Source organism: Manis javanica, chromosome 4 (assembly GCF_040802235.1).
Source record: "Manis javanica isolate MJ-LG chromosome 4, MJ_LKY, whole genome shotgun sequence".
Classification (NCBI taxonomy): Eukaryota; Metazoa; Chordata; class Mammalia; order Pholidota; family Manidae; genus Manis; species Manis javanica.
In genome coordinates, this window is record NC_133159.1 from 24,678,949 (window position 1) to 24,743,254 (window position 64,306).

The 64,306-nt window shown below is 46.4% G+C and overlaps 2 protein-coding genes and 1 long non-coding RNA gene across 10 annotated transcripts in view; 1 reads left to right on the plus strand and 2 right to left on the minus strand.

The window, feature by feature from the left end:
* Positions 1 to 4,661, minus strand: part of RNF19B (ring finger protein 19B) — an 18,952-nt gene extending 14,291 nt beyond the window's left edge. Inside the window, exon 1 of one of the 6 annotated variants that reach the window (XM_037010398.2) lies at positions 3,864 to 4,661. In XM_037010398.2, the coding sequence (XP_036866293.1) occupies positions 3,864 to 4,495 (632 nt within the window). In that variant the 5' untranslated portion in view covers positions 4,496 to 4,661. The remainder of the gene's footprint in view (positions 1 to 3,863) is intronic. The other 5 variants (XM_037010394.2, XM_037010395.2, XM_037010396.2 and 2 more) reach the window with 5 other exon arrangements.
* Positions 4,662 to 20,310: 15,649 nt separating this feature from the next.
* On the plus strand, positions 20,311 to 40,579 carry LOC140848866 (uncharacterized). Its single transcript, XR_012130106.1, has 4 exons — positions 20,311 to 21,006; positions 26,388 to 26,501; positions 35,976 to 36,083; positions 37,687 to 40,579. It is a non-coding gene; the product is annotated as an uncharacterized lncRNA (long non-coding RNA).
* A 741-nt stretch (positions 40,580 to 41,320) lies between these two features.
* AK2 (adenylate kinase 2) lies at positions 41,321 to 59,156 on the minus strand. Of its 3 annotated transcripts, XR_012130105.1 has the most exons (8): positions 58,955 to 59,156; positions 51,552 to 51,677; positions 49,727 to 49,837; positions 49,507 to 49,601; positions 45,612 to 45,684; positions 44,242 to 44,437; positions 42,133 to 42,201; positions 41,321 to 41,698 (listed from the first exon to the last, which is right to left on the minus strand). XR_012130105.1 is itself a non-coding variant. In XM_017667986.3 (7 exons), exons 1-7 carry the CDS (start codon positions 59,051 to 59,053, stop codon positions 42,197 to 42,199), a joined length of 705 nt encoding a protein of 234 aa, XP_017523475.1. In that variant the 5' UTR covers positions 59,054 to 59,156; the 3' UTR covers positions 41,321 to 42,196. The 3 variants fall into 3 exon arrangements, 2 of the variants coding, with proteins under 2 accessions (XP_017523475.1, XP_073089692.1); XM_017667986.3 differs by having other exon boundaries at positions 41,321 to 42,201; XM_073233591.1 differs by lacking the exons at positions 41,321 to 41,698; positions 42,133 to 42,201 and adding an exon at positions 43,406 to 43,470.
* Between the last annotated feature and the right edge of the window lie 5,150 nt (positions 59,157 to 64,306).

The window sequence follows — 64,306 nt, forward strand, 5'->3', positions numbered from 1 at the left end:
AAAATTATAAGGATATATTATACAAACAGTAAGTTCTTAAAGACAAAAGAAATCACCTTATAGGTCAGATATGAACAGTTTTAAGCAGGGAGTGACATAAAATGTTCCACTTTAGAAGGAGTACTTTGGTAAACATGAGAAAGATATATTGGGCTCAAAGATGATGGAACTGGTTGGGGTGGGGTTGGGGACAGAGTGAAGAGTTGTGCAATAGAAGGTATGCAGCTAACTTTAGAGGTCTAGGAATTCTTCAGAGAGGAAAAGTCCTCTTTCTGTGACAAGAGATTCATTCGTCTTGCTCAGGGAGCTTGCTCTTTCCTTGTAAATGGGATAGAGAAGCTTCCCGTTTATGGTCTGGTTTTGTAGCCCAGGAAAGCCAATAGCTGATAGTACCTGCTGAGGTCAGGTGGGAGGGAGAGCAGATAGAGGCAGCAATGAGGCTGCATTAATGGACCTGCACAAAGAATTTAGGTCAAGATAGCCTTACCTCCTGTTCATCTGTATGGAAGATCTGCCACTATTCACCAGGAAATTTTCTGTTGCCTTCTTTGCTCACCCCTCAATCTTTTAGAGATTCTGAAGGGAATTAAAGATTGGCAACAGGGTACCTGAGAGGAAAACCACGTATCTACATGATTTACTGAAGTTATCTCATGCTTAAGCAGAGACTCTAAAGGGTAATGGATCAACTGCTGCGAGACATTGAGGCCCACACTGAAACTTCTCTGAACTTGTTTCTCCTTTGTAAAATGAGTTTACCAACATCTACTTGTATGAAACTCAAATGAAGTCATTTCTGAATGAGGTTATAGTCTGAAGATAATGAAAAGGTATAAAAATATTAATTGTATTTTGAGTTAATTTTCTCATTTAAAAGTATGTTTTGAAGATTACACTTGGTAATATCATACTTAATATTAAAAAATAATGTGAATGTTTTCCCACTGAAACTGGTCCCCTTATTTACAAATAAAATCACATTCAATTACGGCAAAAGAAAAACTCAAGACCCTCTGCTCTATTCTACAAATAATTTGTAAATAATGAATCTTTTAATATATAGTGTGTTCTAATTATTAGAGTAATCACAGTGAAACTAATGATCTCTGTAAGGTAGCTCACATACTTCCCTCACCCTGCCCAAAACACACACATATACACACAGTGAATAAAGGAAGAACTTGATAAATCTGGCTGGCAAGAACTCGATCTGTAGACAGTAAAGATGGACAGGTACAAGAAGAGTTACCTGGGGTTTAGGCTTCTCTTTTAGTGCTCATCCATGATTTTTACCAGACCAGGAAGAACAAAACAGTTTGATTAAAACAAAACAAAAAATGCTATTTTTCTCCTGGCCATCAAGAGGTGTGGTAAAACTACTGGTCACATCCCCAAGGAACTCAGGCACCTGTTTGGGAAGTGACAGTATTTTAAACTTATTCCTTGTTTGTCTAACGCCTTCACTGAAAGATCTCAAAAACACTTGCAGCACATTAATTAAGTCTCTCAAGCCAGGAAAGGATTAGGCCCATTTCAAGTAAGAAAAATAAAGTAGGTAAGAGTCTGTTACCAACACGAATCAGAAAAGAAACTAGATTTTAGCATCCTCGGCTCTCTCAATGTAGTCCTTAGGACACACCTGATGAAATGACCCAAAACAGTAGCATCTCCAATACTTCTGACCAGCGCATGTTTTTTAAAATAAAGTTAAGAGGAAAGAATGGCCTTAGTTGGAGTTAAAGCCAGTGTTCCAAGACTGGTTCCACCACCAAGTTATAGGACGAATAACTCACTCAATTTATCTAAACTTTAGTGTCTTCCTCTGTAAAACTAGATCATACTATCTTACAATATTGTAAGGATCAAATTAAATTATGTATGCCTACATGGATACTTACATGCCAGCTTACTTGCTTTTTCCCCAGACCTCACCATTAAACCCACAGACAATTCATTTAGAAAAAGTATACACACACATAGTTGTTATAATTATTTTAACTAATTAAAAAAAACCCTCTGGATGATACTAACCCAACACTTGGCTAAAATAAGAAATGGCCTACTTCTTTAGTAACTTCCAAATGGCTTGGAGTTGTCATCACCAAGACTGTAAATTAATTCCTGTCCATTTTTATTGTGAGCAAAAACAGAGACTGACTTTAGAGGAATAAAAACAAAAAGGGAGCTTTTCCAGAAAGATAATCAGTAATACTACATTTCTCAGTTAAAAGTCAAGGAAACTCACATCTGAAAAAGGTGTTAATAGACTATTCCAAAATGAACCATGCAGTGTTCTCTTAAGTAAATATTCCTTTGGTTCAGAAAATAGACCAATAGTGTCTGTAAAATCTGAACACCATATAAATTAACCTCTTAAGGCCAATAAGATCACCAGACCACCAGATATAAGCAAATATACAAGAGCCTACAAGGTTCTTTCCCAGATTTATTAACTGAAAGTGAAAGTGATCTACGGTAGACAAACACAGCAGCTTTGACCACAGCACTTAAAAGTAATTTAGAAACCCCATCTCAGTGAGGTTATAACACCCATTTTTAGAGTTTGGCAAATAGGAAAACAAAAGTTAACTCTCCACACGCCCTAGACACTCTTACGTCAGTTTCTTTTGGAGGAAACAACCAGCAGCAGCATGGAAATCTTAAAACAGTCCAGATTATAGACTACATTTAAAAGCCCTTTTACCTCCTTTAAAGCAAAGGATCAGCAGCTCTTTACTAGCATTGCATTACACACTGCAAGGAGTCCCCAGCATCTTTTTGTCCCCAAAACCTGACACACAGGAATAAAATTATCTGCCCAAGTCACAGAGCAGGTAATGGCACAGTCTGACTCCCAACCACTTAGACGAGCCCGTCTTAACTGCATGCAACCACTCATGAGATGTATTGACAAAAACGCAGATTTTTTACGTGGGAGAGGGGTCTCCACTGAACGATCCAGATCGTTAAATCTGGTGGCATTCTGTTCCTGCAGAGATACTGCATTTTTTCTCACTGACCTTAAAAATTCATACGTGGTGCGTTAAAAGGCCTGACATCAAGAGTTCAAGATCAGAGGGGCTGGGAAACACATTTTCTTCTACCATACCAACCTCTGGGCATCCTTCTCAGTGCCCCATTGCTTCGCTGGACAAAGAAAGGGTCTGTCTACTCCTCACCCTGCCCAAGGCAGCAGTGTAAGAACCACAGAAGGGCCTCCCAATAGCTTGGCACAGAAGACACACAATGCTGAGGGTGCCCCCAGAGCTCTCAAGTGAGCTGTCCTTTTCCCCTAGTGCCATTTCCATCACCTCCATCCCAACTTTCAGCAGTGCTGGTCAGAAAGAACACACCTTCTCCTGCAATACTGCGAGGTCTGTCCCCAGTCAACTGAACACACCCCTTCGAAGCGCTGCCTCCTCAGAACGATATTCTCACTCTGTTCTTTGCCAGATACCCCGTGCTTACCTTCCGTAAGATACCCCCTACCTCTGGACTGAGGGGCATTCACCCGACAAAAAACTGTCCCTCCCTGCCTCCTGACTTGATGGACAGCTCCCTTCCCCTCACCGACCGCTCAACCCCACCTCAAGCCGCGGGTAGGGGCGCCGTGCTGGGTGCCTTCACACCACTCTTCTGGGCTCGCCGACGGTTATCGGTTACCAACCGGCCGCAGGTGCCGCCTTCCTCTCCCGCCCAGTGGTCATCCCTCACCTCTCCCTCCGTGCTGGGACACACACACACGCACACACGCCGCGCCGAGGAACGCCTCTCGGGCCGGCCCCGCGCGGGGTCCGGTCTGCAGGCCTTGGGTCCCCTCTGCCGCAGCCCGCCGCCCCCCGCGGCCACGCCCCCGCGCTCACCCGCAGTCCGGGGCCGGGCACCAGCGGCAGTCGGGGTCCGAGGCCAGGTAGCGTCGCAGCATGAACTCCTCGTACTTATGCATGAGCGGCGGGTCGGAAAGCAGCAGGCGGATGTCGTGCGGGTTGAGTCGCTCGCTGCACTCGGGACAGCTGATGGGTACCCGGCTCTCGCTGATCTCTAGGCGCAGGTAGTGGCGGAGGCAGTCCCGGCACGAGCGGTGGGGGCAGCTGAGGAGGCGCGGGGCCCGCTCCGGCGGCAGCCGCACCAGGCACAGTGGACACTCCACCTCCTCCGGCCCCGGGCCGCCGCCCTCCGCCGCCTCTTCATCGTCGAACCCGGGCACAGCCGCAGCCGCGGCCTCCGCCTCGGCCTCGGCGGCCGGCTCGCTGGGCAAAGCCTCGGGCGGCGGGGCCTGGGCCGCAACCGGAGCTTGGGCGGGCGGCGGCGGCGCGGCTGGGGGCGGCGGCTCGGCCTGAGGCTTGGCCCGGGCGCGGCGGCCGCGGGCCGACGCGGAGAAGACGCTGTGGAAGGTGAGGCGCCGGCGCCGGCCGTTGCTGCGGCACTTGGGGTCGGGCGCGGCCGCGTGTAGGGATGTAGAGCGCGGCGATTCGGAGTCTTTCTCGGAGCCCATGGCCCCCAGACGCCGAGGGGCGAGCGCCGCCCAGCGCCGCCACAGCTCCCGCCTCAGCGCCCCCGCAGCCGGCGCCCGGTTGCAGATGGCTGGGCCGCCCTCTCCGAGATAGAAACCAAACGGCCGCGACCAAGTGATTATAAAGCCTCCGCCCCGCACGCCGCTGCCCATTGCGCAGGCGCTTCGCTTCGACACCTCACAGGCCGCACGGCCAGGCCGGCTGGGCGGGGCCGAGCGGGGGGCGGGACGGCAGCGCTGGGGCGGAGCTCCGCTTACTCCAGGGCAGCCATCTTGAGGAGACGGGAACAGGAGGGCTCTTGGCCTCGTCCTTCATGTCCATCACCTCTACCTCCATCATTCCCAAGGCGGAGTCATCGGTATGCCTTTCTTCCCGGAAAGGCTGACTGCCACTTACAGAAAGTGATACCTCAGTTATTTCATTTGTAAAAAGTAGACAGGAGTGGATCAGATGGTGATTCCCAACCGGTCCACCATCCAACATTTGTTTTTTAAGAAAACCCCATCTGTCAATAGAGAATATAGCCATTCATTCAGCATCTACAAAGTGGAAGCATTACTCAGTAAGACAGACAAGAGCCCTTATCTGCAAGAGACAGAATGAAGTCCAAATTCCTTAATCTAGCATTCAGTGCTCTCTCTGAGTTAATAAACTATATTCCCAGGCCCACATCCCATTCTATCCTCCTAGTAGCTTGGTTACTTACAGTTTGTGGAAGGAGGCCTAGCAATTTTTTTTTTTCTTTGGTCTGTATGTACCTTTCTTCTGTTGGTTCCCCACTCCTCTCATTCGGGAAGGGGATTTGGACTCAGGCTTCCTAAAGGCAAGCAAGCCACTTCAACAGTAACAGGAATGTATCGAGATTAGATTCAGTTGCAAATAACAAGAGAGAAAAATAACTCATGAGAGAAATTAATTTCTCTCTTTGTGAAAAATAAGTCCATTGGTAGACAATTCAGGGCTGCTTGGCCATCCTTAGCACTGGTTTTCCAGTCTGATGGTCACCTCATTATGGTCCACATTCTGACACTGAGGAGGAAAAATGGAAGAAAGATGCATCCTTTTCCTTTTAAGAAGACTGCCATGGAAATCCTGTGCATTTTTCTTACATATCATTGGTCCAAACATGGTCACATGGCTATACTGAGAAATGTAGTCTTTTAACTGGGTACAATGTGCCCTGCTAAAAATAGAGACTCTAATATTAATAAAGAATGGTAGAATGAATACTGGAAGGTAACCTGCTATCTTTTATGGGTAGTATTGAAAACCACGAGAAAGATCCCCAGAAATAAGCCCTGAGAAACTTCAAACTTTTGAGGTAAAACCATGGAAGAACAATGAACAAAGGAAACTGAGAAGCAGGGACTATGAGAAGACAGAAGCCAAGGATGGTGTCATAGATGCCAAGATAAAATGTTTCCATGGGGGAGTGGTCAATTGTGACAAATGCTGCTGAGAAATCAGGAAAGATAAGACAAAGCAGTGACCACTGGATTTGGCATTACCAAAAAGTCCTATAAGGAGGGGGGATATTTCTCCTCAAGTACAAAGGAGGTTGGATGCTGGATGGCTAAAACAATAATTTCTATGTCTTGGTCAAAATTGGCTAGGCTCTGCTGTGGTAATAACCCACATATCTCAATGGCTTAATACAACAAGGGTATATTTTTCCCAGTCATGCAAAACCTGATATGGGTCAAGGCACTCCCCAGGGTAGCTCTCCTCCACTCCACTGGGTAACCCAGAGATCCAGTCCACTTCCATCTGAGCTCTACAACCTCCACATGAGGCTTTCAGGATTCCCTCAGTAATGGAAAGAGAGCTGGTTGGGGGCAGGGTTGTGCCCTGGCAATTAAATACTTCAGCCTTGAAATCACACATATCACTTCCCCTCAGACTGTTAGCCAGAACTTGTCACATAAGCCCAATCTAACTGCAAAGGAGGCTTGGAAACATAGGGGGAAGCCATGAACTATTTAGTAAGCAATATTATTGCAGCCACAGTTCCCTGCAGTCACTTTTACTCTATTCTCAGTATCCAACATCCTGGTCAGTTGCAGAGCCCCCTTTGAAGAGGTGTGTGCTTGTGGTGGGGATGAAGGGTTGAGAGAGGGCTGCCTTGGTCCTTGGGTCAGTTGTGCCAAAGGACACAGGGACTCTTGATTCCAGACAGACCCAGATGGCTTTAGGTGCTTCTTGCTGTGTGGCTGACAGAAACAGCTGTCAGAATCCCAGGTTGCTGAAAAGCTCAACATACCTAATGTTTGCTTGTCTTGGCACTGGCTCCCAAACAAACTCTGCCTCAGCTCAAAGCTGCCACCACCAGTTCTTTAGCAGAAAACTGACCTCTCATAAATGTCACTGAACTTTGCAGTGACCTCATTTCTACTGGGGTTTCTTCTATGCTGAATGTATTGCCCTTGATTTGAGGGACTAAAGCGATTCTTCCCACTCTTTATTCTGTGTCTCCACTTGATAGAAATTGAGTAGTGACTCAGGATGATGGCATGAGAGAGAGAAGTGTTCTCATTCATCTATTCGCTCATTCAGTAAACATTTATTATACTTACTTTGCAGTAAGCCATTCACCAGGCACTAGGGGAATGAAGATGAAAAACAGCCCAACTGGGGTTACAGACAAGAAATCAGGTCATTGGGATACTAGATGATGAGGACATGTACAAAAAGTTGTGACAGACCAGAGGAGGGCATGGCAAGTCTTGCTCAGGGCGCTCAGGGATGAGTTTCCTGAGCAATTGAAGCTGGGTCTCAAAAGATGAGTCAGAGTTGATAAAGTTGTAAGAAGGGGACAGGACATTCCCAAGTGAGGGAGCAGCCTCGAGGAAAGACATAGGAATCCAAACACAAGATCAGCCTGAGAAAGCATGAGCAACGGGGAGTAGACAGGAGTAGAGAATGTTTGAAAGGATGCAGGATGCGAGAGAGAAAAGAGAATGGGAAGTTCTGTATTACGGCTCCATTGGATGTAGGGAAAAGAAACAACACAAACTAGCCTATGCCAAAAGAGTGATTCTGTGGGGCTCATGTAACTCTCTGAGGCAAGTACTATGGCACTGGGCCCAAAGACCAACTGTCCCGCCATGTCTTGCACTTCTCCAGCTTTCATCTTTGCTTCTCTGCTGTCAGCATCTTCTTTTTTAAATTGTGGTAAGATATGTATTACATAAAATCTACCATTTTAACCATTTTTAAGTGTACAGTTCAGTACCTTTAGGTATATTCACAATATTGTTCATCTATCATCCATCTGCAGAACTTTTTTATCTTCCCAAAATGAAACTCCATACCCACTAAACAATAATTCTCCTCCCTTCCCTCTACTTTGTTTTTTCAGACCAATTTCCTTTTCAAGCTGGAACTATGCCTAATAGCAATCCCCAGCTCACACCTCTTAGCTTCCTCACTAGAGAGATGAGAAATTCTCTTCCCTTTCCTGCGTATCTCTAAATCCTGCAGGAGGATTCTGCTCATTCATGCCCTTGGTCATGGGGGTGGGATACCATGATTGACAGTACCTGCCTGGACCATATGGCTGGACCCAGGAAGGAGCAATTCTTGTATTTTCACAAGAAGGGAGAGACCAAACATGAACAGGTGAAATATGAAATGTTCACCAGAGATAGGTTGGGGACAGGTCACCAGGAGCCTTGAGCACCAGGCTGAGGACATCAGCCTTTATACTGGTAGGTAGTGGGGGATTGTGGGAACATTTTGATCAAGAAAAATGATACTTGAAGTGAAGTTGGCCTCCAACATATGCTCTTTCTTTACTTGAGACTCTTTACTTTTGCTCTTTCTCTTGCTTTTCAAGGTTGCTCTGAAAGCTAATTTTAATCAGATGCCACCTAAATACTGACTGGGCCCCAGCGTCTTCCTCTGGCCTCAGAAGTGACCGCTACCTCTTGTGACCCCTGCCTATTCTCTCTGGATCAGGAGTAATGAATGCCACTGGGCCTAGTCAGTCCAATCTGGGTCGCCTCCTGTCTTCCGGGTCTCCTGACTCTTCCTTGTCTCCACCTGCCTCAGTGAATGGCTTTTCCATCCACCCGGAAGTTCTCCTGTCTCTGACCTGTCCTCTGAGTGCCACATCTACATCCTGTTTCTCTCTAAGGTGCTTATGGAACCTCACCTGGGTTCAGGCCTCATTATCTCTCTTGCCTGGACTTAGGTCCCAGGTCCTCAGTTGATCTCTTTTATGATACCATCAGTTTATGTCAATCCCTACTCAAAAACTTCTACAGTTCCCATGGCCAGTCTCATTCTTTCCAAGCATCTTGGAATCCAGCCATTCAGCCTTTTTGATGTTATCCAAACATGCCCAGAATTACTGAGCCTGCTTCCTTGCAAATGCTGGTCCCTCTGCTTGTTATGCCCTTCCTCTCTCTTCATTTGGTGTAATCACATGCATACTTATAGACTCATCTCCATGGTCACCGCAGAGTTCCTACAGTCAGACCCACCTCCCTCCCTCCTTTGTGTCCTCAGGGAATGATGTAGATAACCCTAGTGTCACACCTATTACTAGCATGATCACATAATTTACTGTCCAAAACCAGCATACTTTTAAGAAAGGGAATGCTATTATTAATTGCCCTGCTTCAACAGGTGTCAACTGGTCTGTTCAGGCAAACAGGAAGGTTTGGTCACCCACCTACACCAATATTGCACTCAGTGCTTATCTCATTCACCCCTCTCTCTCATCCCTTTGAAATGGTATTGTTACCTACAATTTTAAGATGAGAAGATAGAGCCTCAGAGAGAGAGGAGGTGTGATCACATAGCCAAGAAGCCAACCTGGCCTGGGAAGCCAGATCACAGGATTCTAAATCTTGGTCTCTTCTGACTCCAGAGGTCGGGATGTACCACTATGCCTGACCTCTCCAATACCACACAGTCTTATTGTCTGGCTTAGTCATGTGTCGTCTCCCCACATGAAGGGGGAGGGTAGAGATGTAGTCAGGGCATATTTGTTGGATAGATGACTTTTTAAGAATAGAACTGTGTGCTTCATCTTAAAATCTGTTCCCCCCTCTACCCCCCAACTTTTGCACCTAGTACTTAGCCATGCACCTATTCATTCAATTAACTTAAAGTACCTACTATGTGCCTGGTACTGTGTTGATAATATAGCAATGGGCAAAATAGACAAGGTCTTTGTTCTTGATGAGAAACACTGAGATGTCCTAAAAATTAAGTGACATAAGTTCCAGAGAATGGTGGAGACAAGGGAAGGTAATCAGTCAATAGCCACAGGCCATAGCTAACCAGAAACTCCTGTTTCCTGGATGAAGTCATTTTGACAATTATCTAGAAGGTCTCCAGAACCACGGCATCCATCTTGCATGTGAACAGTGCCTGATGAGTATCAACCACCAATCTATGAGCTTCTCTGTGGACTGACCACCTATCCCTGGACTTTCCTGGCTTAAGGTTAGCCCACCTCCCTTATCTGTAGCCAATGTGAATTGAAAGAACTTTCTTTTCTTGAGACCCCTCATAAATAGGCCCTGTTTCTTGAGTCTGGTGGACAAGTTGTTTCTGGGAACTGGCCTCGCTGCTGAAGAAGCAGAAACTTCCTGTCCCAGCACTCAGTCCTCTTTCTGCATAAACCCTTTTATTTCAGAGATCTTTCAGTCTCTAGAGTTTTTGTCATTCTCGTGGACCTTATAGTCCAGCGGGGGAAACTGTACAAAAGCAATCACACAATAAACATACAGTTACAAATGAGGGTAAATGCTGAGCAAAAATGGAACTAAGGTTTAAGAAATATTTTGGAGGCAAATTTAATAGTTTTGAACATAGATTTGATGGGGAACAGCAAGGAGAGTTCTCTGGTTTTTGCTTAAAACAGATGCAGACACAAAAGAAGGAGCGGTTCGGAGAAATAATGAGCTTGGTTTGGATGTGTGGGGCTTGAGATGGCTGTGGGATTTCTATCTGAATCTCCCCCACTTCCAGCCACCTTATTTAATTTGCCCAAAGCTGCAAAACTGTGGCGGGTTACAGAAACCTGCTTCAGCCAGCCCAAACAAAGCTGGCCTCCAGGTAGCAGTAAAGGAAGAGAGGCAGGTGGTGGAAGGCAGGAGAGAAGCAGAGAAGGGGTGTTGGTGGAGACAGTAAGCAGACCTCCCAAGTTGCAGAGAGGACAGTGGTGAGCAGCCGGGAGACTTACACACAGCGGGAGAACACGACCCCCGCCCTACTCTGCTCGGGGTAGAACCGCACACACCCGGGGCACCCAAACAAGGGGAGGGGGTGCCGTGTGCTTGGAACCCAGAGCAGCAGGGCTGCTTCGGCTGCGGGACCAGCCAATCGGGCCGCGCCTAGTGGCGGTGCCACGTAACCAGCACCCCCTTTACCTCCCCTCCCCGGTCTTCCAGGGAAGATGGGTATCCCCGCCATCCTGCCACCCGCTCCACCCTGTCCCCGCCCCTCGCGTGCCGCAGCCGCGCCGGAGGGCCCTGGGGCAAGGGGCCGGGATTCCGCCGCAGTCCGCTGCGGCGTGGCGGGGGGGCGGGGCGAGCGAATTGCAGCCGCAGCGCCAGCAGCGTTTTTCGTCAAGGTCAAGTATACCCTTTCCCGGACAAGGCTGCTTCCGGAATCCTGCCTTGCGATCCTCCCAGCCCTTGCCAACCGCTCCCGCTACGAGTCCGGCCGCAGCGTCCCTGGCTCTCCTAGACCATTGCCCCGACCTCACGCTGGGCTTCCTAGGGGACATGGGGGATGGGAGGGTTTCAATCTATCCCGCCCCGCAGGTTACCCAGCCACTTTTCTCATAGGCACGCCTCATATTGTGTCTCCCTGCTTTAAACCCCCCAGTGGCTCCCAGTGCCCTGAGAGAGAAGGCCCTTCCTAACCAAGCCCCAGCTTAACATTTCCAGTCCCGTCTCCTTACACCAAGCCCCAGCTTAACATTTCCAGTCCTGTCTCCTTACACCAGAGACCCTCTAGATGCCTTGCCCTTGCAGGAACAGCCATCACTTGCCTACTTAAGTGACTACTCTTGTGCTAACTTGTGCCTAGGGTGCCCTTTGTGAACCTAACAAATTTATACACTTAACTTTATCATAGTAATGCAATGGAAGGTCAAAACTGGCGCTGAAATGCTTATTATCAAAAATCACTAAGTTGAAAGCCTGCAAGGTTTCCAGCAGGAGAAATAAGGCCAATGAGCCAAGGCATGAGAAAAACCAGTCTAAAGGGCAGGGACCCGGCTCTCCATTCAGGCCAACAGGCTCCATGGGCAGGCGAGTGGGGGAGGGGAAGGGGGTCCGTGGGTCCTATGCTGTCAGATATTTTCAGTGTACAAAAGTCACAAATCCAGATTTTTATGTGTAATCTCTCCATTTAAAAATGTTAACTTGATTTTTTGAAATATCACTGAGAACCAGATGCAACTCCTAGATCCTTGGTGTATGACCTCCTCTGTTAGGAAAGATGATGGCTTTCATTGGGAAAATACATTGAAAAACTGCTTAGGGTGAAGGTGTGGTCTTGAAGCTCTGAGAGTTGTTGTGGAGTCAACAAAGGAGACTCGGAGTTAGATTTGTTCCTAAAATGACTATGGATGATTTAAGCTACGAGGGACTCAGAGAATCTACCAGAAACTGAAGGACTGGGTTTGGGAAATGGGGAGGAACTAAATGCTGGGGATGCGGGGATGGGATTAGAGGGGTGGGGTAGGAGAGGGGAGTGGGTAGGCAGCAGGAAAGGCGCCAGGAACACTCACCCACCAGCATCAAAGAATAATAGCAAATATTTCCTCCCATCCTTGTGGGGGCTGTGTGAAAGCCAGAGAGGGGCCCTGTTAAGCTCTGACTGGCTGGGGCAGAGGGTTGTGGGGGGTGGGGGGAGATAGGAGGGGAAGCCAACCCCCTAATGCCTAAGGCTTCATATAGTGGGATAATTCCTGGAATGGAAATTGAAGAGCTCCTCAGGAAGAGAGAGTGGAGATAATAGCCAAACATCAGCAGATGCCCAGTGCCAGGAGACAGGGGCGGGTCCCCTGCCAAGGGCTGGGGACAGTGTAGAGGGAAGCAGAAGAGCCGGCTATCTTAGGAAATGGTATTTTTAGTTCAGCCCGAGGTATGAAGTGATCTCCTCCTCTGTCTCCCATCCCTGGAAATCTTCAAAAAAAGTCTCCCATACTCACCGAGGCTGCCTTGACTGGGATATTTATGGAAATGACTGAAGGGGTCAAATTTTACATCTGTTTCAGTATAGTGCTGATCAGAGACAGTACAGGCTGAAGCAGGAGCTGGACCAGAAGAAAGAAAATCTCCTAGGAATTTGCAGTTATCTTGGAGAGGGTTTGGGAATGGGTGGTTGGGTTCATCCCATCATCCAAAGGGTCCGGAGGCCCTTGGCTGACATCTAGGTTGCAATAATAAAGAACCAGCTACAATTTACTGAGTGCTTGCTTGTGCCAGACAGTGTGCTGTGTACATACATCACCTCTGTTATCCCCACACTGACTGTATGAGAGAGGCACTATTATCACAATGCCTATTTTATAGATGAAGAAATTAAGACCCAGAGAGGTGAAATGACTTGCCGAAAGCCACTGAGATAGGAAAAGTGGACTGCCCCCTGGCAGAAGACATCCTCAGGCCATAAGGAAGGTGATGACAATGATAGGGACTAGGGAAGGAGCAGGGAAGGGAACCAGGATCTGGGAATAGCAGAACTGTACTGGCCTAAGACAGGAAATGTTCAGGAGGCCCAGTCAGTTTGCAGAGTCTCCAAGACAACTATCTCTGATTCATCTGTCATTGCTGGAATACCTACTATGTGCCAGCTCTTGGTGTCATTTCATTCAACACTCTGCAGAAAAGATACTCAAATTATCCTCATCTCTCAAGTGAGAAAAATGAGGTTAGATGATGTGAATGACCCCCAGGGGAACACAGCTAGAAAGTGGCAGAGGCAGGTTTGAATTTAGATCTGTGTGGTTCTAAAGTTCTTGTTCTTTCTGCTTTCCATTCCACAGCCTTCTCAGTCTTCCCTTCACTCACTAGGACATTTATCAAGCATCAGCTAAGTGCTAGGCCTTGTGCACAGGCAGGGGATATAAAACCAAGGCTGTCTAAAAGATTTTTCCAGATTAAGTTGGGGAGGCAGACAACAGATATTTACAATTCAGCACGATAAGCTGTCTGCTGGTGGAAGTTCCAGTGAGAGAAGAGTGGTCCATTGCCGTAGACTTGCCTTTCTTCTTGGTCCACGGATCCCTGAGGCACATCTCAAACTTGCCAAATGGCTCCCTTGAGGTGCCCCTACTCTAAAGTGAGAAATAGACTCACCCTTACCCTCCTTTCAGGGGTGGAAGGGGTGTTGCCAAAAAGACCAAACAAAACCCAACAATCATCTCCAAAAGAAATCCCTTCCACCCAGCCTCTTCTCTGTCTCTGTTGCCTCTCTCACATCTCAATCTCTTTCTCTCTCTCTCTCTCTAGCACACACATACACATTCCATTGTTGACCAGAGGTGGGTGATTGGTTATTGCTGGTAGAACTGGTTTCTCCATCCTTCTGGCATGCCCTGTCTGGGTGGTCCTAGAAATCTGTTGTCTCTGCCCCAAAGCCAAAACAACAGGAAACTTGTATTTAACATCCTGTTACACATGCATTAAAAAGAAATCAGGAAGGAAAGTCACCCAACCATTAATGGTGATTATCTCTGGGTGAAGTTGTATGTAATCTCTATTTTCTTTCTTTCTTTTTTTACTTATTGCTTTATAAGTTTTTCCTACCACGGACTTAATTACTTTTGTAATCAGTAAAAATATAAATAAAAATATCCTCTATTTTAACAATTACTTGCAGCCTCACAATCTTGGAGAAGGTCTCTTAGAAGCAGTCTCAGAAGGAGTTTTGTCCCGAGTACAGCCCAGACTGGACAAGGTAGCACAGAGAGAGGAAGGAAGTGAGAGGTCCTCGAGGATTACAAACAAGAGCCACTATTCCTGAGAGCTTGCTCTGAGCCGAGGTGCTCCCTAGCCCTTGACGTGCATATCTCAGCTAACCCTCAAAACCAGTTTAGGAGATCAGCTGTTACTTCACAACTGAGGAAACAAAGGATACATTTTATAGGGAAAGAAACTAAGATTCAAGGAGGTTCCATTACTTGCCCATTACTTCCACTACTACACACAGCTAGAAAGTGATGGAGACAGGATTTGAATCTAGATCTGTGTATTTTTAATTTCTGGACTTGGAACCCATTCCAAGCCCCCCAGTTGCACAGTGCTTAAGTATTCTCAGCTTATCTCTCTTTCTCTCTCTCTCTCTCTCTCTCTCTCTCTCTCTCTCTCTCTCTCTCTCTCTCTCTCTCTCTCTCTCTCACACACACACACACACACACACACACACACACACACACACATCCATAAGACTGCTATGCAGAAAAGAGGTGAAGTGAAGATCATTGTCCAATCTCCCAAACAAGAAAATTAATGCCAGACAGGGGACTTGCTCAGTGTAATCAGCTCAGAAGTGGTGGCACTCCTAGAACCCAGGCCTTCTTTCTCTCTTTGGGAAGCCCTCCTCCTGCTATCTCCTGCCAACTGCCTAGGCTTCCTTCTTGAAACAAATGACTCAAGGTATATTGCTGGGTGGACTTCCCCTTTCTCAAAACACAGGAAGTCTGTGTTTGCAATTGTGAGAGAACAGTTTCAGGTCAGCTACACAGCGGGCAGGGCCACATAGAGGATGGGGTGCTGCAGGGGACAGGACTCCTTGCAACCTCAGTTGGCAAGAGACACCTATATTTTTCCTTCTTGTGGAAGGGAAGTCAGTGTGTCTGCCCAAGTCAGACTTGAAGTCCCAGCCCAAAGATCTGACTGAACTATTCTGGAATTTAGAAAAGTGGGCCCAGAAGGAAGGTGGTGGTGGGGCCTTCAGTAATGATGATGATGATGGTCATGTTTACAGTGCATTAAGCTTTGTACCAGACACTGTGTTAAGTGGCTGACACAAGTGAACTCATCTGAGCCTCGTAACAGCCCTAGAAAGAAGGTTCTCTAAGTGTAGATCCAAATAAAATTGGATGCAAATCACAGTCATGCTGCTTCCCAGATGTGGGGCCTCAGGAATGTGATGTACAGTTTATTCAACAATTATATTTGAGGAGCTACTATGTGCCAACAGGATCCCTACTCTCATGGTACTTATATTCTACAAGACAAAGCAGGAAAATTGTAAACACAGTATGTAAATTGTGTTAGAAGGTGATAGGAGCTAAGCAGGGTATAGCGGAGTGCTCTGGGGGTAGTGGAGGGAGGATGCAATGTTAAATATGGTGTCCGGGAAAGTCTCAGTGAGAAGGTGATATTTAGGCAAAGCTTTAAGGAGCGGGATGAGTCAGCCATGTAGGTAACTGGGGAAAACCTTTTCTATGCAAAAGGAAACAGCCGATGCAGAAGCCCTAAGTGTGCCTGATGGTTTCCAGGTGCAACATGAAAGCCAGTATGGCTAGAACAGAATAAGCCAGAGAGAGCGTCCTCCCTGTCTGCAACAGTCATTCTTTCTCACACTGCGCTATGAGCTTCCTTCACGATTCTTTAATGTTTTTGAGTTGAAGTATAGTTGATATACAATACTGTATTGGTTTCAAGTATACAACATAGTGATTCAACAATTGTATACATTATTAAATCCTCACCCCAGTTCGTGTAGTTACTATCTGACAACATAGTAAAGATGTTACATCATTCTTATCATAACTTGGGATTATGTTATTTATTTGGGTGTTTGCTGATTTGTTGTTTGTTTTCTCTTCTAGCCCTAAGCTCCTTACAAGCAGAGGCCAAGTTAGTCTTGTTCAGTGCTGATCATAGAGAACACAGAAAACAGTAACTCGTTGAGTTAATGGATTAAATCCATTCATCCACCAATCTAGTCATATTTATGATGGAGCCTCCCCATCATGTATAACACTATTTCCCAGGGAATCTCATGCCTGATTTCCAGTTCAGGATATTAGGAACAGAGGTAATAGTTAGGAGCACAGGCCCTGGTGCCGGACTGCATGGCCAGTCCTGGTTCAACTGTGTACTAGTTATGTGGTCTTAGGCACATTAAGGAATCCTCTCTGTGCCTCATTTTCCAAATCTATAAACTGGCCTCATAATGGTATCCCTCTCCAAGCACTGGAAGCACTCAAGCGGTGCCAGGTGTTTAGTGCTTCTGTATGTGTTGGTGATGGGTGTTTTCTCTATGCAACCCAGCCATGGGAACTGGCTTCTTTCCTCCTGTACCAGATCCCAAAAGGGAAGCGACAAGGACAAGGGGTGCCATGGTGGCAGTGAGCCTGGGAGCATTCCTAGCTCATGCTGCTATCTGTGCTATGTTCTGGCTGCTGGGGAGTTCCAGGTCTGTACTGAAGCAGCATTCTGGGGATATTGGTTCTGTTCTTGCTGAATAGCTTTTCCGGCCTGATTCTTTGGCCCTATTCTGCTAGGTGGCCTACCCTGGACTCTTGTTTATGACTGAGAAAGGTGATATAGATATCAATACTCAGTACCTACTTCTATGCCTGGTCCTGTACATCCATATTTTATTTATTCCTTATGCAAACCTGAGATGTAGATATTGTTAAACCCGTTTTACAGATTAGGGAACCAACTCAGAGAAGTGGAGTTACTTGACTAAGGTCACGTAGCCAGTGTTCAGCAGGGCCAGGGGTCGGGCCCAGGTGTGGTTCCAAATTGCTTTCTTAAGGTGCCTCGCAATGGTGAGTAAAAGGCCCTGGAAGGATTTTCTCCTCCAGGGCTAGTTGCTGTCTGTGATGTCAGCCCATAGCTCAGTTCTGCCTCAAGAGAAGGAATCATGGGAGTCTGTCCTGAAGCCAGAAAAACTGCTTGGGAGGAGCTCCAGGACCTGGAGGGGGGCTCGGTGCACCTGCCCCATATCAGTGCTTCAGCAGGAAAAGCCCTCTTCCCTATTGTCCCTTAAGCCAGAGACACTTTCTCTCTGAGGTCTGGGCCCAACTGTCACTAGGTGGCCTGATTCCCATGGAAATGTGAAAGAGAAAACATCTGGGATTGCTGAGGTTGCCAGGCAACAACCAGTTACGGTGTGACTTGACAGAGTCAAGGAGGCTGCCTGATACTCTCAGAGATTCTTGGATCTGATACCTGGAGACCTCGATCCTGGTTCTGGTTTGCAGGGTGATCTTGGACAAGTCCCTGCCTGTTTCTGGGACTCAGTTTCCCAGCCCTGTATAAAGAGCAGTCAGGCTCTCTAAACTGAAATATCAGGAGACACCAGATGGTTGAGTCAGAGTGATGGTGGGGCAGGGCCAGAGGCTCTGGGTGGATCATGGGTGAGGGAAGGCTCAGTTCTCCTCCTGTCCATCCTGTCCCAGCCTATCCTAACAACTGAAGGCTGGGGACATATCCTTTTCCACCTTGAGCTACTTCGGGTCACCCAGACTCCATCCCAGGCCCCCTCTTGTAGCCCAGTCTGGGAATCATTTTTGCACCCACAAGTTAGTGTAGCCACTGTCTTCCTGGCAGACTTTTCCCCATGGGGAGTTTCTCAGTTCCTGCCAAAATAAAGTTACAAAGCTCTGGGTGTTTCCCTGAATACCCATCAGAGGCTCTTCGGGTACTGTTTGCTGAGATGCATTGAGGGCAAACCCTGAGGGTGGTGCATTCTGCAGCTATCAGCAGAGTTAACATGTTCCATTTTACAACCATTACAAAAAATGATGGTAGCTGCCATTTGCTGGGCTTGGCACAGCAACAAATGTTTTATGTCCATGATCTCATTTAATCCTCAAACAACCCAGGGGGATGGGAACAAAGGCCCCTGTTTTACACATGAAGGAATGGAGCCTCAGAGAGATGAAATGAGTTGCCCAAGATCCCAGTAAATGATGGAATCAGGACTCACATTCAGAGCTAGTGCCACAGTCTGGAGTCTCAACCACTATAGGGCGCTGTTTCCCCACAGTCCCAGAGGGTCTGTGTCAGAGCTGGAAGGGTTCAACCTGCTCCCAGTGCCCACTTTACAGATAGATAAATCAAGGCCAGAGAAAAAACTGTCTAAGGTCACATAGCAATTTATTGTCAGAGCAGATTCTAGGACGACTCCCCCCAAAGCCTCACCACACCACTGCAGAAAGCAAAAAGTGCACCAGGCATAAATAAGAAATCCCCAGCATTTCCTAGGAAGCAGTGGTGCCTAGGGCTCACAGACAAGGATCTCCTAGAGGTCTTAGGTTAGGCCAGGGAGTCTCAGCACTCCTCTGTGCTGCAAGGGGGCTGTGGGTGTCACTCTTTGGGGCTTAAAGAGGAGGCCATTTGCTGAGGTGGTTTGTGTGCCCCAAATATTCTCCCCCTCAGTTGCCTTGCCTGGTTAATGCCCATCTGTCCTTCAGGTGTCAGTTCAATGTAACTTCCTGTGGGAAGGCCTCTGTGAGTCCCTACATTCCCCCATAGAGTCTCCTAGCAGACTAGGGCCACCTAGCAGAATAGGGCCACCTAGCAGAATAGGGCCAAAGAATCAGGCCGGAAAAGCTATTCAGCAAGAACAGAACCAATATCCCCAGAATGCTGCTTCAGTACAGACCTGGAACTCCCCAGCAGCCAGAACATAGCACAGATAGCAGCATGAGCTAGGAATGCTCCCAGGCTCACTGCCACCATGGCACCCCTTGTCCTTGTCGCTTCCCTTTTGGGATCTGGTACAGGAGGAAAGAAGCCAGTTCCCATGGCTGGGTTGCATAGAGAAAACACCCATCACCAACACATACAGAAGCACTAAACACCTGGCACCGCTTGAGTGCTTCCAGTGCTTGGAGAGGGATACCATTATGAGGCCAGTTTATAGATTTGGAAAATGAGGCACAGAGAGGATTCCTTAATGTGCCTAAGACCACATAACTATAATAGCACTGACTACAGTTGGCTCTACGGACTCATGTCAGAAGCACATTTAACTACCACCAACTAGAACCTCCAACCACTGACCTCCACAGATGCAACCAGAATTTGGTACTATCTTCACAAAAACAAACTAATTTTTTAACGTGCACTAAGATGCTGCTGTTTAATATAAAAGCAGATTGGAATCACCTCCAGAAGCACTCCTGAATTCTCTGCCCACCTCAATTCATCCCTAGGGATGGGGTCTTTTTCTTAAAAGGCAGATCAGCTTCAATGTCCAGTTATCTTAAACAGCCTTTCTTGTAGTTACTTCCTTCAGACTAGGTTTCATACATAAGCATGCAAAAGAATTACTGTACATGATAGGTAATTAAAGGTTTTCAAATGTAATTTTGAATAATTTGCCCCTTCCACCTGAGGGCTGTCTTTAAAATTGACCCCCTTCAGAGACACACCCTCACTATAATTGTGAATGTGAAAGAGTATTGAATTTCTGTCCCCCCTCTCCCACCCCCAGGCCAGAAACCCCATGAGGATCTGTTGCACCCATATCCAGCATCAGGCTGGGCTCAGAGCAGATACTCAGTAAATGTTTATTGAGGGAATGAATCACATTTGTTTACTTGTGGAAATAAGAGAAATGGTGTGTGGGTCTAGGTGACTACAGGTGCTCTCACCCCTTAAGGCTGGAAGCCACTTATGCATCCGTTTGTACCTGCTCCTCTGCATGCATAAGGCCAGAAGCAGCGCGACTGTGAATATGGAAGTGTGGATATTTATTTGATCACATACATATGTGAAAACCGGAAGCAGTGTCCTATTTTGGCAATTACATTTGTATTAATTTCCTATAGCTTCATTTACCATAAACTTAGTGGCTTAAAACAAGACAGTTTTATTTTCTTACAGTTGGAGGTCAGAAGTACTAAGTGGATCTTACAGAGGTTAAAATCAAGGTTGCATTTCTTCTAGAGGCTCTAGTGAAGAATCCATTTCTTTGCCCTTTCACCTTCTAGAGTTGCATTCCTTGGCTTGTGGCCCTTCCTCCATCTTCAAAGCCAGCAGCATAGAAGCTTCAAATCTCTTTCCTTGTGCTTCTGTGTTCACACATTGCCTTCTCTTATAAGGACCCTTCTGATTGATTACATTGGGCCTACCCTGATAATCCAGAATGATCTCCACATTTTAAAATCCTTAATTTAATCACATCTGCAAAAATCCCTTTTGCCATATAAGGTAACATTCACAGGTTCTGGGGTTCAGGACCTGATACCTTTGACTGTCCATTATTCAGCTTACCTTGCTCTGTTGAGAAATCTACTCAATACATGTTTGGTGAATTGCATCATAAGAACGAGAAGAGCTATTGTCCCATCACAGACCCCACAATATGAGAGGTGGAGTCTGGGCCTGGTACAACCCAAAGCCCCTCCCAACCTGTAGGAGGGGCTAAATCGTCATCCCCTCCTGCCCCAAGGCATAGTTTTGTCCCTGAAGTACTGGTAACTCCTGCTCCAGCCTCTTCCAGGGAGCAAAATTTTTGTTCTGATTTTACATCACGAAGAAACAATTTACAGGTTTGTTACCAGATAATTGAATTTTGATTTCTATTGATCAGCTAATTGAAAAGAACTGATTGTTTTGGTTAAGCATGAACTTTGGAGTCAAAAAGACCTGCATTTAAACCTAGGCTCTGCCAGTTACTAGCTGTAAATTGTAACTTTACCTCTGTGAGGAACCTAATATGATGTGTTTTGTTTTGTTTATTTTTGCTCTGTAAAATGGAGAGAATAACAGAGCCTGTATCATAAGGTGGTTATGACAAATAAATAACGTATATTGTGGTTGCCAAAGTGTGATTCCCAGACCAAGGTATTAACACCCCCTGTGATTAGCCCCATCCCTGAAACAGAATCAGAGACTCTGGGGGCGGGGCCAGCAATCTGTTGTAACAAGCATTCCAGAGGATTCTGGAGTAGCTCCAGTTTGAAAGCCACTGATCTACATATATACATAAGGCTCTTTATGCCCAGCACTATATATATTATATATCACACATAATTATACTATAATTATATATTGCACATCCTACCACATATTATATATAATTATATATTATTTATGATTATATGTAATATGTATTATATTGTATATAATTATATGTAATAGAATATGTGCTAGGCATAAAGAGCCTGGCACACAGTGAGCATTCAACAAACGATTCTTATTATTGTTATCATTATTGTTTACTATTGATAGTTCTAGCACATTGCCTCTGAGATGTTGTGTTGGGTATGTATCTCTTCCCCTTCATATCCTACAAAGACAGAACATAATAAGGAGGTCTCCTAATGCAATCTGTCACCCACAGGGCTGCCCTTTAATGAGGTGGTCTTCCAGCTTCCCCTTGCTCACTGTTTCTCCAGGCAGGTTAAGCCCACTGGTTAAGCCCTACTCATACCTACGTGCAGACTGCACACACACTGTGAAGACTTCCCCCAGGTGTCTCTGCTCCAAGCTTCCTCAGCTGTGACTGGATCTCTCCCCAGCTGCAGGGCAGTTCTCCAGCAAGTCTGAGCCTCAGATGAGGTCTGAGCAGCTCTGAGCAGCTCTGAGGTGCAAGGGAGGTTTCTTTCTCTAATCGGGAGCCATGTTTCTACTTGTCTGCCTGGCACTTGGCAGGTCGTTCACACTGCTGACTCACTCTGGTCTGAGATCAACCAAAACCCCCAGGCCTTTTTCTCAGGAACTGCCTGAGCTCTCGTTGGTGGGTCACCCCCAGTCCTTGGCTTGTGCAATTTTTTTTTTTTTTTGCAATTCATTTTTTAAAAATAACATTTACTTTCCAATTACAAATGTAGTACATGCAATAAGGAAACACAAACGGAAAAAAAATCACTGGTAATGGTCATCTTTAAATGGGCTGATTTTCAAGAAATGATCCTATATTTTTGTAAAAACTAAACAAAACAAAAAAACCCACTCAAGCAATTTCCATTTCTGGGGGAAGAAAAAGAAGTGGCGAAAACAAAACTAATGTACCCTAGGGATAGTTGTGACTTCTAACAAATAGGTCTATCACTCTTCAGGACAGAGTGAAACATAGAGTGGGGCACAGCCTGCTGCTCTCCTCTGCGGCTCTCTAAGGCTTACGGCTTGGCCATGAGCTGCTGGCCCAAGAATGGACTTCTAGACATGAACAAGCGTCTCAGCCTGCAGCCCATGGGCCGGCCCCACAGCGGCACTGATGACTGCAAGACCAGTGCCGACATCATGAAGACACGCACATATGGAGGGTTCAAGTCCAAGCAGATGTCCAAGCCATTCTGAGTGGCTAAGGATGGGATGGCAGCTGCTTGGCCCACCCACAACCCTCTACTCCTTCACCTGAGGGGAAAAGGGAGAGTAGCACAGCTCTGTGTCCGGAGGTTTCACTCAGCTTGTCCTGTGGGCTTGTACCCTAGGTAAGGTCTTGGCCACTTGGCTCCTCTAGAGCACTTTGTGCCCCCACCCCCGCACTCCCCTCCTCTCACCTCAGCCCTGTATTAGTCCCTCCCATTGTGGGCCTGGGCTAGGGGGACCCAGGCACTTACCACCTCCTCCCTGGTACACAGGCTTCTACTGGCGCCACCAAGTCCCCCTGTGCTCCCTCCCATCCATAGTGCATGGTGTGTGGTGCCCCAGGGCTCCAGGACAGAGAAGGCCTCACCTTGTGTCTACCCTATCCCTCCTGTGAATGTGCCACTGAATGAAGTTGGGGAAATGGGAAACATATGTGTATATATATATATATATATATATATATATATATATATATATGTGTGTGTGTGTGTGTGTGTATATATATATATAGGTATTTCTTATCCCATATATAATTCAAATGGATGTCAACGTATCACAATGTAAACTCATGTCCCAGAGACTACCATTGCTAATATTTTGGGTGTAGCCTACAGGCCTTTACAGTTAACATTCTGTATTTTAAAACTTAAATCTAGGTCTAAACTAACACTGAGTTTGGAACTAGACCTGGTTCAGAATCTGACTTCCGTTTTTATTGGTTGTATCACTTTGGACAATTTATTTAAGCTATTGGAGCCTCAGTTTCCTCATCTGGAAAATGAGGGTGGTAATATCTACTTCCCACGATTGTGGTCAAGATAAAAACTAATGGACATAAAGCACACAGTTAAGAGCCTGCAAAGAGCTTATACTAGGGTTGTTACTATTATTAACTCTCCCCATCTGGCCAATCGTTGCTCCCTTCCTGGTCCAGGTCAGATGCTGCTCCCCTTTAAAGCCTTCCCTGGCTGCTCCCACACTGCAAGCTCCCTCCTGTCCTGCATCCATCCTTCTGTTACCGCATCAGACCCGCGTTGCTGTGCCCCATACACTCTAACCCCTCCAGAGAAGAGACCATGTCTACCTTGTTCATTCTATGTCCCAGGGCAGGGTCAGACCCACTGTGGTGGTCAGGAAGTGTCGAGAGAGAGAGTAGAGGGTGCTGGATAAGAAATTGTTGACAGAATGGATGAATAAGGATAGAGGCGATTGAATACATGAATGCCTGAAAGCAATTGAATGCATGGGTCAGTTGGAGCAGGTGGTGCCCACCGCCCAAGACTGTTTTCCCCTAAGAGGAGAGAACCCTCCACCTCCCACAAGGGCCTGTGAGGTGGGGGGACTGGGTTCCTACCTGGTCCAGGCTGGGACCTGGCCCCTCCCAGGGGGAGAGCCGCTGTGGGCGGAGCTTCTGGAAGCCCAGGGTTCTGGGTGTCAGAGGCGGGCTTGCGGGGCTCGAGGGATCAGAAAGGCCAGTCCAGTCCCGGAAGCAAAAGGTGGGGCCAGAATCTGTGCACCCACACAGCCAAACCAGTTTCGGCAGCTCCCATAGTTCCCACAGCTCTAGAAGGGTCCCCAGCCTAGGTAGTTGAGAAACTGAGGCCTTAAGGATGGAGGCTGCAGCCCAAGTGTCAGGGTGCAAGCCTGGCAGCATAGGGGAGATTGAATATGTGAATGTGAATGCCTGAATGCATCAATGAGTCAGTAGGAGCACCAAGGTTTGACTCCAGCCAGTTAGTTCATTTGCTGTGTGACCCTTCGCTAAGTCAGGTCTCCTTTCCTGCTACACTTTCCCCATTCCAGGGTACTCTTCTGGCTATAGCACAACTGGGAGTCTTAACTCTTTCCCATGAGACCTCCAAAAAAATCTGAAAGCAAAACAAAAAAACTCGATACACCACTGAGCAGACCCTTAGGAGCAAAGAACTCTGAGTCAGATGGAAAAGCTATTACCCTGAGCTTCTTCCGTGCCTTCAGTTTCTTTACCTGTTAAATGGCCATTGACCCCCTCAGGAAGTCTGTGAGGATTTGCAAGCACGGGGAGCATGCTACACTTATTCTCAGAGAACAGGTAGCCTCAGGCTCAACCCTTCCTGAGGCCAACCCCACACAGCACCCTCAGCCTGTGGCTGTGGCAGAGGTAAGAGGGCCTCCTGGGACATTCCTGAGCCTGGTGTAGCTGAAGCTAAAGCTAGTCTGGGTCCCCTGTGCTGAGAGCTTGGCTTAGGGCCTGCAGGGAAGGGAGTTTTTAGAGAAGGAAATGACTGTGGTGAGACACAATGATGGAGCAACTTCTCGGGGATCTGGGTGGAAAGCCCCTCGCTTCTGGAGTGTTCTCATGGTGGGATGTGGGGCAGGCACAGTGGTCCTGCCCATCCTCCATCACCAGCAGAAAGTACCGTGTTCATGAAGTGTGGTGACAGGGCAGCAACAGGTCGAGCTCTTGGAGCTGCAGGCCAGCTACTTGCCGTCTCTGGGCCTCAGAACCTCCTTCTCCCCAGAGATTTCCCAAGGTCATCCAGAGGCTGGTCCCACCAGCCAAGCCTCTACTCTGCTACTCCAGAAGATGGCCTGGAGAAACAGCTTTGGGAGTTATCCCCTGATTTGCTGGGTGACATGGAAGGTTGTTTCCCCTCTCTGGATCTCAGCACTGAGCGACGGTGAGGTTGCCTCTGGCTCTGTAGTGGCATGATCTTGAACCCAAGATACTGTAGCCAAGACAAGCATTTTGTGAATTCTGAAGTTGGGGACAGAAAGTTGGGGCCTAGTCCTGTAGAGGGATGAAAAAACACCCACCCAGGACCGTTGGAGAGGCTGATCACTGTTCACTGAACAGCCTGGAGAAGACCCAACCTTCTTGTGTTTCTACTTCCTTATTGGCAAAATGGGGACATTCCCTCTGGTCCTCTTATTCCTTCTCTGTAAAACAGGAGGGGTCTGGGCTCCAAGGATCTTGGGCCTGTGATTCTGCTTCCCAGCTGGGACTCTAGCCACGCCACTTCACCAGTTCACATTTTAGTTTCTCCATCTGCCCAATGGACATTTTAGCCCTTCTCCATTCTCAGCTCAAATGGGGTGAGTGGGAAAGAAAGGAAGACACTGGTGGGGGCATGGCTCGACTTCATCTCCCCCAACTCCATGAGGAGTCTGGGGTGTGCTGTTACCATGGTGCTGGCCGGAAGTGGTCTTTGGAATCATCTTTTTGAGATCTGCCTAAAGACCTTCAGTGGCTCTTCACTGCCCCAAAGTATCAAGGACTAGCGTATCTAGTCAGTGATGTGGGAAGTGACCGTCTGGGCAAGGTAGGGAGTTCAAAACCTTCTGCCACTTGTACCTAATTCTTCCCACCCTCCAAAGACGCCTTAACAACCTTTCTGAAACAATCTTGTACTTTTCCTCCTCCAGACCTTTACTCATGATTTCAAGGTGCCAACTGTACTTGTCATCTTCCCTCCAGATCTGCTCCTCTTCCAGCTGTTCTCAGATTAGAGAAGGATACCCCCATGTTACCCAGGAGCTGAAGCCTGGAACCGGATGTATTATCCTCAACTCCTTTTCTCTTACCACCCACATTTATACTAGCTCCAACTCATGATGGATGATTTTGTTTTTTCAGAATCAGTCCTCTGTGCCCTCGTATCCCAGGACCTGTGGAACATGTGGGGACATTATTGAATAGCCACACACCTTCTTTAATGCCAGGCCCTGTGCTGACACTGGAGAAACAGCGGTGGGTCAACTTTTATTCCCTAGGGGCTCCTGGCTGGTGGGGAGAGGTACATGGAACCAAACTCCTGGACTTCTCTATTCAATCCCTTTACATTTTAAGCCACGGAGAGTAGAACATAGTAAGACCTATAGACATGGCTTGAATAGAACTGGTCTGGTTGAGTGACTTTGAGGAAGCCCTTTCTCTCTGGACCTGTTTTGCCATCTGCATAATGGTGTGGAATTGATTTGAAGAAGGGAAGCTTGGGGGCTTTTCCAGTTCTAACAATCTTGAGAGCAAAAACTCTCCAGGCCAGAGAGCAGGGGGAGAAGGGAGACAGGCGGAGCTGTTAAGATTCTGCCCAAAGAGGAAAAGTCCTGCTGCTTCCAGGCAGTTCCTTTGAAGCTCCAACCCCTTGCCCTTGCCTGGCCTCCCAAGGGGGGTATAAAGGACTTTGTAAAGCCTTGCCTCAAACAGGCTTCTGGTTAGCTCCTTCCCCATTCCCTGCTGGCTTATCTGACTGGCCTGCAGCCTACCTACTGCCCCTGACTGGCTGCTCCTTTTCAGCTGGCGTGTGGCTGGAGTCCAGCCTGAGAAAGGAGAACCTTGGTTCTCTGCCCAGTGGCTGCTGCGGCAAAAGGTTCGCAGTCAGGCAGACCTGGGATTGAATCCCGGATCTTCCACTTCTTAGCAGTGAGGCTGTGATAGCTAATTCTCTGTGTCAACTTGACTGTCTCACAGGGTGCCTAGATAGCGTTGCATCAGGACTGGAACTAAACCGTTGGCTCTCCTGGGTCTTCAGCTCACCTACTCACTGCAGATTTTGGGACCTGCTAATCTTCACAATTGCAAAAGCCAATTCTTTACAATAAATCTTTTTTATATGCTATACAAATAAAAATTATATATGATAAATTGCATATATATAAATATACATGTGTGTGTATATATATATGTATACACATATTATATATATTATATTGTATATACATATATATCTGCATACAACTTTTGACACCCTAAATGCTTTACTAATAGCCTACTATTGACCAGAAGCTTCACTGATAAGCAATTAACACAGTTTGTATATGTATTACATACCGTGTTCTTACAATTAAGTAAGCTAGAGAAAAGAAAATGTTTTTTCAAATTGTTGCAAATCTCCAAAATTTTTCCAGTATATTTATTGAAAAATATCTACATAAAAGTGGACCCATGTGGTTCAACCCTGTGTTGTTCAAGAGACAACTGTATACATACATGAAATGAATGAAAGGGACAGAAGAAATTCCACAGGCGCGCACACACACACACACACACACACACACACACACACACACACACCATCTCCATCATATTGGTTTTGTTTTCTTGACTAATACAGAGGCTTTGGATAATTTGCTTTTTCCATCTGCACCTTTACTTTTAAATTTGTAAGGAAAGGAAATAATAATTCCTTGTACAAGTATCACACCCCTGCTTTAGAATTCCCATTATTTATCAAAAAGAACTCCTTTTTGCAAACTTTCCAATGCTCTTCTCTGCCCTGCCTTTCCCTGACTCTTCCCCCCGACCCCCAGCCCTAGACACTCTAGCTGGACACCATTCCCTTTGCACCAGCTGTTCCCTCCTTTGAAATGCATGTCTTCTCTTCTGTCTACTTGGTAAGCTCTCACACGTTGCTCAGGGTCCATCCCCAAGTGATCTCCTTTCAGGGCCTACCCTGACTCCCTTTGGAGTTGTCTGTGCTCTCACAGTGCCCAGGACACCCACTGGCTGTTGTATTATTCATGCCATGTTGGGATTGTGGGTCTGTGTGTCTGTCTCTCCAGACTGTGAGCCCCTTGAAAACCTGACTCCAAATCACTCATCTCTGTGTAAACAGAGTGGTGGTTTCACCTTTGTGTTGTTCCAGTGTTTTCCAGCTTATGACGCAGTTTAAGAACTACAATTTCCCTTAAAAGCCTAGCAACACAGGGGTGGCACCAGATCCAGGATTAAGCCCTCCAGTTCATTCTACCTCCCCAAACAAGGCTTTTTCAGAAAGGAGAACCTGGATGGGGAATGGAGGCTGGGTCTTGGGGTTCAAAAGTCTGCAGTTCAACAGGGGCTAGAAAGGCTAAGCCAGGCTGTGTTGGGGGAGGATGGGCCCCAGGCTGGCAGAAACCACAAGGCCGATGGAGGCCAAGGGTAAGGGTCAGGTCTGATTCCAGATGTGTCCCTCTCTGTGGAGTCTCACGCAGCTCTCTTCATTTCTCCATCTTCTGTCTCTAGCTCCATAAAATATAGCTCTAAGGGCCAATGTGGAAATCAAGATAATGAGTTTCCAGCAAGAAAAGGGACTGAAGAAACTCCATAGATACAGAAAATATACACACCCAAATGTATTCAAACATTTCAACTATTCCTGTCTTTCTGACAAGTGATCTTTATTGTTAGAACACCCTTCTCTGGGTCCAGAATATCCAAAGACCCTCTCATCAGAATGCAAAGATTCTGTCCACAAGGGCCTAGTGACCCTCCAACTGGGTGCAGAGAGACCCCCTTAGGGGCCCAAAGATGCCCATGCCACTTCAGGGCTTCGGGGTCCATTGCTCACAGGCTTAGAGCTTCCTACAGTTTAAGGGCTTTTTGATAATGGTGCCCCATCCACTAGAGAGACCTGGCCAGCTCTTGTGTGGGGCTCATGCTCTGTTTCATTCAAAATCAGTCCTATTTGCAACTTCAGGGGCAGAAAGAACCAGAGCCTGAGTGTCTGCTCTGGGCTACCAGAAAGGCAGAAACCTGTTTGGGGTTCCCTGGGCTGTCCCCAAGCCAAAAATCTCTCTCGGACTGCTCTCATTCCCTTCTAGGAAGTTGCTTCCCAGGAAAGACCCTAGGGGGTCTGGCATCCCAGGGATGGCCTAGTACAAGGCAAAGACTGTGGTGGTCTTCCTCCATGATCTCACCAAGTATCTCAGAGCCCAGAGATGTGGATTATTGTCCTGGTTCTGACTTGCTGTGTGGACATGGGTGAGTCATTTGGACTTTCTAGGTTTTAGTTTACCTCTGAATGGGGAGCGTGGGCCCTACCTCGCAGAGGATCCAGCAAGATCAAAGTTATAGAAATCTTTGTTGCTGATATTTGAATGGAGAAAAATACTGATGGGAGGGGATTGTGAGACAGTGGGTCTGGAGTCAGATCCCCCTTACGGCCAGATAACCTTAGGCAAGTCATCCTGGACTTGGTACCTCCTTCCCTGTTGCCTTATTGAGTAAGTTGGTTCCTCTGCATCCTCGGGCTCAAAATGCGACATCACTTCCTTGGAAATAATACCTTCCCTGTCTGCCCAGAGGGGTCAGCCCCATTATTAAGTTCTCCAGCTACCTATATATTTCTGAACAGCCAAAGCAATCACAAATAATTAATTATTAGTCTGCTCATGTGTTTAGTGTCTGTCCTCCCAGCCAGACTGTGGACTCCTTGCAGATACCCTGTCTGGCCTGTTCTCCAGAGGTCAACATAGCGCCTGATCCACAGGTGCTCATTACTTGTTTCTACATCACCGGGTGGGTGGATTCTTTGAGTCTCAGCTGCCTCACTGGGCTACTAGAGAAACCCAGAAGATAGAGGAGGTGGCTCACAGTGGGAGGCAGGAGGCGGGAGGCATTTGGGATGAATGGGCTGCTCAGGGAAGGGCTTTATCTGAAATTGGAGGGAAGGGAGCACCCTGAAAGGGAAGGCAGGGCAGCCTCTGGCCTGGGGGCAGAGAGGTAGTGGGGGCCAAGCCAGGACTCCAGAGGCTCTGGGCCCACCCAGAAGCCTGTGAGGTTTGGGGGTGGACCCTGCTCTTTCTAGCCAAGGGGTCTTTAGCTGTGGCTCAGCAACTTGGTGCCCAATTCAGCCTCCTGCTGCCTCCTGCCTGCCCCTCCAGCCCCATCTCCTCTCCCTCACATGCACTCCTCTCCCCACCATCTCCCTGCCGAGCTCACCCTTTTCTCAGCAGACCTGGTCTTTTCTGCCTTTGGGCCTTTGCACAGATTGCTCCCTCAACAGGAGTGCATACTCCCTCCGCCTGGAAGAGGCAAGCAGCCCACTGCAGGTAGGGTCAGTTGCTCCTTTCTTGGAGTCTCACAGCCCCTGGGGTATCCCTCCCTCTATGCAACACAGTACCTACCACACTGGACTGTGACTGGTTTTCTGTTTCCCAACCCCACACCTGACCGGAAACTTCTTGAAGGCAAGGATCACTCAGCTTCCCTTGGCCTCAGTGCTTTAGCACAGGGCCTGGCACAAGAAGAGACCCTAAATAACCCGGGGCCTGGGTTTCCTGGCAGGAGAGACTATTTTATCGTACTCCCCACCCCTAGTGCCCTGCCCCTCATAGGCAATATGTGGGAGGAAGGTCAAGGATGGGGCAATCTTACTCATTTACCCTCCAGGAAACTGAGCTCCAGGGTAGGATAGAGATTTGCCCAAGATACCACAACACATCAGTGACCAAGCTGGGTCCTAAACCCATGGGTCCTGATGTGTGGTCCCCAGGTTGGGGCTACTGCACAGTGTCCCGGCATTAAGCCAAGATGCAAAGAGGCCCCAGGGGCCCAGGCCTGCAGCTGCTGACTTCACTGGCTCAGCCCTTATGGCCGGGCTCTCAGCCAACTGCAGCACGAGGTTCTGGCTGCCCGTGCCAAAGGTCACTGTCAGCAGTTTGGGGAGATGGCCAGGCCACTCCCCTCTGGTGGCTCAGACACAGCAAGGCCTGGAACAGAATTCCCTGGACTATATGGGCTCTGGGTCTGGCCTTCCAGCTGGACAGTGACCTCCTTGCCAACCTGATCATAACCTGATTAAACCAGAGGTAACAGTCTGAGGTGAACAGAGCAGAGCCCAGCATGGAATATGCACTAAACAAACATTCATTAGCATAACATCATTATTATTACTATGATAATGGTGAAAACCTACACTGAGCACACTAACTAAAAGTACAGGCCCTGAAGTGTGCCAGCCAGGGAGCAAATTCAGGCTCTACCACTTACCAATTAAGCAAGGTACTTCTTTATGCCTCTGTTTTTAAGTCTTTAAAATAGGATTATGTGAGAATTTAATCAGTTAATATAGATAAGGTAATCAGAACGGGGCCTGTATGACGTCAACACTGAGTGTTAACTGTTGTTATTACTATTAAGTGGCCCAGATCCCTGGACTAATGGAGCAGCACCTCCTTGGCCTCTCTATCCCTCTCTCCTTGACATTAAAACACAAATTCACCACAACAGCCCTTCCCTATTTGGAAACCTTTAATAACTGGCTCTAAGACATGTATGTGTCCAAACTCCTTGGCATGAGTGTAAGGTCTGCTCCTCCATGGCCCCTGCCCCACTAGCCTCACCTCCAGGCCCTCTTGCATTCCTCCCAGGCTCCAGCCGTAACATACTGGCTGACCTGGAGCATGCTGGGCTTTTTCATGCCTTCGTGCATTGTACCAGCTAGTCCTTCCTTCTTTCACCACCCAGCAAACTGCTGCTTGACTTTCAAGGCCCAGTTCGGATGGGGACCTCTGTAAGCCTTCCCCAGGGCACCCAATCCAAGTAGCCACTCTCTCCTGCATCCCCATCCTATTACCCATCACTACATTACCTGTGGACATGACATGTGACTCTCTCCCCGGACTGCACCCTGTGCCTCTTGTGCCATTTGCCTGGCTCAGCACCAGTGGGCTAAAGGCAGAAGCTCCACGTGTGCTGAAGTGGAGGACTTCTAAGCATCCATCCAGAGATGCCCTGGGCTGGGCACTGGGGAGGCAGAGGAGACTGAGACCTACTCTTTGTCCATGAAGGAGCCCAGTTATTTGGGGAGATAGGATGAGTCTATGTATTTACAAATAAAGTGCCCAGATGGCCTGAGTGGGGTGGGGGCCCAGTCATGTTTCCAGGAGATGAACTGGGGGTTGCTAGGTGGGTGTGGACAGGAAGGAGACTCAGAGAGAACAGTGGTGCTGATTTCAGGGAGCTCCAAGTGCTTCCATTTCACTAGGGCATGAAATAAAAGGGAGGCAAAGCTGGACAGACCTCCATGTGGCAGGCTGGTGAGTCTATACTTTGCCCTACAAGTGACATCCCTCCCTTGCCCCCTATTCTAGAAACTCTAGGCCTGGGGAGGGGTTTCTAGGGCATTTGTTTCCCACAGGAGCAATGTGGGCTCAGGTAGGAACCTAGCAGGGAAAGGCAGCCCTATTTATAAAACACATTTATTTGACAGAAAAATAAATTTTTCTGTCCCCAGTGGCTGCCTGGCAAACTCCTCCTCATCCTTCAAGGTGTGGCTCAGGTGTCCCCTCCTCTGGGGCCTTCCCCCATCCAGCAGAGCTAAGTTCCCCACTCCCTGCTTGAGGTTCTTACTCTCCATGTGCCTCTGATTTTATGCCTGTCTCCCCTGCTAGACTGGGAGGTCTCGGAGGACAGGCACTTTCTAACTGATCTTTGTTTCTGGGTTCACGGAGCCCAACACAGACAAGAGTAAATTGAAAAAAAAAAAAATTTAAGATATAGAGCATGACTGATTTACATATATTGTGAACAAGAGTAAATGTGCTGAATCAATAAATGTGGTAGGTGTGTCTACTAATCTTAGTTATTGCAGATAAGGAAACTGAGGTTCACAGAGTGTGAGTGACACATAAAAGGCAGCCTCGTAAGGGGCTGAGCCCAGGTTTGGGGAGTCCATTTGGTGAGGACAGAAGGCTTCAGATGGCTAAGGTCAGATCTTGGCAAACTTTCAAAGGAATCATTCTTCAGCTCTGATACCTGCAGTGTGCTGAGAGGAGGGAATAAACATACACTGAGCACCTGCTGTGTGAAGACCTCTCCCGGGGCACTCACAGAATTCTATTTAATTCTGAAGAAGGCATCACTATCCCAGTGTATAAGGGAGGAAGCTGAAGCTCACAGGAATGAAGTGACTTGTCTACCATCCCCCAGCCAGGGAAAAGCAGCACCAGGATCTGAACTCTAGCCTGGGTGCCTCCACACCTGAGGGTCAGGCACTTAGAGGGGCACCAACAGGGACTCTCAACAGGGGATAAGCCTGTATAACCTTTGGATGGGACAGGAGGGTCCCAGTGCTGGGATTGTGCCATCCGATGCTGGGAACACTTCCACCCCAGAGACAAAGGACCTTGCCATCCGGGCATCTGCCCAATGCTCCCTGTCATTCCTGCTGCTCTCCTGGTCTGGTCTGGTCTGGAGCATGGGAGGGGCTGCACTGCTGCTGGGGTGGGCTGTGACTCTGGTCAGGGTGCAGGCAGCCTAACCAGGTCTGCAGTTCCCTACACCTGGGCCAGCCTGAGTCGGCAGAGGATGCTCAGTGCCTGCCCCTGGTGGCCGCAGGCCAGTGGGGAAACAGAGGGACAGCTCTGACCTACAGGGGGGTTCTTATTAGCCCAAGGGAGGGAAACTCTGGCCCATCGCTGCCCCAAGGTCACAGTGACTTCCTTTTTGTCTCTTAGCTTCTCTCAAGGGAAAGTGTGTGAACTGGAATGTGGAAGAGGATAGGACACCAAAGACCTTGCTGGGCAGGGCTGGTATATTTGTTTCACAGGTCACAACTCTGATAACAAAAGCCCTCAATTCCACCATGAGCGAGGTTCTGTGCTGAGAGCAATACCAGGACAGACTCCTTTATTTCTCCGAACAGCTCTGGGAGGCCGGCACCACTACAACCCCACTAAACAGATGAGGGAAATGAATCTCAGAGAGGTTAAGTGATTTGCCAGGTCACACACCTAAGGCACAGGGAAGGCGGGTTTTGAGCTCAATCTGGCTCCAGAACTGACAATGTTATTCTAGCCCCATCATTTTGGGAGTCTAGACTCAATTGCTTTTTTTGGTAAATCCCAACCTCTCTGGGCCTCAGTTTCTCCTCATATGAAGCAAGAAGACTAGACCAGGTAAATCTGAGGGCTCTAACATCCCACATCTGTGTTGTTCCTCCAGTCCTCAGAGAAGGTCACCTTCACAACTGTAAAGGGAAGTTCTGTATCAAGTTCTTAAGACACAGAGGTTAAGCTCAGTTTTTGTGAGGAGCTCTGTAAGTCTCGTGGGAAGACAGTCCCATATGAATTCAATACTGCAAGGTGTTATAGTGTGTTATGGGGCTCAGGCGTTGAACTGGGCCAGGAAAAGGTAGGATTTGAATAGGTGGGCAGAGAAAAAATTCCCGGTAGAGGAGACAGTATGAACACAGGGTGGGAGATGACACGCTAGATTTGGCTTCACACTCCATTACCTCTATGGTGACCATTGAGGTGAGGCCACTCCAGGGAATACAGCGGACACACAGGAAATGCTCAATATATCTTCATGGGATATCTTTCCCTCCCCTCCACCCAACCCCTACACCCCATTGCCTAAATCTTTCATCTTCTTCAGGTTTAGTTCAGTCTCTCATCCTCCTCCAGGAAGCCACCCTTCTCTGATGGCTGCAGCTCTCACTCATTGCCTTCTCCTCTTAATTCCTGCAGGCCTTGTTTATGCCACAATACAATGCAGTGTATTGGACTGAGTCAGATTCCTGTTGGTCACCTTTCCAGGATCTAGACTGTTTCCCCAAAGTCTTAATTCCCACTGGGAATCGACATGGTTTTCAGGGAAGATGATTCTACTTCCTCCTGCCCCCCCATTCTAAAGGGGAGGTATATACCTCTAAGCTAAGTTAATAACAACCTCTGCCCCTGAGGGTTGACTCACAGGTGACCTTATTCAGTCTACAGTGAATCTCAGGACTTGCTGGGGATTCTGGGGAACAGATTCTCTCCATTCTCTTTCTGGCTCCAGATGGCATGGATGTGGGGTCTGGAACTGCTGCAGCCGTTTTGCTACCATGCAAAAAGCCATCCTGAGGATGATACTGAGGGTGCAGAGCTAGGAGACCAGTCATCAAATTTCCTTTGTTAAGCCAGGTTTCTATTATTTGCAACTAAAATCATCCTAACTCAAACACCATCTAGTTATACAATTTTGTTTACCAAGAGATATATTTATTCACTTATATATTGATTAGGCCCCTGTTTTATACCAACCACTAAACTAGGTGAATAGTATTGATGTGATCCCACCCTCCTCAAGGAGCTTACAATCTGGTAGGAAGAATCAGGTATCAAAATACCTGCTTTTGGGACTGACTCTGATGCATTCAATCTGCTCACCATCTGTCCCTTCTCCTTAGGATAGCAGAATCCTGAATTTTCTAGAGCCACCATCTGAAGGCTTGGCTAACTGACCTAGGCCTGGCAGATTGGCATATTCCATTACCCTGAAAACAGTGACTCATTCAGTGGCGGGCATAAGAGTCAGCCCTAAGAAGACAAACCTTAAAACCAGGTCCTGCACTCCTGCCAGGGGTCACTACTGGGGAAACATAAGTCTGGGCTTCTTGGAGCTGAAAGAGTGCCAAGGCTAGGTAATCTCTGAGAGTTTGTACTAATAAACTTCTCTGACTACTCATTCATTCAGCCAGGTATTGGTGTCTGCTCCCATGCCTGACCCTGTGCTGTGAGATGAGGAAAGAGGGATGAAGCAGACATGGCCCCTCCTTTTGAATTCTAAGAGAGGAACAAATGAGTAAGTAATCATAACCCAGTGTAGCCATACACGGAGCACAGAGGGCACTATTTCAGTCTGTAGGCATTAGGGTTTTTGTTTTTGTTAATTACGTGGCATGTTAAACATGGAAAAATTAGAAGACCCAAGAAAAATTTTAAATAAAAATCTCCCTTAGGTCGACCATTCAGCTATGATCAGAGTTAATGTTTTCATCTATCACCTTCCAGATACTTTTCTGTGTACATTAACTTAAAAAAAAATACTAAATGTAATGTGGGATCTTGGGTTGGATCCTGGAGCAGAAAAAAGGACATTAGTGGAAGAACTGGCAAAAATGGAATAAAGTCTGAGTCTGGTAACAAACCAACGTTAGCCTTAGTTTTGACAAATGTTATCATGGTTACAGAAGATGTTAACATTAGGGAAAGCTGGGCGAAGCGCATGTGGAAATTATCTGTACTATCTTTGGAACTTTTCTGTAAACTTAACATTATTCCAAAGTAAAGGCTTACTTTAAAAAATGGACCCATGCTCTATTATTTTATGGTCTATGTTTATTCACTCATAGTTTATCATGAGATTCTTCTGTCTTAAAATGAGTTATTTCATGATCACATACTATTCCATCCCATGAAGAATCATCAGAGCCTATCTCCCCTACTGCTGGAATGTTAGGTTGTTTCCAATTCCTACCGTTATAAAAACTGCTACACATACTTAGTCATTTCCTTAGGATACATTAACAGAGTGGGACTGCTGGGCTGGGGCTGCTAGCTAGGGGATTTGCACGGAGTTCTGTACTGGGACCATGAATGTTCTCAAGCCCAACACGCATGAACTGGTTTAAGTCCTCCCAAGGCAGGGGTATTGCTTTCATTCCTTTTCTATAAGACAATTTCCAAAGGTTTTCAAAGGATGAGCCAACAAATTCTCACCAAAGACTTTTTCAGCCACTTCAGCACCTCCCTGGTGTCACATGTAACCCAAGCACACTGACCTATCCTATCCCATCCCGCTCTTCCGCACTCCCTGCCATTCTGGCCTCAAGGAAGGCAGTTCCTGAGGAAAAAAGAGCAGGTACCACAGCCCACGGTAGGCTTGCAGCAGTGGCAGCTCGTTTTCCTCACCCGCACCTACAGTAGTTCTGGGCACTGTGTGTGGCATGCCCGGCACTACCCAGAGGCTGCCATGCCAGGACAGCATAGCTTCCTGTTGGCCTGGAGGAGCATCAGCAACCTGGGCAAGGAAACTAGGGTTCCCACCCCACCAGTACATCCGGAGCTGCAGGAAACTGCCAGGATGGCAGCCTGTTCGGGTTAGGTGCAGGATTCCCAGGGGGGTGTGCGTGGCACTGGGAACAGGGGTAGGAATGGTGAAGATACACATTCTGAGGTACCTGGCAGCCATGCGAGGGCCCTTTTCTCCTTGCAAACAGCCATAGGAAAGATGAAAAGGAATACTGGGCAGCTGCTATTTTCACTTCACACCCACAGATGGGTGCTATGGTCCTCATTTTATAGATGAGTTCCTTGAGGCTTAGCGGTTAAGTGTCTTCCCAAGGCAAATAGTAAGCTTGCATCAGTGCCAAGATCTAACCACCTGTCATCTCTGTCGCCCCCAGAACCCAGGTCCACATCACTAGGCACATGACAGAACACAGAGCTGACAAAATGGAGGAAGTCCTTTCTCTTCAGTCCCACAGCAAAGGATCACCCAATTCACAGTGGAGGTATGATGCGGTGTGTTTGAGAGGAGGGAAGAAGTATGGTACACAGGCTGAGCTTAAAGCGGCCATCAGATCTGCGTGCATTATCCTTGTTCCTGTTCTTCTGGGTTCTCGACATTATTCTTGAGCTGAAAAACTTTCTATTGTTCTTATGCTTTGTTTGAAAAACATTTTTCCAATTAAACAGAGATTTCCTGAGAACTCGAAGGATTTGCTATGTAAAAGCAGCCCTAAGTGCCAGTGGACTGTGTACCTTCCCTTGGGCCACGCCTCTGCCTGGAATATCCCACCCTTTACATGGAGCCACCCCATCGCACTTCGTCCATGAAGCTACCCTGTTCTCGGCAGTCTGACCTCTGGTACCATGTAGTGAGCCCTTTCTTCTACTCTGCTTCTTTTCAAAAATAGACTCAAGGCATTTTACAGCATGCATCAGAGCACAAGAACACTTAAACATAAAATGGCTGAGATTGGGTGAAATGGGGTAGGAATTTTATTAAGGAACACTGGCAGAGGAAAGTGTAGTAACTGAATATAAGGGGAGTTTCCTCAAAGCCGGGGGGGAAAAATCATTTTAGTAGAAGGACGTAGACCAAATAAATAGGAAGCAAAATTCTCTCCTAGTTCTAAGCGCAGAGAAATTTGTTCCCAAAGTCTTTACATAAGGCACACCATACAATGTGATGATTCATTCCATAGCACTTTGACCCACAAATTTAAAGATCTGTTTGGCCTGAGGGGGTTACCTGCACAAGATCTGGGCCTAAGGCTTATCTTGCCCTTACCCTCAGACCCTTGGTCTTTCCACTCCCATCTCCCCTCTGCTGGGGGTCTCTTATCCCGACTGGGCACCTGAAAGGGGTCTTCTGGGAGAGAAGTTCACCAACACATCGCATGGCAGCAGCATTCCCCGGATGCCAGGACCACTGCCCTCTGGGGCTGTGAAGAACGCAATGCCATTAGCTGTATGGAAGCGCAGTCTGGGAAGACGTCGGAACCAGCAAGGGTACACACCTTCCCGTTGCCACCCTTTCCAGAACCAGGTGGGGGAACAGACTCCTCTGCCACAGCAACTCACCCCTTGGGCTCTTCTGGAATAGGGGTGGATCCTAGAGGTTTGCAAACTCAGTACATTGGATTTAGCTCCCAAGGCAAGAAAGCAAGAATGACCAAATAGAAAAAGATCTCACCTGAGGTAGCATTCCCCACTCAGGTCCTTCACTGGGAAGAAGCAAACCTACTTGAATTTCTTCTTTCATTCAGATCCATGGCTTGTAGACTTTACATCACAAGTGCCTTAAGGATACTTCCCTTCCCAGCAAAAAGTTAGAGCAATTGGCGCAGTGGTTCGGAGGCTGGGTGTGGAGCCACAGATGAGGTTTATGTTCTCTGGCCCTGCCATTCCTGGATGTATGAACTTCAAAATGCATGAGCATAACATGGACATAATAACATTATTTACTTCCACAGCTGAAGAATAAATGAAATAAAGTATGCAGAACCTACCACACAGTAAGCATTAAATGTTAAACTATCATTAATTACAAAAATACAAAAAACAGAATTTGCATATTAATTTCAGAGGTCCATGGACTTCTAGGGAATCTTCAGGTTAAGAACCGTCAGTCAGAAAGACAATAGCTCTTGCCAAAGCCTACATTTTCTCTATGAACTCCATCAGCACATACTGAGGATCTGCTGTGAACTGAGAATCCTGGCCCACACGAGTACTTGGGTCATCAGGGCTGTCAGTACACCTGACGGTAGAGCTCATTTCCACTCTGATGAGGTGAGAACTTGATCATTTTCACTCTGAAGAGGTGAGAACTTGCCTGAGGTCTTGTGGTGGTTGTTGCTGCGGAAGTCTGTCTTCTGACTCATTTGGCTGCCTTCTAGAGAAAAGCTGGTGAGGCTTCCTGAGGACCAAGGCAGCTCTTCATGCTGCTCTGTTCTGTGACTGTGCACATAGAGACCCTCACACAGCACCAAGTCTTGGAGAATGACAGTTCCAACTGCCCAGGGTGCTTCATGGAGGTCTAGTTGAGGTCACGGGCATAAAGCTGTTGCACAGTCCGGAGCTTGTCATCAGCCCGGAAGGAATGGTGGTTCTTATATCATCCACTCTCAGTTTCCAGATGAGGAAACCAAGCCCAAGGAAGTAACCGAGTAACAGTTCACCCGGTCTTCTTTCAGTTTATTCTTTTCAACCACACCACATGGTCTCCCAGTTTGGTTTGACAAATATTTCCCCATTTGTCCCATGATGATCAAGGAAGAGAAGAAAATTTTCATGGGGCATTTAAATAGCTCAGGGAACGAGAAGATCAGAGCAAGTCATATGGATGCCTGAATATGACTCTGCAGAGGTGGGAAAGTGGGGAAGTAAAAGAGGGAGGGGTGGGCTCAAGAAGCAGGATTCAATATGCCCGTGATGACTCTGCCTCTCTCCAGAAAATGGATGCCTGGAGAACGGCGGTGCTTCCAGCCCAGCTCCCTCTGGTTTCGGGAACAGCAGTCATGTCCCAGAAACATCACTGGCAAACGCAGCCTTTCCAAAGAGCATCAGAACTTCAGTTTGGACGATTTAAGCTCCTTTCTGCTGAAGAAGAAATGGATGTACAAAGAAGAACCAAGGGTGTTAAAGAGGCAGCTGAAAAGACAGCCAAAAATCTGGCTAAGGATTAGAAGCACTGGCTTTCTAGGCTGTGGACACCTGTCCGCTCAACAATTATCCAGCCTGGCAGGAAGCAGATATTCTTCTGGGTATATTCAGATCCAACTAACATTTATCAAGTGTCTGTTGCATGCGAGGTACCAAACACAAAACTTCTTAAAAACTTCACTTAATGCTAGTAAGTCCGAGAAGGCAGCATCCCCCCACTTTTTTCAGACAGGAAAACAGGAGCAGAGTAATGATTGCCTGGGATTCATTGTACATCCTGTAGTCTCCAAGCTCAGTGCTGTCTCCACTGAACCAGCTGCCTTGTCCTTGGGTTCAAGAAAAGCCTGCATGTGAGCTTGTGGGTAATACTGTAGTATTTCCAGAATACCTCACCTGGCTTTAGTATATCTGCATATCAACAGGCTCTCAAGGGTGGAGAGAAATCTGGCTTTAGTGCATTTGCATCATTCCTCAGGGGTGGAGAGAAGTTCATCTCCTATCAATGGGTAATTACCTGGTCAACGGAGGGCTTATCTCTATCTAAGAGGTGGGAGGAGGGCTGGTTTTGCCTCTGCTGGAGTGGAAGAGAAGGGCCCGGACTGCAGTTTGTAAGCAATAAACAGGTTTTAAACTTTATTTCTCCCTTTGACTGATTTCGGTTTTTTAGAGGTGTTTTGCCCTGGGATTTCCTCTCCCCAGACTTACAGAGCTGAAGGGCAAGAAGATGCAGGCTCATCTTACAAGCACACAGTTGGGTCTCCCGACCTCCCAGTTTCTAGTGACCACAAGGGCTTCCAGACCAGATCCAGAATTCAACACTGTTCTATAGCCCAGATCCCCTAAAAAAATGTCACAACAGGGGATACAAACTTTTAACATACTTTATTGGTTCAGAGGCCAACAAGGCAGCATTTGGTCAGTTCAAAAAGGCACCTCATTGAAAATACTGTGTCACAGTGTTGTTGAGTGATCCCAGGCACAGGATTGGAGGATGGGAAGGACAATCTTTGGATGATGTTCCTTAAGACACTTGCTTATTTATCCAAAAGGGTCCCTTCCAAGGCCAGGGATGGAAGATGGCAAGAGCAACAGCAGGGTGGCACGTGCTGGCTGGCTGCTGAGAGCAGGTCGCCCGAGAAACCCACAGCGAATCGGACAGAGAGGGAGACCAGTCTGCCTCACCTTCCCCATGGCGGCAGTAAACCCGATTTGCTGAGTCGCTGTCCCCATGAACACACCCTGTACCTGTTTCAAATGTGTAGATGATTTTTTGACCTCACGGTATAAGGTCAGTAGTTGAACCCTCACTGTTCCAAGCTTTAGGAAGACAGGATGAGAGTTCGATTTCCTGCATTCTTGGATTGGCAACCCATGAGGTTCTGAGATAAAAGCTGAGGTTTCAGGGCATTGGCTTTAAAAAATACTGTCACCAGTTCAGAGTCAACAAAAACTCGATTCCTTAGAAATAATACTGTTTATCTTCCTATTTCTACTTATACCCTCTAATCAGTTTTTTAAAATATTAATTTTCCCCTTTACTTCTACTTTTTAAGACTCCTACTATGTGTGACAGAAGCCGCCTCCCAACAGCACCCTGCTTTTCCAGTAGTCCTTTGGAGGCCCTCACACCCTTCCCTCTCCACCCTCACCCTGACCATCCCTCCCCCCTTGCCCAGCACCTAACAGCAGGGATCACGCCGCGGGGTGATGAGCAGGGGTGCAGTCTCGCCTGGCCTTCTGTTACTAAGCTGAAATAGAGAGGAAACAAGAGAGACAAAATGGGTTTTTAAAAATGAAGTAAATATCAGAGAAGGCTGGCATGCATGCCCCAGCAACCAAATGCATTAAACACTGGACATTTCCCTGCCATGAAAGCTCTAATGCCTGCTGATGTTAACACTGGAATTAAATGAAGCAAAAAATCTAATCCTCACCACCCCCAAAATAACATTGCATACCCCATGATCTAGTTCTCACTGGCAGCCCAAATATCACACATACGTGTGTGTACACACATGCACATGTGAAACAGATATGGATGGATAACAAGTATTTGAGCAAGGATCATGCACATCCAATTAGCAAACATTCAAGGACCTCAACTTTGAGGCCAAGTGCCTGCAACTTTCCCCAGTCAAAGGGGAGTCCATTCCACAATTCATGAGGCCACCCTCACCCAGAGAAAAATCCCAGATCCTTTTTAGACATTAGCTGATAGTTTTGGTTTCACTCCTTTACTTTGCCCATTCTCAGAAACCATGTGCTTCCCAGAAACACCCCACATGAGATTGGGTTTCCATTGAGAATGGGTGGAGTTAGTTTACAGCCAGGCAGACAAGGCAGAGCAGAGCCAGCACTCACTCACTTGAACCAGACAAAGGGAAGCAGGAGGGCCACACACCCGCGCCCAGCTTCCAGGTGGACAGAGGACAAGCCTTGGGTAGTCCCACAGACAGCAGGAGAGCTCAGGTCAGGTGGGGCCCACTGCACTGAGTCAGCAGATTAGCCTGTGGCAGGCAGCATTATTTACTGGACTTGCCACTGATTTTCTAATGGTTTTTCCAGAGGCTACTGTTTTTGCAGTTCCTCACAGCAGTCTATTAATTCATCTGTTTGCCACAAATCAAACCAGAGACTAAAAGGCACAGTATGGAACCCACAGAATGCTTAATAACCGAGGAGTTGAGGTGAGGAATAAAAGCTGGTTACTGTCACAGGTGATCTTATTTTGGGTGATCTTTTCTTGGGGAGTCTGTGGCCACCACCATTAAGAAGCAAGGGGATTAGATCTGGAAGGGACAGGGTTTGAGTTTAAAAAGGACACATCTGATTTGGGTTTCACATTCTGGAAGGAGACTGGGTTTGAATAAATTCTACAAAATGAATCCAAGAATAGATCACCTCCAAATTATTGTTATGGTCATACTTAGAAACAGAGGCAAACATTAAAAATAAAAACAAACAAACCTACCCCAGTCTCTTTGGGGGAGTAGATTGGCTGCTCTCAGATGCCCAGCCTGGATGTTCAGAAGACAGTGAATTCAAAAGGACTTTCCACCTGGTTTAATTCTTTGGGAACAATTCCGTTTCCAAACATAGGCCCCAAATGACCCCTACTTTACAGCAATGTGATACAGGTCACAAAAACAGTCTAACTTGGCCTGGCTCTTTCTATAGTGATACCCCCTCCCAGTAATTTCTGGAATCTGTAATGTAAGTGCCTTTTTCCTTCCACTTAGGGGAAAAATTGTCTCCGTCCACACACAGACTCATGTGGCTTTTCATTGTGGGCTAGAAAACAAGTGGAATTCCTGCCAATAATATGCCACCAGGAACTTGGTCTTGCCTGACTTCATGTGACCATGGACTTCTACTCAGCTGCTGGAGACTGAACAAATACCATGAGGTTTTAGAAGAGTGATGCCTGGCAGATACCTGAATTAGTTTATTTTGGTCAAAAAATAAAATCAAGAGTATGGCTAAAGAAGTAAACAGCTGGTAAAGCAAACTTGCCTATAACTTAGAAAACAGGAGTGTGTACACATACTTAAACTGACACACACATACACTTACACACAGGTGAGATGAGAGTTGCACACACACCAAAGATACATCAAGCAAGTGCTTTTTTAATCAATACATCAAATGATATTCTTGCTGGCCTGAGGAAGCTTCCTTCTGTCTGCTCTGGCATTCCCACCCACTTCCTCAACAGGGAAACAGGAATAGGAAGAAGAAGGAAATTCCTTTTTGGACCCAACATTAGATAAACATAACCAAGTCTTTACATGTGGCTTTGGAGAACGCTGCTAGGATGCTCGCAAACACAACGTCAGGGGTCTGGGCTGCGTTGATGGCAGAATGGATTCCTCTTTTCCTGTAGTACTCCACCAGTGGGATGGTCTGAGTGTGGTAGGCCTCCAGGCGGATTTTCAAAGCCTTCTCATTATCATCTGATCTGCGGATCAAGGGTTCCCCAGTGATCTGAGGACATGAAGAGGGCAATGAAAGGCTAGGACAGTGAGCAAGGTTTCCTTATCTGATGCCAGGTGCAGATTTGAGATGCTGTCTGATCCCACAGCCATCAGCGGGAAATGCAATCTGGACCCTCTCCAATAAAGAACTATAAAGAACTTCGCTACTTCCCTCAAGTTGGTCCCAGGAGCAGACCAACTGGTCCAGAGAAGGCAGGGAGCCCGGAGCAGCAAATGTTAAGAAAAGGGGTTTGTGAGAAGAAGGTGGGCAATGTCTTTCTCTAATAGCTTCTGCTCAGGCTGTTCAGCTTCCAAGATGATACTTCTAGGATCAGAAGCAAGAAAGAGAGGCCCCTGAGACCAAGAGAATACATCAAAATCAGAGGTATATTAGTGATTATAACCTTAGTTGCCTGAGTATTTGGTGTTTTACCAGGGTGTTGGCCATCAACATACTGCAAGTGGCAAGTGAAGTGAGAAAGTATACTGCATGGCAGGATTACCAACTTTGTGAAATGTGACTAAGCTGACATAATGTATGGCTTTGGAACCTGTAGGACCTGATTAACTTGTCTCAAATGACAAAGGTAAATCCAGGAAATTCTTACACATTGCCTACATGCTCTAGAACAGATGAAATGGACTTCTTGTGGTCAATGTTACAGTGAACATGTATGAGACTCTCCCTTTTTCATCTGCAAGCAACTGAAGCACTTGGCAAAGTCAATCCAGCCCAGATATTCTGAATCTGCAGGGCACAGTCACTAGAGACTCTAGAAGACTGGCCAACAAATTTCTTTTCAGTACCACCCTCCCATCTTTGGCTCTAATTCTGGGATTCCAAACAGCCTTCTCCTGATCAGTGGACTGTTCAGGTCACCATAATGTCAGAAAAGGGCTGCTGTGGACAAAAGACAGGTACAAACGGCACTGGGAAGCAGCTGGCACTGGTAGCTACCTCAAGGTCAAGGAGAAAACTTCCTGGAGAGACATGGTATAGAGGAGCCACAACCCATGTGATTTACCCTGTAGTGACATTTCTCATAGTTAACTTAGTAGTACTAGTAGAAGTGAAGGGAAGATGGAAATAACAAAAAAAGAGGGGGAAAAAAAAAGCAAGAAAGCAAAGGAGTAAGAGGAAGGGAAGGGAAGAAAAGGCAGTTTCCTGTCCCGAGTTTACATACATCATCTTTCATGGGTTCCTTTGGGGGGTTGAACTCCTTGTGGTAGGAACGGCCACTTGGGGGGTGAATCAGCCTGGAAGACAGCGAATGAACACAAGTCAGGTTGCCGGAGAGTGTCCCTGCACCCCAGGGCTCTCAGAGGTGACAAGAGAGACAAAGAAACTGGAGGTAAGGACTTTGCCCAGCAGAGGACCCAGCTGTAGGCATTTTTTGCTTAGGAAAATAGCTGGGCTTCTGGGACAGCTTATGCCAGAGTGTGTTTTCTATTATGACCAAACATTACAATGAGTATCTGGCTGCAGAGCCTGGCATACCCACCTAATTCAGACACTGGTGCTGCTCTCACAAAGCCATTTATTCTAGTCATCTGTTTACTCAACAACCATTTACCAAGCGCCTAGGTCGATCCAGGCCTGAAGTTGAATCCAGAGGCTATCGAGCAACGAGTCAAGATCTTGCTCATAAGCAGTGCTTAACTTAGTGGGGAAGATAATGTGGAAAGAAACTAAATAAGATATCCTTTAACAGAGATGTGCACAAAATGCTATGGGGGACAGAGAAAGTAGCCCTACTTTCCTAGTTCTGTTACAAACCCATAAAGGTGCTATGAAAAAGTATGTCCTGTGGGTGCAAACACCACCAGACAAGGCAGCACAGCTTTGTGACCACACAGATAAAAGGCCACCCAACCTTTAGAAGGCTACTCAGGGCATCAGGGAAACCCACTTACTAAACAAGTCATGGAATAAAGAGCGCAAGAACAAGCATTTATCAAGCACTGAAGAGGCAGCTGGCTGCTGCATCTGTGCTGTGACCCTTTAAGCAACAAGCTATGTCGTTCCTGTCTTGGAGGAGCCACAACACAGAAGCCCAGAAACTTAAAATGAGAAGGAGGCAGGCCAAACACTGCTCGCAGCCACAGCCTGTGTGGTTTACCAATTTTGTGCCAACCAAGGTTTGCTTAATGGATGACTGTGCTCATGAAGGTCTGCTAGCCCAGGACTTCTCGATATTTTTCATGACTGACAAATACAGAAATAATGTTTGCACAGTAAGTGGGAGCTGGCCCCTCTGGGGTAGCTGTGGCCACCCCACTCCTGCCCAGCTGCTTTGATGGCTGAGGGGATCAGTATCTCAGCACATGGAAAAGCCTGGGTTAGATAACTCTGTAAAATGTGATAGTGTTTTAATAACAGCACATTTTTTTGGGGCCAAGTGGCCTATTTAGAGCATGGGGTGGGGGCAACATGACAGCAAATTAAGTAAGCTATTCTGAGTGGGCCTGTGATTGTAATCGTGTAATATGAGGGTGGCCCTCTCTTATTTGAGCCCCTGATGGGGCTCCTCTGGTGCATCCATTGGGAAATGGCAGCCACTGGGAGGCCCAGGGAGAGGGAGAGTATAGTCTGCTGGGCTCAGCTACAGCTCTGCCTTGGAGAAGGGCTGGAGACGTGAGATGTGGACCGTATTTCTTCACCTTCTGGAGAGCAAAGGCCCAGAGCAGCCAGGCTGCAGCAAACACAACTCTCCTCTCCATGTCTCTAAACCTCCTGCTCACCCCCAGATTCCCTCAGCCCTCTAGTTATATACAACACACTGCTCCTTCCCCACACAGATACCATTTTAAAAGGAAAGCAAGGCTCATTCCCTAGAAGGGAAATGAAAGAAAGAAGGTCTAACCTCCAAACTCTCAAAGTGGGCTTATCTCAAGTACCAACCAACACAGCTCCACGAGCCACTGAGCTGGTCTGGAGGTGGAGGTGATGATGTCTAGGGATCAGGGCTGGGATTCTGCAGCTACTACTACCTTGAGCGCAACGCTTCAGACGCTTGTGTTTTCATCCACAAAGTGGGGATGGTATGACACATTAGGCTAATGATACCAGAGAGCCAACACTCATTAAAACCAAAAGCCACCAACTATCCATATTCAAGAAATATGGTCTCATAAAATTACCCGAAGTGAGGTTATAACTAATTCAAGACATATTTACAGTGGGGCCCCTATCATGTCAGACTTAAATAAGATGTATATTAAACTGACTTATTCCTGACTCTTTCCTCCTGCAATCAGTGCAGTGGACCCAGAGGTGGAAAGTGGACCCAGAGGCGGAGAGCAGACTTTTGGTGCTAGCTATGCCACTGAGTGCAGAGTCAACCTGGAAACACACTGTTACCAATCCGACCTGGCCTGCCTCCTCCTGCGTGAGGGAGGGGCCATACCAAACCACATATCCCAATGGAGAGACTGAACCTTCTCTCTTTCACCCTCCACAGCAACTCTGCTCCTCAGAATCTCTGTTCCCCACCAGCCAACTCCAGTTAAAAGCCTCCAGCCCTTCACAATGTGGATCACAGTCAGGCTCCTAGCTGGGGTCCCTGTCTTTTTCCTTTCCCCCAAGTTAGGTTGTATGCCAAGACCAAGCTGATGTTCTTAGAATGTTTTTGCCACAACATCTAGTGGCTAAAGAACATCCCCATGATTCTTGACTCTGTTATGTCTATCCTCTTCACCTGGGCAGGCCTTCCCCAGCCAAGGTCCCATTCTGCCTTCCCAACAACACTCACTCTACCACCCAGCATCCCCCCAGATTATTCCTCCAACTCTGGACATACATTCTGCCACTCACCCCAGCTACAGCCCCACTCTCAACCCATACTCATTCTTGCCTCAACTCCCTTCTGGGAAAACTTCACCAAAATTTTCTCTGCTCCCTGCTCCCAGGCTCATTTTTTGGACTTCCTACTGCACTGAACAGCTGGGGTTTCATGTACAGCTTGTAGACTCTGAGAACACCGATGGGTATTTCCTATTGTTCTTCTATATCCTCCCTAATCCCCTGCCCCCAGAGGCTAGGACTGTGCTGCACAGAACAGGCACTCAGAAGCTGGGCCAATCGACACAAAGGCCCCTAGTGACACTGAGTACTATTAACATCTGCTTTGCACAGCAAGGACTCCAGCCCTGGTGATGTCCCTTCCTGTCAACCCTACAACTTCTTGGCCTACATTAACTTTCTTGGTCCACTCTGTGACAGCAGGGATGCAAAGAAACAAAAGTTCCTGCACTGAAGGAGCCTAAGGAACAGTTAGAAACATGAAACCCGACATTTGAGAAGAAAATTAATATACAGTGAATCCTATAGCCCCCCAGGAAAACACCTATAACACTCACTCTGCTGTCTGTTAACAGATGGTAGAGCAATTAGTGAAACAGAGTAGAGGAAACTATAGCCTAAAGCAGTGGTGATCCTTCAGAGCGTACTCGTTCAGAGCAGAAGCATTTCTGTATTCAATGTGTACTACAGAGAAACAAGCACTTTAAAACCAAACACACACAAAAATAATAGTGGTTTCAGCTAAGGTGGCTATACCATGAGCAAAATTTTCCTCCATTTTTTAAACTTTGTGTAGATGGTCATTGTATTTTTGTACCTAATAAAAAGCCTACAGCAAGGTATGGCAACTCCAACTGAAATCAGATTTCAATAAAGTACCAAAGTGGAAACACTCATATAAGGAATTTAGTATTTCTTAAGCAGCTACTATAAGCTAGGCTCTGAACTATGCCCTTTGTTATCTAATATGCACAACAGTTCCTCAAACTGGGTATTATTAACCATACTCTATGTATGAGGAAACATATGTAGAACATATGCAGGTTAAGAACCTTGCTTAGGGTTGGAGTTAAAAGATGACAGGACTGAGATGCTGTCTGACTTTAAATCCCTTGTTCTTTTTTCAACATCCCTATTCCATGTCCCCACATCAGTGGATGTCACCAAATAAGATCAATCCATGTTGAAATGGCACTAAGCTTCATGGCTAGGATTAGGCATAGTCTGGTAAAGCTCTGAGGAAGCATGAAAAGAAGAGACCTTCAGGGGACAAATACCTTCCTGTGATTCTCCGGATCAGCAGAGAGTCTGGGATGCTGAATTCAATCACAGAATCAAGCTTCTCTTTCCTCTTCTCCATAAGGTCATCAAGCTGTAAAAGAGGGTTGGCCCACCTAAGCTACCAGGGCTTGATCAGACCCATTTCCCTGAAAAGAATTAAGATCAGGGGCCAGAATTCACTTTCATGCAATGGTGATACAAATCCAAGCCACTCACCATCTCTGCCTGCCGCACAGTCCGGGGGAAGCCATCTAGAAGAAACCCATTCTTGCATGGAGGGGTCTCCAAATTCTTCTCAATGAGCTCTACTACCATTTCATCACTCACCTGGGAGTCAAGAATAAAAGAGCCTTGGGTTTAAATCAGCTAATTAGGTGATTAGCCCAGCTCCAGGGTCACAAATTTATGTCTGTATAACCAACCTCATTATTAAACAGTATATTTTCTTGGCCCCAAAGAAGCAAAAATCAGAGCAAATGTGGAGTGGCTCCATTTGGAAGATTTGGTTTCGTGATTATTTCTGTGATTGCCATGTACCCATTCTTTTCCTTTGAGATTCTCCTGTGGCCCAATAAACTGGGTGAAGGAAGAGGATTCCACAGCTTATTACCCCACCAGGTGAAATATTTTAGGTTCTCAAGGCCTATCTTGCCATTAGAGTCTTAACCATAAGATAACAGCTGTCCTCAAGACAGGGCATAAAAAAGGGTATATGGTTGAGAGATCACCTGAAAAAGGCTCCAGGAGAGAATGGGAGTTGATCAGAATTCAGAAAGGCACCAACTTTCCCTGTTTCACAATTTTGCCTAGGCTAACAGTAAAGTGACCCAGGCCACCATAGCCATGAGGCAACAGAGGTGGCTGAGCTGGCAAGACTCGGTTGGAACCAAGGAAGGACCTACCATGCCTCTGAGTCTCTCTAAAAACCCCTCCCAGCTTTCAAAAACTGGTTTTTCTCCTGTACTTTCACAGAAAAAAAAGTTCTCTGCCAGGTATTACAGTGAAGGCCGTCTATCTTGGTAGCTAATGCTCTTATCTTCCGGGACTAGCTGTGAACTTGGGGACAGAGTATAAGCTCTGGGACTCAGTGAGGGCTAGAGATAAGTAATGTCATTGCCACATCCCATTTTTTCTCAGTACAGCATCTTCTGCCAAGACCCAAAGTCCAAAACATTTAGCTTTCTGGCTTGAGTCAAGGCCTCACTAATATAAAGGGAAATCTACATAAAGGGGAAGGTGGGCAGGCAGGGGTACCACTTGATACAGCTACAGAATCCCAAAGCCTGACAGGAGGTAACTCAGGGACCAAGACAAAGCCTAGCACCTTCCCCAACCAACAAAGATACAAAAAGACGAGAAGGCCAAGCACAGAATGACTTCTAAGGGTGATTCCCAGAGGCCATGTCCCAGATTAACTCAGTTACAATTAAGCTCTGGCACTAATCAAAGAAAATTTAGTACATAATAGATGTTATTTGTCCAATGGGATCAGCTGGACTAAAAACAAAAGAAAATGCTATTATATCCCCCAAAAAGGAAGGATTACTTGTGTCAATTCCAAGAGACTGCTCTGTTAAGAGACACAGAACAGAGAGCCACAAAAGTAGATTAAAAATGCTCTGTGGTTTCCTGAGTCCTTTCTTGAATACATCCTTGAGATCTGGCCTAGGGATGACAGTTTCATTTGTTACCTTGAAAACTGCACATATTACAAAATCCATCAGCACAAGAGTACTTCCAGAATACTGTGAGTAAAATAAATGCTATAAATTAGAACAAACTAAGTAACTTGCTACTCTAAAAGTTCACATATGTGCCAGTTTTATTAAGACACCCTGTAGCATGGACTGTCCAACAGAAACTTCTACAATGATGGAAATGTTCTGTGTTTGTGCTGGCCAGCGAACACTTGAAATGTGGCAAGTCAGAACGAGAAACTAAATTTTAAATCAAGTTGAAATTCATTTCAATAGCTACATGTGGCTGGTGGCTACCATATTATGCAGTGCAGGGTTACATGCCCTCGGACCACCAAACCTACTAGTTTCCCAGCGTCCATAGTTGCCTTCAGCTTTTTTCCCAACTCTGAGCCAGAAGCCACCATGGCCCTCAGCATGTCTCCCGTAGCCAAATGGCAGACACAGAAGTTCTCAGCCAATTTGGGTGCCTGTGGAGGGGAAGACAAAAAACAAGAAGCAGTGACTACTATAGGCCCTAGAGCCAGACTGCCTGGGTGTGAACCTGGCCCTGCCACTTATTGGCTGTGTGACCTTGGCAAATAACTATTTCCATGCCTGTAACAGGGATAAAAGTACCTTATATTCTTTTTTTTTCAAATGTTATTTTGGTATCATTAATCTACAATTACATGAAGGACATTATGTTTACTAGGCTCCCCGCTTCACCAAGTCCCCCCCACATACCCGTTCACAGTCACTGTCCATCAACATAGTAAGATGCTGTAAAATCACTAAAAAGTATCTTATATTCTAATGTACAATGATTATAGCATTGTAGTAAGAGTTACATGAGATTATGCACATAAAACACTTAAGCACTGCACCTAGCACACAGGAAACCATCATAAATATTAACAATTACCACTACCTCCACTAGACACAATCGTGATGCATAAGCCTCCGTTATTAAATGGGAATAAAAATAGCAGTATCAACACTTCACACGGTTGCTGTGAAGTTTAAATGACTTCCTGTATATAAGGCACTCAGCACAATGCCTGGCATGTAACGTGTTGAACGAATTCTTGCTAAAGAAATGAATGTGTGATTGTCAAGTACTGTGGCTACTGGCCGGGAGGCCGCTGGCGCAAGGTGAAGACACGCTACCCCAGGCAGACCCACTTCTTCCTCTTCCATTGCTAGGTAACCGCATTATCTTTTTCTTTTCTAATTCAAGTTACATACAATGAAATACATAAATCTTGGTGAACAGTAGGTAGCTGCTCTATCTTGGCCAAGTCACTTAAGAGGCTCACTCTCAGAGCCTCAGTTTCCTGATCTGTTCAAAATGAAGGCAAAAGGCTCTATCTTAGAAGTAGCTATGAGGAGCAGATGAGATAAATACAAAGAGCACTTGGCAAACAAGGACTTACACATTAATTTTTGGAGGCTTTTTGGTTAAGAACATGGTCTTGAGAGTCAGACTGCATGGGCTTCATACTCCAGGCCCACCAATGACTAGATATGTGACATGAGAAAAATCTTATCACCTTTCTAAGTTTCAAATCTCCTCCAAGTAAAATATAGATGATAATAGTACCTACATCACTAGGTTGGTGAGATTATATAGAATTTGGCACATGTGGGGGCAGACACATAGTAAGAGTTTAGTGAATGTTAGCAGTTACTGTAACCCCTGTCCTAATTCCATTTTCATTTATTCAGAAAGAAAACACTGATGCCTCTTCCAAGAACACTCCAATAGGGAGGACATGGCATGGCAGACAACTAACCCCTTCATCCTCTGCTGGCTGCCTGGGAGTCACTGTGGTGGGCTGCACAGAGTACAGACTTTGGATTCAGACAGATATGCACAAAATCCCATCTAAGGCACTCAACAGCTGTGTGACCTTGGACTAGTTACTTAACTTCACAGAATCTTAGTTTCCTCACCAGTCAAATGGGGATAATGTCTACTTCATAGGGCTATTGTGAGGATAAAACAAAATAAAAGTATCTAAAATATCAGACACACAGAAGGCATTCAATAATAAAAGACCTCCATCCACAGTCTTTCTTTTTGTATTCTTTACTTGTAAACTACAGAAGCAGCCTGATGAAATAACCTTATTAGATTCCCCTCACCCTTGAAGCTTATGCTTTACAGAGCAAAATGTTTCTCCTACTCCCAATCACCTGAGGGTGCTGCTAAAATACACATTCTGATTCCACAGGGTGGAGCCTGAGCATCTGCATTTTTAACAAGCTTCCAGGCCCGGCTGTGCTGCTGACCCCTGGACCACACTGTCGCCGCTCGAGCCCCGAGTTGCTTGAGTCTCACAAGCCAGGGACCAATAATAGGCTCAGCCCCTCCAAGAGAGCCCCATGGGGTAGAGTAGACTAAGGAGGGTAAGACTAAGTAAGAATGGTTAAAACCACTAGGGAGGCAGCACAGTGAGTGGGTTTAGTGTTTCCAAACTTCAGTGTATCATCACATTCATCTGGGCACTTGCTTAAAATACAAAGCCAGGCCTACCCTTAGGCTTATGACTGAGTGGTTCTAGGGTAGCACCTTTGGATTCGGAGGCTCAACTGAGAAACCCTGGGGCAGTGGTGAAAGATTAGGTTTTAGAGTGGGTACAGATCTGGGTTAGAAACTGGCATCTACAGTTTACTCACAGTTAACTTGAACAAGTTATATAGCCTTTTTGAAGGCTTCAGTTCTTTCATCCCTAAAGTACAGTTAACAATGTCTCCTTTCAGAGCTACTGTGGGGATTTAATCAGATTATATGGGCAAAAGCATCCAGAATAGTGCCTGGCATTTAGGGAAATAAAGGGAGACTACCAGTCATTGAGATTTGATTTAATCCCAAATTCACTTGTTTTCTTACCTTGTTTTCTGCCTCCAATCTTTCCTGCTCCCATTTTCAATGCCTCTGCATATGCAGCTGGAATCATCTCCTAAAATACTGTTGGGCATGTTACCCACCACCTCCCACCACAGTCAGGAGCCTTCAACATCTCCCCAGGACAACAGGGAGACTCCAAATCTCAGCCTAGCACTCAGTGTCCTCTACAGTCAACTTCCTACACTTCCTGAGCTCTTCAAACTTACCTCCACATATTATCTGTATGCCCTGAACCATGCAAACAGAGGCTTTGTGTATGATTCCCAAACACATAAGCCTCTTCATGGACCTTGGCTCAAGCTCCTCTCTCTATGAAAGAATGCCCTCTCCCTTCCCTCTACTGGTCTAAGTTCTACCCTTCTCTGCAGTCAAATTCTGAGCCTATCTCCCTACCAAAAAACTCCCCAACTATCCCTTCCTCCTCCTGGGAGGAATCATATCTACATCAGCTAACTTTGAGTGTTTGCAACATGTCAAGCAATTTTTCCATTCACTGTTTTACAGCATTCAGTATGCATATTACATAAGAAACCTACTATGAGGTAGGAACTATTTTTATCTGCTTTTTACAAAGAAACTCAGAGGTTAAATAAGTTGCCCAAGACCACATAGCCAGTAACAGGAGAGCGGGGAACCAGCCCCAGGACTGTCAAGCCCTAGCTCTTATCCATGACACTATATGGCCTTATTAAAAACAACTCACAGAGCCTGAGTGGCTGTCCTTGGTAAAGGGGTGTGTGGGTGTGTGTGTGTGATTAGAAGGAAGCACAAGGAGAACTTCGCAGTGCTGGCAAAGTTCTGTTTCTTGATATGGATATAAGCTATACAAATGTGGTCACACTGAAAATTCGTCAAGATGCTCACCTATGATATTTGCACCTTTCCCTATGCATATTATACTTATAGTTCTTGTGCTAACCCTGAATGATCCTAGCATTTGTCAGAATCACTCACCTGACACTTCCCAGATGGTACTTTGCACTAGTACATATTGCTTGCATGCATGTTCATTTGTCTCTAACCTAGATTAGTAACAATGTAAGACGGTGACTCTGCTCAAGAACCCACAGTCATGAGTTCAAACCCTGCCTTTGCTACTTACTCTGTTCATGTCCTGGGGCAAGATTCAGCCTCTGGGCTTTAGTTTACAAGTAAAAAGGGATGAATAACAACAACACCTATATCCTAGGGCTGTAGGAGTAATCAGATGACACATGTAAAGTCTGACTAGGGGTCTGTCACATAACCAAAGGATGACTATTTTGTAATACCATACCCTCTTGGGGGCAAGGGCTGCTCTCTCCATCTTTAGCACTTAACTTGACCAACAAAACATGTGAAACACAGAGAAAAATTTACCCCAGGGCAGCAGGCAGCAGCAGAAAGAGAAGGAACTTGGGACTTGTTCAGATACAAGATACAGCCAACTCCTTGTTCTGTAACCTAGAGAACAAGCCTTTGAACTTCAGTTCTTCTCAATATAAAAGGGGGAATTAGACTATGGGTTTCAGAGTTGTGTCACTGCACTGACATAACTGCCGGAGCCTGACCTGCAAGATGGTAGCTGATTGCCTGTGTGCCCAGTCTTGAAGAACTGGTATAAGTTGGACACATAAAAGAAACCAAGAGAGGCTGGAGGAGAAAACAGGCCACACTGGAGTAATATCCAACCCCAAAAGGGGACAGGGAAGTCAGGCTATTTAAATAAAATAACAAACCAAAGTATTCTAGATAATTTAAACATTATTGTGTAGATACAAAACCAGATAGTTTTAAAATGTTTACTTAGTTAAAAATGATACGTTTTAAAAGGAAATGATTTCAGTCATGCCAACAGTAAAACACGTAAAACACTGAGTTATTCAGGTATAAAAATAACTACCAGTGGGAAGCAAACAAACATTACTGAGCAGGCACTGCATACTAGCCCAGGTTAGGGATTTTACACCAAAGATTGCAAACATTTACCAACGGGGCCCAAGCAGGAATGCAAATGAATGAAGTGGATCAGACGTAAGCAATAGGCAGCAAAGAAGGCTGTACAGGGGACAGGAGAGCACAGGGGCCATCTGAAGTGGCACTGCCACTCAACGGCATGCTACGCTGGAATGGAGACCCAGAGCCACAAAATCTGACTTTTCAAGAGGAACTAGAGCTCTGGAGTTTTAAGTGAAATTTCACAACTGAAAACACTGCGTGGTCAACTTATTATTTTGAAAGCTGACAAAAGGAAAAAATCAAGCATTTATCTTGCTTTTTCTGTACAAACCATGCCAAAGAGTAGATTAAAAGTTTCTCTTTATAGAAATACTTCAACTAATAAATGGGAGTGATATAATTAGAACACCACCATTTTGCCTCTCACAGTGAATTCCTGGGCTAGACACTGACCACAGCAGGGACAGAGACAGGAAGACACCACGTGCCTCCTCATGGACAGCACAGTCCTACCTGTGATTCAGGTGGCCAAAAAATTTAACCCATATCTGGTTAAGTCTATGATCAGACTACCGATTTACAGGAAATAGGAGAAGAAAGATGTTAAATACACTGTGGGGAGACAATAAAAAAATTCCCAGAAAGGGGGGTCATTTCAACACAAACAACCCAGTTCCTTCCACATAATGAACTGCAAGAAGAAAATAAGAAAACTTGTAAGTTCAACAAACGGAAATATGAACACTGACAGCTATTAAAAATTGTTAAAAGAATTTTAGGGGATATTGTGCTTGTTTACAAAAAAGAATTTATTTTAGAGATACACACTGAAATATTTACAAGTGAAATATGATGTCTGCAAGCTGCTTCAAAATAATTTGTGAAAGGACAGTGGATGGGGAAGGACTGGCCTGCTGGTGCTGGATAATGGGGGCTCATACCTTCCCCTCCTCTTTCACGTATTCAAACTCTTCATAATAAAAAGTTAAGTTGAGTCTATAGCTTTAAAAACTGCTGTAGGCTGCCACTCTGCAACCTCTGATTTATGAACACTGTTGTTTTTTTAACTCCATAAAACTCCAATGACGCGTATTCCTATTGTCCCAATTATGGAGATAAATGGGTATAGAGATTAAGCAACTTTTGTAAATCTTACTCTTTCTTCAAGTCCCAGCTCTAATTTTATCTCCTCTACTTTCACAAAGCCTCCTCTGATCAACTCCCACCATACATGCACTCTTATAAATCAGCTTGTATGTATTTTTTATTCAAAACTTCCAGAATACATCACCTTCTATACTGAAATACATCTAGTTTGGGGAGTGGGGGTGGGTGGGAGATGTGTTACTAAGGTGAGGGAGTCAACAATGATTGAACACCTACTATGTGCCACATTGTCATCCAGGTACCTATGGGTGCTTTACACATGCATATAGCATATCTTCCAATATCCTTGTGAACTTCTGGTTTAAGGTCCTTTGGACAAACATTATCAGTCTTGTTCACTGCTCTATCTCCAATGTTTGGTGCTCATGAAATGCTGAATGGGTAAGGTAGGTATTACCCCCATGTTTCAGATGAGAACACTAAGGCTGCTAGACTACAAAGCCCTGTCTTCAGCACTAGGTTGTTCATTTCACAACTACTGAAATTATTAACTTTAATATGAACTACGAAAAAATAATCGATGCATTTGAACCACCTTTTTATACTCAGTTACTCAGAGCAAAAATCTGCAGAATCTGGGATTAAACATTCCTAGGCTGCAGGTTACTCAGTAACAGGGTAGCAGCAACAGGCAAGGGAGGTTTACTGAGGACAAAGGAATTAGGTAACAGTAAAATCCACTAACAATCAGCTCCAGACATAGGAAGGAAAAGGAAAGTGGTCCTTCTGACCTAGTGCCCAGAGCCAGAGTAAAATCACAGAATGAATTGAGTCACTCAGACTTCTCATCACCCACATGAGTCTGTGTTCCTCATCCACTTCCAGTAACCCCATCAAGTGCCAAGTACTGGGTGCCACAGAGGTCCCAAGAATGAGTGAGACAAGATGGTTTGCCAAGATTTTGCAATCTTTGCTGAGTGCTATAAAGAGAAGAGTGGGCACAGCACAGTCCCCAGAACCCCATTCACTTTGTAGCTCAGACTTTCAGGAAGTCCCTCTTTAGAACCTAACAAGCAAAAGCCTGAGGCCTGGGGCCTGGGGGACAACGCCAGAACCCAGGCAGGAAGGGGACATTGTTAATCCAATCTATGGACTTCCAAATCCTAAATGAGATCATAAATCTCAACCTTGATCTATGGGCCCATGACATCCCATTAACCAAATGAGGCCCCACAGTCTGCTAGTGCAGAAGGTAACTTCAGACTCCAATCACTCGCAACCCCATGGCTCCTGAGGTTCCAGGCCGGTCATACCTCACATCTCCTGGCAGTACTCCTAATCAGCACAAGCCAGTTCCCACTCGGCCGCATGTGCTGGAGAGGCTCCGCCGCCTTCAGTCATTAATCATGCTAAGAAACGCTCTCCTACTCCGAAAGCCTGGACTGTAACCCTGGGCAATTCACTCAAATCGCAGCAAAACGGGGGTCCCTGCCTCCACTCAGGCTGTAATCTATATGCCTCAACCTAGGGCTCATCCTACTTTTCAAAGCCTCTGTTTCTAAACCCTTACGGGATCAATTCTTAGATCCCCCAACACGACACCTCAAGTCTGGGTTCTCAAAGAACTCCAATCCTAAATGAGACTTCCCCGACCTCCCAATTTGATCGTCTCCTAAACGTAGGACCAGAACCCCAGACGCCGGCTACGGCCCCCCGTCCCCCAAGGCTTCAGCCCGAGGCCCGGACCTCCGGCCGCCCTGACCTTGGGGTTCCACGGGCTCCACCGGCAAGCCCTGCCCTGCAGCTCACCTGGGTACCCTTGCCAGCTCCGGGCGGCCCCAGCAGCACAGCCCGGATGCCTTTAGGGCACTCTTGGGGAGATTCGGCCGCGGGCGCGCTGGGGGCCATGGCCGCCGAAAGGTCTCACGGCTCAACTCGCCTGCACACCTCGCAGGTCCACCGCTTCCAGGCCAGCGCGCCACGCACGCTACGCGCACCCCACTCGCTGCTCACACTGGTCCGTCACCACGTCCGTCAGTCCGCTCCCGCCCACCTCTGAGTGCGACGGACACTTCAACTTACCAACCATGAGGCAAAACTGGAGAAAGCTGCACTTTATTGGACAGAATTGGTGCAGGAGTAAGGAAGGGGCGGACCATCACGGACAACCGAGGGGCTGGGCTCGCGGCGTGCGTGCGCAGTGGGCGGGAAAACGTGAAGTAAGACAGGAGTCCTGGCTGGATGTTCCAGTAAGGCTTTTGACAGTTAATGACAGAGGCAACTCCGGTGAAGTCCTATGAAATTGTCCGTGGGTATGTAAATAGGTGAAATCAGTCATAGAAGACAAATTGGCAATATGTATCTAATATCCTTTGGTCCAGCAATTCCACTTCCAGAAAATTCAAAGGACAAAATGAACTATATATGTAAAGATTTGTATAACAAAGTATTGTATAACAAAGTATTAACTTGTAGCACTTACAACAGCCAAAAGCCCAAAACAGAGAAACCAAAAAACAAAGGCAATATTCCAAATGTTCAATGTTGAGAGATTGGTTAAATAAATTGCAACAAATTTGCATTCTGGAATCCCCCCATTGTATAAGATACTTAATCACATGGGGGAAAATGCTCAACAAACTGGAAAATTTCAGTTCAACAAAATTCCAATTTGGTTTGAGTTACAAGTGATGATCTCTGTATGGTATGATTGTAGGAGCATCTTCCCTTTATGCATTTTCAAAAAGTTCTATACTAAATTCTATAACAAACAGATACTTCTTTTATAGCATGAGAACAACCTTTTTGAGCTAGGAAAAGGTAGTTTTTTTTTTTTCAAAAGAGATGATTTCTTGGACAGGGAAGTAATTTCTACACCTCCTATGAGGCAACTTCTGAAACCATGGCAAGACCAGCCCCAACGGCCCTTTTGGATCTTTAGAGCCTGATTATGAAGTACTTTTGTTTTCCCACAGGTGCATAGCAACTCATTTTCTCCATCCTGTTAATGAATTTGCTGTCCCTTCAGCTTGGTCTCTTCTATTTTACCTCACAAAAGATGTTACGTTTATTCCTCATCTCCACACTGGGCTTCTACAAGGTGCCTGACTCTGAAGGAAGCAGGAATTGGTGTGCCTGTTTTTCAGGAAGATATGCAGTGACCAGCCCAAAGCACAGTCACAATTAAGATGGGATGATAAGCTGGTGCCTCGGAGAGCGCAGGGGACGTGGGAGTGGGGAGCAAGCGTATTTTCCCTGACTGAGGCCTCTACATGGCCAAAATTCACTTCAGTCTAAGAAGACAGAGTTTATCAAGGCTTGCTATGCTTGGGGAACCAGGCAAGGGGTACAGGAGCAGCCTTCTCTTTCTACCACTAAACCCTAACGTGATTCTGAGCAGGCACGGACACCTCAGGAGGGAGAGCACATAAATAAACGAACTGTAAGGTTTATTCATTCAATTTTTTAAAACGTCCTCATCATTGGGGCATACTAAGGACCATAAAGGAGATAGTGACAGCCCAGGCGAAGGAAGGAGTACTTCATTTGTTTATTCACTCAACTATTAATTTTTAATAATAACCGCTACCATCTACCTGTTACTGGGTACTGTGTGCCAGCCCTGTGCTAAGCACCTTACATGCATTGGCTTGTTTAATTCTCATAACAAACTACAGAAGAGGTGAGTACTTCATTATCTGCATTTTTTTAAAGTAGAGGAAACTAAGTCACACAGAGGTTAGCCTGTGGCTGAACAGTTTTGAGCTTGGGTCTGTCTGATATACTGGTGCCCAGCACTGCCAGGGGACAGGGCAGGTTGTTTCTGCACATGGGGCTCACAGGGCAGCTAGATTCCAGCTACTGGGATGGTTTCTGTGAAAAAGAAGGACCTTGAAGGATACAGTGGATTTGGCTTTAGGGAGGGGACATTTCAGGCTGAGAGAATGTCAGGAGCAAATCATCAGAGGTGAGATGGGCTTTATTCAGTGGGCACTGGGGAATCAGAAAGTTTCTTAGGTAGCACAGTCATGACCAGATTCACATTTTATAAAGATCACTCGCAGGACAGACTGGAAAGGAGAGATGAATGCAAGACAAGCTAGGAAATATTTGTGTTAGTGTTTGGTGGTAGGCAGAATAATGCCCTCTCCCCCAGCCTGCCCCACACTGTGCACATCCTAATCCCCAGAACGTCTGGCAGAAGGGACTTTGTTGATGTGATTAAGTTAAGGATTTTGAGATGGAAAGATTATCCTGGATTATCTGGATAGGCCCAGTATAATCACAAAAGGTCCTCAGGAGGATGAGAAGGAGGCAGGAGAGTCAGAGGAGATGTGATGACACAAGCGGAGGTCAGCATGGTCTGGTTTCTGACTGAGGGCCACAAATCAAGGAATGGTGCCAGCCTGTGAAGCTGCAAAGGCAAGGAAACATTTTCTTGCCTCGAGCCTCCCGAAGGAACACACCTTCTGCTGACACTTGATTTTAGCTCCAGAGGACTCATTTTGGACTTCTGACTGGAATTGTAAGATAATAAATTTGTGTTGTTCTAAGCCATCAAATGGGTAGTCATTTGTGACAGCAGCATTTGGAAACTAATACATGTTCTTTGGTTGCAAGCAACAGAAACAGACTCTGGCTATATGAGTAAGAAAGAAATTAATTGGGAGGGTGCAGTTGTACAGTTATTAGCCTCAGGAAGGATAGGGACAAATGCTACTTCGGGTAATTTAGGTATCAGGAGCAAGGGGACGGTGCAGAGGGGAACATTTCTTCCCTCCTCCAGCTTTTTCCATGTGGAGGGACTTCTTTTAGAGCAATACTCCTGCTTTTTGTCTCACGTCTTTACCCATCTATTCTCCCCAGAGGAGGTGGAGTGACTTACCTGATGATGAGTTTAGGGGAAAATGATTGAACCTCAACTCATCTCTTCCTCTTTTTCTTTTCCAGGTCTGCCTGCCCACAGGGACCATGTATTTTGCTCTCTTTCTCCATGTTTTAAGTTCCCCAGGGTCTGACCCTCACAGGGAAGACTATGATTTTCCAACACTGCCCGAGACCGGGTGAAGATTAATTTTGGGGTTCAATATTAGCAAGTAAGCTCTCTTATCTATCATACCTAAAGGTACATCTCCCATGACTTTGTCAGTCAAAAAGTTGATATTTTGATCTCCTTCTGCCCTACTTCTGTAGCACTCTCTCATTTGGTTCTAAACTTGGGTGATGCGACCCCAAAACCCAACAAACAACTTCCCATGGATGCAATGATTGGAATGACTCAGCTGAACTGTTTTCTATTTCTGTGTCATTCTACCCAACATTCAAAGTTCTGGCTTGGCTTAGATCTCATGTTCACTCCTTGGCAACAGTGCAGGGTGCCTTGATTCACAATTCTGTTAAGACTGCAAGGAATGGGAGAAGTAGTTCCCTAAAAGCAAATGATGACAGTTTCCAAAGTGAGAGGGAAGAGCTGCTGGGCATGCAGAAATGACAGATGTCCATCACAGGGAGCTATCGCAAGGTCCAGGAGAAAGGTAAGAAGGGACTGGACTATGGAGGTGGAATTAATGGGACATGACACCAGACCAGATGGAAATAAGAATATTAAATCTTGAGGCCTGATGACTGGGGAAACGGGGCTGCCTTTAATAGTCATCTCATTCATTCTTTGATTCATTGACATATATTTAGTAAGCATATATTATTTGCCCAGTATTGTGCTTGGTGCTAGGGATCCTGCAGTGAATAAGGAGGGCAGGGAATCTACCTTTACATGACTTACATTCAGGTAGGGAGAAGAGAAGCAAGGTTTCAGTATAGTGATGAAGGCTCTGTTGTGGAAAGTACATAGAGGCTGCAATGGGAACACAATGGAGGGGCACCTAGCCAGATTTGAGTAGAAGTGACATCTAAGAAAGATGAGGTCTCAAGGATTCCTAGGATTTGCCTGGAAAAGAGGGCAGGGATAAAGAGAACTGTGTGCAAAGGTCTGGAGGCAAGAAAGACTATTGCAAGTTGAGGGGAACCGTGGTACTCAGCAGAGGAATGCCTCTCTTATGTTGTAGAAATCCCATGCTACAAAGGGTGTGGAGAAAACAGCCAAGTTTCACCCTACAGAAGCTGCAAGGGTGGAATCTGGCCTGACTTCCTCGCAGCTGGGGAGTGAGCACATGACCAGGCCTGACCAGTGGGACAGTCCTGCCCAGGACTTTGACCTTTGAGGGAAGGAGGCAAAGTAGCAGGACCTGTTCTTGGAAGGAAGGGTCCTGCAGCAATGAGTGGCCAGTGAGGCTTTCCAGGCGCCATGTCTTTGTCTATGTTCTTAGCCTATTTGCTTTCGGTTCCTATCCATGTTTGGAATTTGTGAGCACCCTACATTAGTCAATAAATTCCTTCACTGTTTGGGTTAGCCACCAAGAGTCCTGACTGGTACTGAGCTGGGGGAGGGTCAGCCTGGCTGGACACAGAACTTGGGAGGGCAAGGGAGGAAAGAAGAGGGTGGGAACCAGGCACCTACAAGGAATTTTCCTGCGGGCTTCTAGGGAAGGCTCTCCCTTCCAGAAAAGGCAGGTGCCCAGGAGGGAAAGGCCTTCCTGCCTGCCTTTGGGTGTTGAGGGAGGATGCAATGCTTACTCTCACAGCCATCCTGGGACCATGAGCAGAGAGCTGAGAGACTCAAAGAAGTTGACCCAGAGTCTGACATCACTGAGCTGCTGAATGAAATGACTGGATATCACCTTCCTCTAGGCTTCTTGTGATGGAAGAGAAACCCTTAATGTTCAAGCCACGTTTATTTGGGTATTCTGGTGCCAGCTGCTGAAAGCACCTGTGTGACGCTGCCATTTACCTAAGCCGTCAGGGCCTCAGTTTCTTTTTGCAAGGAGAGGAGGATGATACCTGCCTCACAGGATCACAGTGAATATTGAATTAGATAATGCATGTGAAAGATTGAGTACAGTGCCTCACTTATGGTAAGCACACTGTAAGTGTTAACTATTACCACCACCTGCATCAAAACTATGGGGCAGATGAGTTTGTCTTAGGAAAGGGGGCAGAGAAGAGAAGGAGAATGAAGACTAAGTCTGGGGAACCAACACTCAAGGGGGAAGAGATGGCCAGCACAGGAGTCAGAGAATGATTAGAGTTAAGAGGAAAACCTGA

What these genes read in the sequence shown, in the direction of transcription:
- AK2 (XM_073233591.1), bottom strand. Translation starts at nt 59,053, where the DNA reads ATGGCCCCCAGCGCGCCCGCGGCCGAATCTCCCCAAGAGTGCCCTAAA. An exon ending in CTGTGCGGCAGGCAGAGATG is followed by an intron (nt 49,602 to 49,726) that starts GTGAGTGGCTTG and finishes CCTCTTTTACAG; the next exon opens with CTTGATGACCTTATGGAGAA. An exon ending in AGCGTTCTCCAAAGCCACAT is followed by an intron (nt 43,471 to 44,241) that starts GTAAAGACTTGG and finishes CTGAACATCCAG; the next exon opens with GCTGGGCATCTGAGAGCAGC.